The following is a 72,089-nucleotide window of genomic DNA, read 5'->3' as shown; positions in this document are numbered from 1 at the left end:
GCAATCTGTTGGCCCCTTCCCCATTACAAATATAAGTTTAATGGAAGACAGTTTAATTGAGATAGAGTCTCAACCCAGGATCGGAGACAGTAAAGGCAAACCTTTATCCAACATCTTCTTTGCAATACTTCTTAAAACACACATACAAAATACAGAAAGTTAATGTGACTTGAAGAAGATGTCTGCCTGATTCTTTACACATTTCAACTAAATCTAGTATCCAATTATTTTAAACATTAGAGAAGGACAAATCTCTTTTCTTTCTGTCCTCCTCAGTCTTTGACCAGAAGTCAAAGACATACTCCCAACAAAGTATAGAACTACTTATTTTTGCAAGAGTCCATCAACAAACCGTCCTTCCAGCCTCAATTGCCAAGCCCAACAGTTGCCTGACAACCTTTTGAAATTTAACTACGAAGAGGAGTTGCCTTTGTTAGTCAAACATGATTTTCAGTTTTTGAAGTCATAAACTGTTACTAATAACAGTATTATTGCAATTTGAGATTTAGGAGATCCTTGACTTTGGTCATCTTTTTGTTTGCTTCAGTGGTCTAAAAGTCTTTCAAAGATGTTTTTCTGAAATCAATAGACCTTACCAGGGTGACACTTACACTTCCAAGTCCCATTAGCCACTAAGGACTCCCAATAGAAAACTTGACATTAACTGAGTCTTTTTTAAAAATAAATAACTGTGCAAAGATTATACGGACTAATTATTCATCTGACTGGCTTCTTACAGGCGTTGAAAGGAGAAATAAATGCACTTAGGCAGTACCTTGACAAATATCTCTTATTCCTTGACCTGATTATTCAGATTCTTATATGTGGGGTTTTATTAGTGCTGAAACCAATTTTTTAGGCACATATCTCTGAAGTTATAATAAAAATTAACATCATGATTAAATATATAAACATTCATTTTACACTTCATTATATAGAGCACGTATAAGTCAAAAAGCAAGGTCAGGTCATGTTCTTATTTCAGTCCTTCGCTGGGACTACTATAAAATTTACTGATGCTAAAATGGAAGTCAGTATCTGCTAGGTTGAGTACATGTCTGCTGTTATGTGTAGCAACAGGTGACTATATCCAAAAGAGAAAAGTGTGAATTGAAAGATGTGTTTCCATTGTTTGAGATGGTTTCTTGAATGAGATAATGATATGTTCTCCTGATATTTAGTACTAGAATATAAATTGATATTCTTTCATTTTCTGTCTTTTGAAAGATGTTTCATTAATATAAATGATCATTTTTTAAAACACTTTTAAGAGATAACAATAAAGAATTCATTACATGAGAACTTTGAAGGCTTATCCTTGATTGCTCTCATTATAACCAAAGTAGAAAATCTCTTTAATACGGTGGTTCTGATTAATCAAAATGGTTAGATCTACCCTTAAATGAAGCAGCAGTAGAAAAGCAGCAGTTGAAAAAAACCAAACTCCAGATTGAAAAGGAATAAAAACAAAGATGGAAAAACTGTACTTTTTGGTAAGATGATCCATTTAAGCTCTAATAGATAAGCCATGCACATTTTCATTTCAATGGAATGACCCCCAACACACATGAAAATTCTAAGTTGAAAAACAAAGGGAAATTTTAAAAAATAAACTCTGCCATTTTGCCTCTTAAACTTGAGCCCATTTGCCCAACTGCTGAGATCTTATTGGGAAGTTGCTGATGACCAGTTTCAGGTGTTTTCTACCTGTTGGGAGACAGCCCTTCCCTGGCACAAGCTGTGACTGATTATTATTTTAGAGAGACAGTTAACAACCACCTGATCATCACCTGATAGACATTCCTGGTGGGGGAAAGTGGAGCCCTCTCCTACTCTCCTCATGCCTCACTAGGTACACTACTGTAACAGTCTTGGTGACTAAATCTGAAAACTCCAAAGTGACAACTAGATGAAAAATTTAATCAGCCTGTACTATTAAATGTTACTAGATTGAGAGTCCAGGAGGCATGGCAAAGGCAACATCAAATAGCAAAAAGCACATCAGTACATTGAATTGATCATTATCATAATTTTTTGAGATAGGATCTCATTCTCTCATCCCGGCTGGAGAATAGTGGCATGAGCATAGGTCACTGCAGGCTCAAACTCCCAGGCTCGAGTAATACTCCCACTACTTCAGCCTCCTGGGGAGCTGGGACTACAGACAAACACCACCACGCCCAGCTAATTTTTAAAATTTTTTGCATCATAAGGGTCTCACTATGTTGACCAGGCTGGTCTCAAACTTCTGGGCTCAAGAGATCTTCCCACCTCCACCTGCAAAATGCCGGGATTACAGGCATGAGCCACCACGTGAGCTGAATTAATCATTAACTATAATGATTGATTATAAAAATGATAGCTAATATTTGTGGATTTTTATTTTGTTTAGTTATACAAGATACCAGTCAACAAAAAGTATATAAAATGAGTAATGAAAATGTACAAACATCACTTCTATACTTAGAAAGAAGCAATAACCTTAGAATCTGTACAAATATATATGTATATATCCACATATACATATACATATGCATATATACATATGCATATATACATATATGCAGTTAAGTATACATGTTATAAATTTAAGAGTAATTATGAATAGAAATAAGATACACAGCTCCCAAACCAGTGGAGAGTTTTAAATATATAGAAATAAAGAAAATGCTTTTAATCAAAGGCAGAAAAGTAAGGCAAAATAAGATTCAGCAAAAACAGAAGAATGTAACCAGAAGGCATAAAAAAGTAAAAAATATCAATTATTCAAAAATTTAAAGTGGCTGGGTGTGGTGGCTCATGTCTGTAATCCCAGCACTTTGGGAGGCTGAAGTGGGCGTATCCCAAGGTCAAGAGATCGAGACCATCCTGGCCAACGTGGTGAAACCCCGTCTCTACTGAACAAACAAAAACTAGCTAGGCGTGGTGGCATGCACCTATAGTTCCAGCTACTCAGGTGGCTGAGGCGGGAGAATCTGGGAGGCGGAAGTTGCAGTGGGCAGAGATCGCACCACTGCACTCCAGCCTGGAGACAGAGCAAGACCCCATCTCAATCAATCAATCAATAAAACTATTAATATATCTATTTAAAAGCAGATATTATTTGGTTTGGATTTTTAATTCACCTTTATGCTACCTTATAAAATCATATAGAAAACAAGCAACAAAGAACATTTGAAAAGAAAAAATGTTTTGCAGTAATAATCAAAAGGAAGCTACAGTGACAACAGTAATAGCAAACAAAATAGAATTTAAGGCAAAATCATGGATTAAGAATATAGAGGGGACACTACATAATAAGAACAAGAATAATTCATCAACAAGATATAACAATCATTCATCAATACACAGTATACCTAACAAAAAGTTTGAAAAATACATGTATTTTCTTAAATTGACATAATTAGAAGGATAAATGTACATATCCAAATGGTTTTGGGATATTTTAACACAGGCCAATCCAAAAATCATAGTTTACACTTTGTTTCTTTCTTGAGACAGGGTCTCACTTTGTCACCCATACTAGAGTGCATAGGTGCAGTCATAGTGCACTGCAGCTTCAAATTCCTGGGCTTAAACAATCCTCCTACCTCAGCCTCCCAAAGTGCTGGTATTATAGGCATAAGCCACTGAAACAATTACAAAATTATCCATTCCCTAGGTCCCAAAGTACTTTAAATATTTTTAAATGATATCATTTAAATTATATAATTGATCATGATCAAAATATAAATTAATATGAAAAGAGTTTAAACTTGGAAGTTTTTTAATATACTGAATAACTCATGAATTAAAACAAAAGCACTGTAGAAGTTGGGAAAGTTGTAATAGCAGAATAACAATAGCAGTACATATCAATAGCTACTGGATGAAGCTAATGTGATATTTCAAGAAAAATTATTAACATTTTGACTTTTTTTTCCTGCTCACAGACCACAGGGAGGACCAACTTGGTTAATCAGAGTTCCAAGAACATCAAAACTCAAAAGGAAGGAGACGGAACTTCAGTTTCTTTCCCCCTTGTAGCATCCTCACTGGAGTCTCATCCACTCTGAGTCTACTTTCTTTGCTTTAGTCTCCATCCCCAGCAGCCATAATAATTTTCCTTTTTCATACTGAAAGAGAACTTCCTTTACATTTTATACCTCCTGAATCACAGAGCACATGGCTCCTTCCTTTATGAACAAAGGGATTTATGGCTTCAAACGTAGATAGCTTCTGATTAGTAGAAAAATATGTCTCAACTTTGAGTATCAAACTAAAATTCCCAGTGAGGGAATAATTGTGATGGCTAAACTTTGTTGAAAGGTAAAAACCGTTTTTTGAAAAATTATTTAATTTTCTAATTACATATAAAGAAAAAGAGTTGGATGATTTTAAAAAGATTATTTTATTTTTCGAGACATGGTCTTGCTCTGTCATCCAGGCTGGATATTGTTGGCTCAATATTTTCAAAAATAGTACTCCCATACTTTCAGTTTATGCTCCCAGATGTAAGGAGCTTGGAAGTTGCTATCCCATGCTAATGACAAGTTAAAAACTGAATAGATTGAAAAATCAACAACTCTTCTTGGATCCATAAGAGATGGAGAACACAAGGCAAATGGCTGCCCCCAAATTGGAGAGACAGGTAGACAAATATGGGGAGTCATGGCATACTAAGCAGAGACTCACAAGTAGAAACTGCCATGGGAACCAGTGCCAAAGTAGGAAAACCTGAACTTTCAGTGATAAAGTGCCAGAGGCTCAGTGTGAACAGTTTTGAGAGTTAAAAACTGCAGTCATAAGGGAGCTCTCACAGTCTTGTGAGATTTACCTCCATGAGCTCAACCAGGTTCCCACAGTAAATATTAGAGAAAAATCCACTGCCATTCCCCACCTATGCTTCCAGCAGGGGGAGGACAAAAGGATCCATTTTGAAATACATCAAAGCGCTCTTTTCCTCTTAATAAGGACTGCCCTCAGAAGAATCTCATTAATCATAGCCTAATCTGCTAGTGTATTATCAGAGTCTAATTGACCTGGGAACAGAAATTCTCAATTCTAGCCAGCTCTAGTCTTCCAGCTGGAAGCAGGAAAATACCCAACTCCAGCTCACTCTACCTATGCTGTTCCATGTAAGAGGAAAAGTAAATGAATTAGAAACACTTGCAACATTCACAGTCCAGAGGCATAAGCTCACTAAAAGACTGAGACCTAATCATAGGACCACAGAATGCTTTCTCTCCCTATACACCTCATCACCACATTACCAAAGGCCTGTGTACAGCAGTTCCTTTTACCCAGTACATCATGTCCAGCTAACAACAAAAAATTACAAAGTATATTAAAGGACAAAAAAGCCACAATTTGAAGAAATAGAGTAAGCATCAGAATAAGTCATGGCAAAGATACTGGAATTATCATACTGAGAATTTAAAACAACTATGATTAATATTGTTAAAGGTTCTTACAGATTAAGTAGACAGTATGAAAGAACAGATGATCAGTGTAAGTAGAGAGATGGAAATTCTAGAAAGAACCAAAAAGAAATGCTAGAGACCAAATACACTGTAACAGAAATGAATAATTTCTTTGGTGGGCTTGCTAGAAGACTGGACATGGCTGAGGAAAGAATCTCTGAAAGAATCTCTGACCTTGAGCATATATCAATAGAAACTTTGAAAACTGAAAAGCAAAGATAACAAAGATGGGGAAAAAAAAAAACAATAGCCAACGACTGTGGGACAACTAAAACAGATATAACATGCATGTAATAGGAACACCAGAGGGAAAAGGAAAAGAGAAAAGAACAAAAGAAATATTAAAACAATAATGACTGAGAATTTTCTAAAATTAATGTCAGACACCAACTACAGATCCAGGAAGCTCAGAGAACACCAAGGAAAATAAATGCCAAAACAAACAAACAAAGAAACCCTACACCTAGGCCTGTTCCGAGATTGGGTAATTTATAAAGGAAGGTTTAATTGACTCACAGTTCTGCATGGCTGGGGAGGCCTCAGGAAACTTACAGTCAAGGTGGAAGGGGAAGCAAACATGTCCTTCTTCACATAATGGCAGGAAGGAGAAGAATGAGTGCCCAGCAAAGGAGGAATCCCCTTATAAAACCATCAGATCTCATGAGAGCTAGGTCACTATCACAAGAACCAGATGGGAGAAACCGCCCCCATGCTTCATTATCTCCACCTGGTCCCTCCCACAAAACATACGGGTTATGGGAACTACAATTCAAGATGAGATTTGGGTGGGGACACAGACAAACCAGATCACATGCCATTTTCAAACTACAGCCAAGTCAAAGATCAAGAAAAAATTCTGAAAGAAGACAGTGGGGGAAAAAAGCAACTTTGTCTATATAGAAACAAAGAATTACATCTGACTTTTCCTCAGAAACCATCTACTACGAGCTAAATATCCCCCAAATTTCATATTTTTGAAATGAGGATTGTTGAAACTTAATCCTCACTCTTGTGGTACTAATGGGTAGAGCCTTTGGAGAAGTGATTAAGTCATGAGGGCAGAGTCATGGATTGCAAGTGCCATGTACTAGGGCACTTACAAAAGGGCTTGAGGGAGTGAGTTCCCTCTCACCTTCTCTTCTGCCATGTGAAGACACAATATTCATCCCCTTTTGCCTTGTGTCCCTTCTACCATGCTAGGACACAGCATTCATGCAGCCATCTTGAAGGCAGAAACTGGGGCCCTCACCAGACACTGAACCTGCTGGCATCTTGATCTTCAACTTCCCAGCCTCCAAAACTATGAGAAATAAATTTCTCTTCATAAATTACCCAATGTGTGGTATTATCTTATTGCAGCACAAACAGACTGAGACACCATCCAAGCAAGTAGACACTGGAGTGAAATATTAAAAGTGTTGACAGAAAATATCATCAACCTATAATTCTGTAACATTCAAAATTGTCCTTCAGTAGCGAAGGAGAAATAAAGACTCTCAGGCAAACAAAACCTGAGGAAGCTTTTTGCAGGTAGACCTGCCTTCCAAGAAATGTAAAAAGAAGTTCTTTAGAGAAAAGGAAAATAATACAGCTCAGAAATTCATATCTATATTAGGGAAGACCATCAAAGAAGGAAAAGTGAAGGTAAAGTAAAACATCTTACTTTTTCTTATTCTTAGTTGATCGAACGGGTAACAGTTTGTTAAAACTATAATATCAACAATGTACTTAGTTATATATGCTTATATCTAATGTGTGTATATACATACACATAAGCATGCAGGTATGTGTATATATAAATGGGGGAGAGGGAGAAATTAGAATTATTTCACCATAAAGTATTTTCACAACTCATAAAGTGATAGAGTGTTATTTGAAAGTGGACTTATATTGATTGTAAATGTATATAATGTATATTGCAAATTCTATAGGAATCACTTTAAAAGTAAAACTATGTGTATAAGTGGTGCTGGAACAACTGCACAACTACATGCAGAAAATTCAATCCAGACACAGACTTTATGCCATTCACAAAAGTTACCTCAAAATAGATCATAAACCTAAATGTCAAATGCAGAAGTAAAACTCCCAGAATACAACATACGAGAAAACTGAGATGACCGTGGGTTTGGTGATTATTCTTTAGATATAGCACCAAAGGCATAGTCCATGAAAGAAATAATTGATAAACTGAACTTTATTAAAATTAAAAACTTCTGCTCTGCAAAAGACTGTATCAAAAGAATGAGAAGACAAGCCAGAGACTGGGATAAAATATTTGCAAAGGATCCATCCAATAGACGATAGTTATCCAAATTATATAAATAATTCAACAATAATAAAACAACCCAATTTTTTAAATGGGCCAAATACCTCACTAGACACCTCATCAAAGATATACACGTACAAATAAGCATATTAAAAGATGCTCTACATCTTATGCCACCCGAGAAATGCAAATTGAAAGAACAATGAAATATCACTACTCACCTATTAAAGTGGGTAAAATCCAGAATATTGACAACAGGAAATGTCCATCAGAATGTGCAGCAACAGGAATTCTCACTATTGGTGATGAGAATGCAACAGTGTACACCCACTTCAGAAGACATTTTGGTGATTTCTTACAAAACTAAATATGGTGTTACCATACAATCCAGGAATCATGCTCCTTGGTATTTAACAGAGTAAGTTGAAAACTTATGTTCACACAAAACTCTGCATATGAATGTTTATAGCAGCTTGATTCAAAATTGCTAAAATTTAGAGGCAACCGATATGTCCTTCAGTAGGTACATGAATAAACAAACTGTGGTAGAGCCAAACAATGGAATATAATTCAGAGCTAAAAAGAAATGAGCTCTCCAGCTTTGAAAAGACATTGAAGAACTTTAAATGCATATTAGTGTGTTTTAAAAAGCCAATGTAAAAAGGCTACATGTTCTATTATTGCAACCATATGACATTGTGAAGAAGGCAAAACTATGGAGGCAGAAAAAGACCACTGGTTGCCAAGGTTTAGGGTGGGGGAAGGGATGAATTGGTGGAGCACAGATAATTTTTAGGGCAGTGAAAATATTCTGTGTGATACTATATTGATAGACACACAAAATTATGTATTTGTCTAAAACCGTAGAATGTAACACACCGAGAGATCCCTAATGTAAACTATAGATTCTGGGTGATGATATATCAATGTAGTTTTATCAGTTATAACAAACATAACCTTCTGGTTATTCTTAGTTGAGCGACCATTGTCAACATCTCAATAGTGAATGTTGACAATGGATGAGACTATGCATGTAGGGTGGACAGTGGCAGAGGGTATTTAGGAAATCTCTGCATCTTCTCTTTAATTTTGATATGAACTTAGAACTACTCTTAAAAAATAGCCTTAAAAATAGTGTCCCCAATAGGAACCCATAAATAGTGTTATCGGCTGCCAATTGTTAAAGTTATTATAGTAAAATACAAAATATTTCCCTTCTCCTAAGAAATTTAGAGCCTGGATGATTTATTAAGGCCTACCTATAATAAAATGACTCTCCCCATAAGGCAATAAAGTATTAATTGTGTAATGTGGAAATGCAATCAGAGTTGAGTGGAAAAAGATAATTTCAAGATGAAGTCCTCTGATAAGAGGGGGAACTGATGGAGTCTTGAATGGTAGATGAAGTTGTGATAAATAGGAAGGAGGCATTCTGAGGCAGGGTACTAAAGGAAAAGTTAGAAAACAGGCTTATCACTATTCACAATAGCAAAGACATGGAATCAACCTAAATGTCCATCAGTGAGAAACTGGATAATGGAAATGTGATACATATACACCATGGAATACTATGCAACCATAAAAAAGTAATGAGAGCATGTCCTTTGCAGAGGCATGGATGGAGTTGGAAGATACTATCCTCAGCAAACTAATGCAGGAATAGAAACCCAAACACTGCATTTCTCACTTATAAGTGGGAGCTGAATGATAAGAACACATGGACACATGATGGGGAACAATGCACCCTGGGACCTGTCAAAGGGGACATGGAGGAAAGAGAGAACATCAGGAGAACAGCTAATGGATTCTGGGCTTAATAGCTAGGTGATGGGATGATCCATGCAGCAAACCACCATGGCACACAGTTACCTATGTAACAAACTTGCACATTCTGCACATGTACACCAGAACTTAGAATAAAAGTTGAAGAAAAAAAATAAGAAAGAGTATAGTTTAGACACTTAGGGAAATATCTTTGTTTTAAAAAGTGCACTGTAAAAAAAAGTAAAAATTAAAAAATATTAAAAATAAATAATAAAAAAAAGAAAACAGGCTTATTGATGGGACAGAGTGGTTCCATGTAATGAAGCTGAGAATGTAAGTTTCTTTGTAAGGAAGTCATAGGAGACATGCCTGACAAGGCAGGCTGTGGCAAAGCTGGCAATAGGGCAATAGGGGTGGAGGGACTCTAAATGTTTAAAATATTCTGACTCTGATCTCTAGGCAATAAAAACCTGCTAAAGATTGTAGTGAGGGAAAATGCCATCGTTGAAGAACTTCTAGAAAACTCTTTGGAAACAGCACGCAGGTAGAAAAGAGGGTATTTTAAGTGGGAAGAAGGGCTCGTCATGTAAACAAATTATTCAATTCTATCAGATGAGTCAACTGAGAGAGTCAATGATGTGCCTCAAGACTTGTGGATGATAGAGCAAGGAGTCAAAATCAAGGCTATTAACCTATCGCCTTGAACATATCTATTAATCTATGTCATTCCCTTCAGCAATTATTTCAGGTGAAATTAAAGTATGTGAAGTTTGTGTTCAAGTCCTACAGTTTACTTTTCCCTCCAAGTGTCACAGTGCATTCTACTCCACCACCGTTAACAACTCCAACTTCAGCCCTTTCATATTACCCCAAATCACATACCTGGAACATTCTTCTCAACCTTCCAAAACTCCTTTCAGGAAAAGGCTCTGAGAAATGGATTTTACATAAAGATACAAATGTCTAATAAAATTCTGATAAATAAACAACTCTCTAAGGTGTCTGATTTTAAGATTTAACACACAGGAATGTTACCCTCAATGCAAACATCGAGGCATATTTTGGTAAAGAAGTCTTTCTGATGAGCCTGAAAACATAAGATATATAGGGGACCTCCTATTGATAACCATCCTACTTGTGGAAAATTGCTCCAGAAACATATTTACCCTCTCTTGTCCTATCATTGTAGGAGACAAAGGGGACACTGGAGAATGCGAGAGGAAAGAGAATAAGGTTTGCAGCCCACAGGGAATGCTGGTGGGTCAAGCTGTGAAAATGACTTGTAAGCATCACAAGTTATTACTGTAGCAACACAGAATGGCAATGAATCACTGCACAACAAGCATCCTGAGGTCTCTGGAGACTGTCTCCCCATAAAGGAAGGAAGTAATTCTTGTTTTTAAGAGGAAATAAATGCATACAATATTTGGCTTGAAGACGAGGCCTACCCTAGAAAAGATAGGGTTCAGTCTACATACAGATCCATTATTGTGATGGTCAGCAAAGGGAAGTGTCTGAAAGTGTGGTTTAGCCACGAAGAAATTACATTTGTGGAACTGCTTTATCTATATCTATCTATCTATCTATCTATCTATCTATCTATATATATATGTATTTTACAGGTCAAATCCCATTATAGGAAAGATTATTATGCTAACACCTCTGTATAAACATTTGCCACTTACTCAAACTAGCACACTTTTTTGTGGGTTTATTCTTACCCAAAACAGCCCACTTTTCTTCTGAGCATTCATAACTACATTAGTGTACACTTCTCTTTCATCTTGGATACCTAAGGGAATACGTTCCGGAAAAAGGAACACTCAGTGGAAAAAGGAGGAGTCACAATTCCCTGCTTCTTGGATCATAAAGAAGTGCTGAGTGTTGAACTCTGTGGTCTGTCTCTTCTGGCACATGTCATGGCTGTAAGAAAATGAGTCAAACTGAAGAATGGACAGAATTACCATATGCTTGCTAATGCTAATTTCATGATTACCAATAGGCTTTCTGATTCCTGAGCATTTCTACCTTCAGTAAGCTGCTAACTGAAATGCCAGTGAACCTTTACAGCTAACTTTACAGCTAATCCAACTGTCTCCCTCATTTGCTATAATCCCAGCACTGACCTCATCTCTTGCTTTCATCCACCACTCCCCACAGCATTTGCACCCCTCTCTTTCCCATACACACCCATTTTATTTGGGGAGTCATGACCCCACACCCCTTAATTATGGGGGCCAGGGCTAGATAGACACCTCTTCCTATCCATACCCTTTCTGGGTAGGGAGGAGTATAGGTGGGTGAATGGTTGGAAAACTTCTTTGCATAGGGTTTTCTTTTTCTGAATTAAAAAAAGATTTTATTAACAAAAAAAATTGTCAACTTTCTGGTCAGTGACCTTTAGAAAATTATAAGGGATACTAGTTTATAAAAATGCTCAATCTCCAGTTTAAAACCATAACAGTGTCCTTTAACCTAATTCAACAACCCAAGAAAGTAATAGAGTAACATTTCTTGACTGAATCAATACTGCATTAAAGAAAGGTGCTATCATTGAAAAGTTATGAATACCAAACAGCTCAGTGATGTATTAGTGTCATCACTCGTTGTCTCTTTCAGTTTGCTGGCATTACCAATTATAAGCAGAAAAGAACCCTTCTTGTGTTTAGATTTGTCAGTGAGATCCTATCGATATTCCATTCTGCCCTGTATTAAGGTTTTACATCTTCCATTCAAAGCACTGCAGGTATAAAAGATGCAACTCAAATATCAGAACAACTATTGAAGCCTATTTAGTGTTTGTTGGTACATTGTTGAAGAGTTCACGTTTTAAAAATCATTTAGTAACTTGTTTCTAAAAGAAGGCAAATTATTACTGCCAGGACCCTCTTTGCTTTGTGTTACAGGAAGTCTCAAAGCAATTTTTTCATGTTCATTTAGCACAAACTTCAATATAATTATCAAACGATATTAAGCTTTTTAAAGGGTTAATATCTTTGATAAATTAAAAAACACTTACAAACCAACAAGGACAAAACAAGCAGCCAAATAGAAATTATAATACCTTGTGGCAATGCAGGTTTGTTAGAACAGGCATTTTCATCCTTTGCTATTGGGCAGTAAATTAGCAAATTTACTTTCTGGAAAATAATTTAGTAACTTCATATCAAAATCATTAAAAATATTTTACCTTGTGATGAAGCAATTTCACATCTAGGTGTTTACCCAAAGAAAGGGGAAAAAATACCAGGCATGGATTTTTTTAAAATGCTGACATGTGATTTCCAAGGGTATTAATTATACCATCTTTAAATTCCTGATAAATTAGACATTACAATGGTAACCAACAAAAAGGGACTTTCCAAAACAAACACTATATCCAACACAATACCTAGCACAAAAGTAAAAACTTAAAAAAATTGTTAACTGATTTAATACATAAATGAACATGTATTTGAAAAACCAGTGCTCATAAAAATGAGGCCCACAGTTTGGCAACACCAATATCACCTTGCTAGAAATACACATTTTGGAACCCTAGCCCATATCTATTAATTGATAAATTAATGGGGGTGGAGCTTAGGAAGCTATATTTTAATAAGCCCTCCAGATGATTCTGATGTACACTAAGATTTGTGAAGCACTGAGCTAGAATATTATGCACCCTTCAAAAATTAAAACCTCTCAGCTTCATTCTATTTTAACATTTTTTCTACGTTTATCTCTACTATCAGAGTAAGCTATTTAAAATTCTCCCAACAGCAGAGACTTAGTCCCCCTCTAAGCCCAGATTCCTCTGGAAACCAAACACGGAAAGAAGCTGAAAGGTAGCAAAACCTTTATTGGGATGCCCTTGTCAAATTTTATTAAGATCCTTGCCTGGTGCTGTGACTGAAAATGTCCAGAATCTGGAGACAGATCTGTGTTGAAATTCTGGCTGTACTACTTACTAACTTGGAACCTTGAAGAAACGAACTTCTTTGAGTTTCTATTTCTTCAACTATGGAATGAAACTAAAGATACCAATATGTCAGTGTTTTAAAGTGTCAATATAAATGATATAAAGTCTATAAAACTCCGTGTATCACCACGTACACATGAGATCCTCCACCATTGTTAATCCCCTTTCCTTGGATCCTTTAAGATCCCTCATGTATGCTTAGTAAGCAGGGAGTTATGTGAAGACATTTCTCACCATCTTGGGTGTTTGTTACAGTGTTTGACACATGCAAGGCAATTCATAAATACTCGATGATCGATGGATTGACTGGTGTGATAAGTAAGACTAAGGCAGTGTTACAGAATCCAGTCCTTTGGACCTCACTACACCGTATGGAACCACTTGAGAGAGATGAGAAAAGCTTAAGCCTGTTACCACTAAAAGAAAAAACGCCTGTGAATAGAGTAATCTTCCCACTCCTTACCATGCGCAGTTATCCTCCATTATCTGTGCTTTCCTTCCTATAAATGAGATCAGATCTCTTCAAACAGCTGGCAGGCTGCCTCTAAGGCAGAAAAGCCCTGGATGATATTTACCAAGCTGTAATAAGAGATAACATACAACTTCCAGATGTCCCTTGTATTGGCAAACGGAAGTGTTGAACACACTCGAAAGATTAAAACTGAAGGAATTCAGTTATTTTCCCCAAAATTGGCAACAGAAATTGAAAAGATGACATCATGGGACCAATTTGAACATGGAATAGAAAAATCTATCAAAATATGGCACTTAATCCTTCTTTGGGAATCTGTTATAAGCCAGAAGCCTTTGTGAAAAGAGACCCTCTCTTTCAACATAATGAACCCTTCCCACTGCAACCCAACTCCTACAAAAAGAAACACATGCACACAGTCTTAGGGACTGTAATACATGAAATGAGAGCAGATGGACAAAGTTTACTTTATTTCCAATATTGCAGTAGTGCTTGAGGGGGAAAAAGTTAAGACAGGTTTCTTGCCATGAAAGCACTTACAAGCAGGCACATAAACACAGAAATAAAATAAAAAATTACAGGTATATTTATAGAGATTGGATTAGGGTACATCAGGTGCACAGAAAAAAAAAAAAAAGGTCCATTTTATTAGTGGTGTCAGGGGAGGCAGAAGACTTACACAGCTTATCTTGAGATAAACCTCTAAAGATGAGCAGGTCCTCAGAAGCCTTGCTCCTCAAAGTGTGGTCCTTGGATGGCAGCTTGCTAGAATGCAAAACTCAGGCTCCACCCTAAAGCTACTGAATCAGAGTGTATTCTTGCATTTTTAACACGATCCCCAAAAGATTCCTGGGCACATGAATCTTAAACCTTTAATCTGAAACCTCTGAGAAACACTGGTCTAAATCAGTTTTAGAGGAGCATTAGAGGCAGAAAACTTTCTGCAGTAAGTTTATTCAACAGCATGAGACATCAAGATAGTTAGTGTAGGCCAAGAATTAAAAACTGAAGGCCCATAATCCAAATTCAGCCCACATATGTGCTTTATTAGGATTGCATAGTGTTTTAAATATTGAGAAATTTAAAATAAAAATCCAGATTTTCTGATTTCCTTAGGAAAAAAAATGAAAAGTTTTGGCCAAACTGGAACCATATTCACATATAAGAACAAAGAATAGGATAGACTGTCAGCTTCAGACAAAGGTGAGCCCACAATTACCTTTCATTCAGCTGTCTTTGCCCACTGTCATTATTACCTTTCTGGTCTCAAACAGACATTTGAGACTGCTACCCTTGGAACTGACTCTGCTTCATGGAAATTTAACAGGGACTGAAGAGAGAGAAACAAGACAGCAGCCAACATGGAATGTGGAGTTAATGGGAGAACTCTGAATATGTCTTTGTCTGTGAAATAAATACTAATAAAAAGTAAGAGTGTGTAAACGTGGGAGAGAGAGGGGAACAGGGAACATAATTCTGGGGGGAAAAAGATGATATCAAGATCACAGAAGGGCTTAGCCCACCTCTTGTTCTGAGGAAGAATAGAATGGTAAGGTGTGTTCAGATACAGATAATTGTTCAGGTTCTCAGAGGTAAACTAAAGAGTTTCTGTCTGAGAACCTCAATACTGTCCACACAGTGGCAGGCAAGATCATCTGCTGAGAGTAAAGCAGTAGTGACAGGAATTTCAGAAGAGTGGTGAACATTTACAACAGCAACCCACAACAGGTAACAGGAACAGGAACTGATCAAAGCTTTAGATGAATTTTCACATGATCTGGAGAGCCTCACTGAAGTTGGGGAGCAGAACAGAGAAATAGCAAGCTTCATGAGTATGACGAACTCGGGTCCTTCCTTCCAGATGACCATCGCAGGAACGAGAAGCAAATGTTTGAACGGGCCAGAGTTTGTAGGCTGAATACAGAAAAAGGTCAGGATGCTACGAGTGTTAATAAGAGTGACTGAAGTGACCCACCATGAGGTCCTGGCTAAACTACAACTGAAGGAAATCTCTTCGAGCATTAATAAACTTAGAGAAAAAAGAGGAACTAAGGAGACAGAGGTGACAGTAACTCAAGAAGTAGATTTAAAGAGCCAATAAATAGTCACTGGTAGATCTAGGTATTGAATTTAAGGCCGTCTGATCCCAAAACCTATACGCTTTCTGCTATAACTCACCATTTCTATAAGTTACATAAAAATATAAGGACAAATCTCCATTTTTCTGAAATGGCACAAGTGGAGTCTATTTGCCCTGGAATCCCTGGAGGGAATCACTAGGTCATCCATATGTTGTTAAATAAGTAGAGTGCTTTCACTTCTGTTGACTCCTCTGCTTCCACTTGATTTCATATTTCCTCATGCCTGCTGTTTCCTATATTCTATTAAAGTCCTCAAAGTAAGACAGAAGCAAGGATATTTATGTATTATCATCTGTAAACCTGCCAGTTCAAAAGAGGACAAATAAACAACTGTTATACAAGCTCCACATGTTTTAAAAGAGGCAGAAGTGTCAACACTAATATTTCTGGCTTCAAATTACCACCTTTGTAATTGTAAAATGCTCTATTGTGTACCCTGCAGATTCATTAAGCAATCATGATGATAATAATAACCATTATTTTTATTCTTAACACTGAAACATTTGAGGCTTTGGCGTGTAAATACTAAAAAAGCACTACCTGATATTAGGTCCACTGAATGTCAAAGAATAAGTGACTTTAAATATATACTTAGTCTCATCTTACCAGTAATTATTATTGTCACTAAAACCAATTTATGGTGCTTCTTTTCCAAACAACTCCTTGAAGCTTTATTTTACCTCATTTAGTTTACATAAGTGATTAGCAAATGTCATTGTTATGTATATTATTCAGTCAATTACCTAACAATTTAAAACACAGTAAGTGCAGACTTAGGAAGAGTATAATTCACAATATTGTAATAGGTTTGAAACACTAACAGAGCAAAACTTTCAGTAAGTACTAAGTTTTTTTTAACTCTGCTCTAACAGTTGAGGACAAATGCTTAATTGAAGAAGGTAAGAATGAGCCAAAAAGAAAGACAGACTTTAGCAATGGGGAAATACATTCTAGGCCCTATTCACCTCAAAGTACATTTCCCTACCTAAAATTGGAGAATGGGAAGATAAAAGTCATTTAGGAGTTCATAAACCCATTCTTACTACAATGGTAGAAAGTCTTTTGAGAAGGCAATAACAGCGTTTACAAATTATTTTCCTTTAAGAAATCTCAACTCCACATTAGACAATTGTGTACCATAATAAAAATAAAAATAGTTAACATTAATGAAATCTATTTGGTTAGTTCTTTGTAGTAGAGTAACACCCATCACTGAACTTGAATTGCAACTAGTTGCATAAAAACATGCCAAGACACACTGCAGTTAGTATGTCAGTTTTGATGCAAAAAAAAAAAAAAAAAAAAAAAAAAGCTTTATCCAATAAAAACCAATATGGAGTAATTGAAATACACTAACAAGGGGTATTAAACAAAATGGACAAAAGAGGGACCGACCTATTCCATACACATATTCTATCTGCCACTTGATAGCTTTGCATCCATAGCCTAATGAGAAGGGGCTGCTGCTCAACACCAAACCAATACTCTTCCTTGGACATTCTGATCCATAAAAGGACTTCAGTGTACTTAAATGTCTTCTGGAATAAAAGTAGATTGAATGGATGACTGTATTGGTCTATGTCTAAGTGTTCTCAGTTTGGCCGTTTAAAAAAAATTTGCAGCTTACTAGAATAGATTAAGTTCTTCTTAGCTAATTTTTTTACTGTTTTACTATGTGCTAAAAGAGAACTTCAAGTATTCATTAACAATAATTATAATATCTGGACAATACTTTTGTATTAGTCTCACTTTTTGTATTTTTTAATTGAGCTAAATGACTCATATTGCCATTCCTAGACCCTTTGATTTGTATTCATCCAATAAGTAGATCTCTTCATAGCATTGATAAGCAACCTGATTTTGATTTGGATGAGCCGCCTCCTGCTCAAGATGCTGTGTTTACCATTATAAAGTTAAAATAGTCATAAAACACAATTCTTGCATTCAAAGAACTTACAATATCATACTAGTAATAAATTGTTTCTATAAACAAAGACACAGACGGATGAGGCTTCTGCCCATTTCTCTGACTCTCTCTCTCACTGTAGCATTATATCTATGCTTTGGGAATACAGGAGTACTCATAGTTAACCCAAAAAGTTGTGCTACTTCAAGTCTCTATGACACCATTTACACAGCCAATTCTGCCAAGAATACCCTTCTCATTTTTTCCACCTATACCTTTACCCTATGCACTTTTAACACTTCTAACTAGAGAAGTTGCCTCATCAGTGAAGCCAATTTTTATTTCTAATAAAAGAAATGACTATTTTATCTCCTCTTCCTCCATGATATCCTATACTGGCTTCTGTCACACACCCAAAGTTTACAGACTCACACATTCCAGGCAACTAATGGACGTGAGGGACATAATAAGGGTAAAAGAAACAAATAGAGACTCTAGTGAATTGGGGAAAGTACCTAAAGTACTGCCATTAATTTTATTTAATTGTCTGCATGTCAAACAAGGTACATATAAAACTTAACCTATGATCCCTTCATTTTGGAATGTATAATCTATCTAACTTTGCTTCATTTACAAGAGTATAGCTTTCTCCTCCCCAAAATATAAGTTCTTGAAGGACAAGACTGTGTTATAATCACCTCTATTTTCCCAACTTCTAACACAGTGCCTAATACATATTAAAAACTACCTGAATATCTCTCAAATGTATGGATGCAGTATTAAGTCACTAGAAAGTACTAGAGCTTTGTCCATATTGTTTGAAGTTTTTATGTTTTATCTGGGGAAAAGATTTTCTGAGGACACATTGTACAATTGTTGATGAGAGATACTTTTTACAACTAACTGTCTTAGCCTGTTTTGTATGGCTACAACAAAACATCCAAGACAGTATAATTTATAATAAAATCTGGGGGGTTCATGGTTCTGGAGGCTGGGAAGTCCACAATCAAGGGGCCACCACTGGTGAAGGCCTTCTTACTGTGTCGTTCCATGGCAGAAGACTGAAGGGCAAAACAGAGCAAGAACAACAGAGGGCAAGAGGGGATCACACTTACTTTTATAGGAAACTCACTCCCACAATAATGACATTAGTCCTTTCATGAGGGTAGATCCCTCATGAACTAAACAGTTCCCACTAGGCCCCACTACCCAACATACGGCATTTGGAATTAAGTTTTCCAGTCATGAACTTTAGGGAACCCAATCAAACCATAACAATAACTAAACTAAGCTACAATTTTTGTTTTAAAATTCCAATAATAAGTAGAGCAGTGACCAAAAAAGTGAAGCTGTATCCTTTGCCTTTATAATTGTTCTTAAACTTCACATCCTCCAAATCAAATTTGTTTAAAACAACAAAAAAATACAACAAATTAAGAGAAAATCAAGTTCTACACTGGTTCTGCTCATGTTTAGAAGAAATGTTAAGACAAATGGATAGCTGGATACTTTTTTTTAAAACAAAGACTTAAAATATGCTGAGATTTCAGCAGCACAGATGTATATAAAACAGGGACTACATGTGGCCACTCATTCTTCTTTGTAATAGTAGAGATACTATATTCAACAAAATTAGTCCTTGGAATCCCAACGGAGGTAGATTATCCAGTTTCCTAGGAGATACTTCCCAAAGTAAGTGACCATGTGAATGCCAAAGTGATAAGTACCACCTAAATATCCCATAAATAAAATGTAGAAACTGCCTTTTCAAAAAGTATTTAACAGTGAGAAAATAATGACAATGAGGAGAACTGATTTAGGGAACCCAAAACCTACCTCTTGCCTTTTGCCTCCATGGTTGCCTCGATTATTCCTGGAATTAAGATAGTTTAAATGATAATACCTCTTCCTCAAAACTCAACCACCTTTGTAAAGATAATGAGACACAACCAGGCTAGGAGAAGAGGAGCCTGAATGGAGGTCTTGCCTGTATCCATGGCATAGATGAGGTTACTGACAGTAGAAAGGATAGGCCAGCATGTAGGTGAGTGCAGATAATTCCTACCCTCTAGGCCTCCCTGTTACATGGGTGAAAGCCTCATTGACACCCATGGGAGGCACCCTGCTGAGGTCACTGGGACTCGGGGACATAAGGATGAAAGGAAAAGGGGGATACCTTTTTTCCTCTCTCTCTTGTACCCTGGGTATTCGCTGGGAAGAACAGGGAACTAAGGGATGCCTTTTTCCCCTCTTTCCAGATGGTAACCAGCCATCTTCAGTCTGCGTATCTCTTGAATCCATGCTGAATCACTGAGACTCCACTGAGGGGGAAAAAAAAAAAGCCCTTCTTTCTCCTTTTTTCTCCACTGTTCTCTTTTCACAGATGAGTAATTGTGTCCCATTACCACAGGACACTCCCCCTTTGATGCATCCCCCAAACGGGGAAAGGTTCAATTCTCCCAAACCTTAAACTACTTGGCTTAAAATTGAGCTTGGGGGAAGGAACACAGAAGCCTCACATGCCACAAAAGGGTAAAAGTTCTTGCCAGTCAGACTTCTAGCCACTCTCTCCCTGTGAAAACTGCTAAAAGAAATGGTAAAAAAAATCACTGTTTATATCCTCTGTAAAGTTCTGATTAATGGACAAAGGGATTTGTGAGGCTAGTCTTAAGCTGCAGTGAATCTGTTGTACTGTGTGCTAAGAATTTGTCTTTCTGTATCTTTCTATCAGAAAGAGGGGTATGTCAGGAAAGAATGCAGGCCTAGGGCCCCATAAGCCTACTGTTTAAGCCAGCCTGGAAAACCGGTAACAAACTCTGCTACAGGTCTCTGAAGAAAAAAATTTGATGAGGTCTCCATCTTGTTTTATGTCCTTGGGAGCTTGCCCTGTAACCATGTGGCAGTACTTTCTTCTGGTCTATGCCAATTTACAGTGGAGACCTGGGTTCAGTCCTGGCTTAGGAAATGAGTACTTTCTGCTTAATATCTGTGTGACTTTCACCATATGCTGATTCTCTTTCAATCCATGAACAACCTCCAGCTTCCTTTCTTAAATCTTCCTTTCTCTGAGCTACCTTTAAATATTCTAGATTGTGTAGAAACTGCTTACCACCTCTTTGAAAATACCCTCTACACTCACACTTAAGTCATAACCTTAGTTGAGACTTGTCGGTTTCACCTGTGAGGTTACTTTTGGTAAAGTCTAAAAGCCAGAAATATTGGCCACTTGGCATGGCTAAAGTCAGGTAATAATGGATTTTAAAGGATTTTTAAGAGCACTAGGGTTAAAAGTCAGCTTAATTAAAAGTGCATATCCAAGCTATAGGTATATCTAAAATGCCTTTATGTCTTTTCTCTTCTTGGATTTTATTTTACTGGAAAAAATGTTTTTTTCTTCTCAGTCATCTGAATTATTTTTCTCCATTTTGTTTTGCCACCCTTAATGCACACGAGTGGCCCTAAGATAACTTCTGAGAGCATGGGACTCCTTGGGAAAAACAAAGGAGGTGGCACTGACCCTATTTTGGAAAAAACTTCTGTTTTTCTTATGGAATCCCAGGAATGAAAAATGGAAAAATCCCTCTCAAAATTCATTTTTGTCTTCCAGCTATACCTGCTTATTAGGTCCTAGAAACTGCATGCTTTCCCAGCCCTGCTTTTTGAAGGGCTGTACCCTGAGGCCAGTAATCCAATTAGGAGACCAGCAAATAAAAAAATCTTACAACTACTGAATCTTCTTCTGTCTGTGTAGTTTTATATGTGTTATATGTCTGATGTTTACATTTTAAAAAGCTCTAATTGGTTTAAGCAAAACAAGCACTCAGATCAAATATTTTTAAAGAAAAAATAAAAGCTGTAATGCCTTTTAGTTCATTTGACTAATATTTAAGAAATAAAAAGTTTTAAAGATTGCTAAAATACAAATGTCTTCAAAATGTAAATATGTGGTCCAAATTATGTTCAGATATTAGATTTGCTAAATGCTTTACAGTCATAAACTGCTTCCTTTATCTTTTAAAAATTGTTCAACTGGCTGGCTTTACAGTTTGGTGAGGTCTGGGGACATACGGAATTAACCATTCCCATAACTATCCTGGAAATAGTCAAACCTTATCTGTACTGAGTACTTAATTAAAATAACCTAAAAGGTTTTACATTAAAATTAAAAATTGCTGAGAGTCACCATTATAACACATAATGGAGACTAATGAAAACAGATTAACATGCAAGGTGTGGAAAGTAAAATGTGTTATTAGTAAAATATTTTAAGAAGGCATGGGAATATAAATCTGTGCCTAGAGAGTTAAAGGATTGTTTTAAATTAGATAAGATAAAGCTAAAGGTTTAAACAAGTTGTGGAAGGTTTATGAAAATCTTGCACAAGAAATTATTTATGTGAACACATTGACTAAATTCAAAAGGGTATTTATGTGGTTTTTCCATAAATTGAGCATGAAACAAAAGCACAACAAGGTTTTCTTAAGGTACTGATCTTCTCTTTAACAAAAATTTGAAAAGAGTTATAAAAGGTTTAAAAGAATCTCACCTCATGGTCAAACTGGTTAAGATTAGACAGAATTATCTATAATGTCTTAATTATAAAAAACTGAGGTTGACATTAATAGTCAACTAACGAAAGGGGGAAAATTGGCTTTCTCTCCTTTGAACAAGATTTACATGTAATAGTAAAGGATAATGAAAGATTTTCATTTACCTTGCAAATACTGAGAAAAGAAGATGACAGAAGACAGATTGTTTGCAAGGCTAAGTCTTCCTCTTAATGAGTAAAGGTTTTTGCCTTTTTAAAGTATCTTTGAGTCATCATTTTGGCTAAATAACTTATGGTAATCTGGAATTCTATTTCATAATGTCAAGTGTTTTAAACCTCTAATATGTTTAACAGGCTTCCCCAAATCAAATTTCAGCTTCAAAAATTGTCTTTTCTTACTCTTAATTTTGGATGCCACAGAGGGTCCCTGGAGCATCCAAAAGAGAGTTAAACAGGATGATTTGACATGTTTAGTTACATGGATTGCCAAAATATAAATAATGTTGAATCTTCTTCAGGTTGTATTTTAGTGAATAATACTAATATATGTTCCAAAATTTTCTGGAATTTCTAAAATTCTAACGTCTGAGTATATGCTATCAATCATAATTAATGTTATTATGTTGTTGTATGTTGTTATTGTAAACAGAAATAACCAAATTTCTTTGTCAATCATGTTTTTTATTGTAAATACCCCGGACATTCTGCTTTGATCCTTTTCAAAAGATGGTTTATAAGCAGTTATAGGACTTTGAGAGGTGCTCTTAAGTGCAAGTTCCTGGTACCTCTGGGGACTGTGACACTGGAATAATGGAAAATCACTCAGGACTCATGAAGAGTTGAAATGTTCATGAATATCAAGCAGAACAAGAGTTAACTGAGTGGACTGAACTAACAGAAAACTGGAGTAATTCTTTTTAGCTTTTTGCTTAAAACATTGCTGATCCTTTTTTGTTTTTCAGAGTCAAGGAAACCTTTCTCTTGAGCTATCCACAGCTTTTAACAATTGAGTAAGGTATCATCCTGTGAACAAAATTTGGAACATACCTGTTTCTCTCTCTGCCTGGCTTCTCCAGAATTCAGAAACTTTGTGAGTATTCTTAACTTATGGCAATATAGTTATTTGCATCAGTGCAATAAGAATACATTTTCTTTTGCAACGGGACAGAACTGCAGAAACTGGTTGTTTTACTGAGGCTTTGACTGGAATGGCATGTTTTCTTTTAGGAAATCAAGCTTGACTTATAGAGTCAATAAAAGTCCTTTTGGAAAACTGGCCTCATACCTTATCTACACAGTCCCCATACAGGGTTCCTAACCTGTGATGAGTAAAGAAAGTCACTTTCTAACAGGTCCAAGAGCCTCAAGCTATCTTGGGACCTTAAGAAAAGAGGAATTTACCCAACTTATAGGTATTTGAGGGTACAAAACCATAGCTGGGCTTGGCTTTAAAAGGTCCCACCTGAGATTTCTTATGGAACAGAGTTCCATCAAAGCAACTTCAAAAGCCTATGTGAAAAACAGTTATTTTTGCTACACTTTATGCAAATAATCAGGCCAAATATAAGACTAAAGTTTATTGTGAAAACAACTCGGTCCTATCATGATTTACTTCTGACAAAAATGAGGACTGGAGAGAAAAAATTATGTTTCATAACTTATGCACTTATTCAATTCTAGTGACATTAGTTAAGTTTTTAATGTACATTTTAGACTAATCCTGATTATTCCTGTGAACCAACCAGCGATCTCTGGCTGTAGCTCAAAAGAAACAAAAGGTGGAGATAATGTAAAAATCCAGATCAATATTCTAACTCTGAGCAATTATCCTACAAATCCTGCCAGGTAATAGTAAATAAGATGCCCATAACCTAGAGGTTTATTTGCTTGGGAAAATAAGATGAAGGGAGCTAACCGAAGCCAAGCCCCATGAACCCAAATCTTAGCAGGCATAACTATCACCACCAGTTATCTGGGTGTCCCAGCAGCTTCAGGATTTTAAAGCTTACCCCCTTAAGTCATTTACCCCCTTTTTTCATTTGATACATATCTTCTAAATAACCTGGTTTGTCTCTTCTTGCCGTCAGGACACCAAACTTCAAATGGTGATGAAACCAGAACCTCAGACAATGGTTCCCTTTTACTATAGACCCTTAGATAGGCCTACTGATCGGGAGATCTGACTACCATGTTCCCAAAACAGCACCCCGTCAACAGGAAGCAGTCAAGATCAGTTTTTATCACTATTCTAACCACAGTTAGATGTACCTCTTCAGAGGGCAGGAGGCAGAGAAATAACTAGGCAGATAGGCTTGGGTCCCCAGTGAAACCCCACTTTCAAGCCAAACACAATCCCAAGTAAATCCTTGCACCAGACTGAGAAACTGTCTTCCTGTTTGGTGCACTTTCCTCTGATTGATCCCCACCCTTAACCTATTTCATATATAACTACCCTTCTCTAATTTTTTTGTTTTACACTGTTACGACCTCCTTTGAGTGGTGCCTTTGTTTTAACGTTTTTGCATACTCAACCAATCAGCATGCACTCCCCTATTCTGAGCCCATGAAATGCCCCAGACTCAGCCACACTGAGAGAGAAATCACCCAACTGCAGAGGTGGGGGACTACCCTCTGCATCCCCTCTCCACTGAGAGGTGTTCCAGTTCTCAATAAAATTCTTCACCCATCCACACCCTTCAATTGTCAACACATCCTCATTCTTCTTGGATACAGAACAAGAGCTCAGGAACTACCAAACCCAAGTGCAAGCTATAGCACAGGCCATCTGAGTGAACAAGGCACCTCCAGCAGCAGGCCCAGGGCCAAGTGAGGCCCAGGCAGGGGGTGCGTCACCAGCCATGGAGGACCTCGGTTGACAAATTGGCCAAGAAGAATCCTGAATCATTTCCATGCATTTAAATTACCTTGTCCTTGAAGGCACTTAAGTTTGAAATTCCTGAGTGAAAAAATAAGAATGAGCATTTATATTTACAAAAATAAAGATGTGAATTCTAGGTTCATGTATTAGCTGTGTCCTAATTAGCAAAGGGTTAAATTATTTATGCCTCAGCTTCTGCAGGGCAAACTACATTATTTCACAGGATTTCTATAAAGACACAATGAGAAAATGTTTACAAATGACCTGGAGCACAAGACATACTAAAAAGTCACTGTTCATACATCATCTTAACTTGGATTCCCCATAAAGCAGAGCCCAAGGCAAAGCTGTATAATATATTTGGGAAGTAATTCCAGAGAGCATGAGGAAGATAGGTGTGGGGGATAAGAAAAGAGAGAGAAAGCAAATATAAGAATGCGATGATGTTGAGCTGTCCATCATTAACAGGCAACTGGTACTCAATTCTCTGGGATCTCATAAGAACATTTCTAAAATGCATTTCAGAATTCTCCACTTGGTGTACAAAGGAGGAAAGCATTTAGCCATGGGTTCCTGTCCCTCATTATTCACTGGTGATCATATCAACAATGACTCACCCACACTTCCATGTTGCACACACGTGAATGCTGAGAAGATGTTCTCCTCCTTGATATCAAAGAATATACAGAAAAGGAAGCAAGAAGTATGTAAGTATGGCCCTAAAGCAAGACACTGTCAGGTTGTACCAACATATAACCAGACAAAGCCTGCTAGAGCTGGTTACCACAGTAGTGTCTGGAGTAAGACACAGGGCGGAGAATATGGCACACAAAATTATAATAATAATGATGCATAATTTGCCATATGGTTCCCCAGCTTGTTGGATACTTCTTCATAAGAGCTTGGATGTAGATCATGGTAAAAAGTACCATAAAAGAAAAAAAAATACTCAGATCCAGAATACAGATTCTACACCTATTAATTTTTTGCTACCTAAAATGTGCAATTTTTTTAATATCACCTCATTTATTTCATTATTTTAATATCTTGTTTTTAATTTTTGGAGATACAGTGAGTGTATATATTTACAGAGTAGATATTTTGATACAGGCATGCAATGTGTAATAATCACATCATGGAAAACAGGGTATTCATGCCCTCCAGCATTTTATTAGTCTATTCTCATGCGACTATTAAGAAATACCTGAGACTGGGTAATTTATAAAGAAAAGAAGTTTAATTGACTCACAGTTCTGCAGGGCCGAGGAGGCCTCAGGAAAATTACAATAATGACAGAAGGGGAAGCAAACACGTCCTTCTTCACATGGTGGCAGGAAAGAAGAATGAGTGCCCAATGAAGGGGGAAGCCCCTTATAACACCATCAGATCTCATGAAAACTAATTACCTATCATGAAAACAGGATTGGAAAACCACCCCCATGATTTAATTATCTCCACCTGGTCCCTCCCACAACACATGGGGATTATGGAAACTACAAATCAAGATGAGATTTGGGTGGGGACACAGCCAAACCATATCATTCATCCTTTATTACAAATTATATAATTTATATACTTTTAAATGCACAATTAAATTAGTATTGACTATAGTCACCCTGCTGTGTTATCAAATAATAGGTTTTATTCATTCTAACTTTTCCTTGTATTCATTAACCATCTCCACTTCCCCTCACCTAAATACCCTTTCCAGTCTCTGGTAACCAACATTCTATTCTTATCCCTATGAGTTCAATTGCTTTGATTTTTAGACCCTACAAATAAGTGACAACATAGGGTGTTTTGTCTTTCTGTACTTGGCTTATTTCACTTAACGTAACAACCTCCAGTTCCATCCACGTTGTTGCAAATGACGGGATCTCATCCTTTTTATGGCTGAATAGCACTCCATTGTGTTAATATACCACATTTTCTTTATCCATTCATTTACTGATGGGCACTTGTTTCCAAACGTTGGCTGCTATTAACAGTGCTGCAACAAACATGGGACTGCAGATATCTATCTCTTTGATATGCTGATTTCTTTTGGGTATATACCGAGCAGTGACATTGCTGGATTGTATGGTAGTTCTATTTTTAATTTTTTGAGGAATCTCCAAACTGCTGTCCATGATGGTTGTACATGCATTTCTACCAACAGTGTACAAGGGTTCCCTTTTCTCCACATCCTTGAGAGCACATGTTGTTGCTTAGCTTTTAGATAAAAGTAATTTTTACTGGGGTGAGATGATATCTAGTATCATAGTTTTAATTTGCATTTCTCTGATGACCAGTGATGTCCAACTTTTTTTTTTTTTTTTTTTTTTTTTTTGAGAGAAGGTTTTGCTGTGTAGCCCAGGCTGGAGTGCAATGGCACAATCTCAGTTCACTGCAACTGCCTCCCAGGTTCAAGCAATCCTCTTGCCTCAGCTCCCTGAGTAGCTGGGACTACAGATATGTGCCACCATGCCCAACTAATTTTTTGTATTTTTAGTAGAGACAGAGTTTTACCATGTTGCCTGGGCTGGTCTCCAACTCCTGAGCTCAAGTGATCCACCCAACTCAGCCTCCCAAAGTGCTGGGATTATAGGTGTGAGCCACTGTGCCTGGCCTGTTGACCATGTTTTCATATGTCCATTTGCATTTCTGTATCTTCCTTTGATAAATATCTACTTAAATCTTTTGCTCATTTTTAAAACAGATTATATATTTTCCTGTTTGAGTTCCTTATATATTCCAGCTATTAATCCTGTCAGATGGGTAGTTTGCCAATATCTTCTCCCATTCTGTGGGTCATCTCTTCACTTTGTTAATTGTATGCTTTGCTGTACAGAAACTTTTTATCTTGATGTGGTTTCATTTCCCCATTTTTGCTTTGGTTGCCTGTACTTGTGGGGTGTTATTCAAAAAAATTTTGCCCAGACTGATGCCCTTGAGAGTTTCTCCATGTTTTCTTGTAGTAGTTTCATAGTTTGAGGTCTTAGATTTAAGTCTTTAATCCATTTTTATTTGATTTTTGTATATGGCAAGAAACAGGGGTCTAGTTTCATTCTTCTGCATATAGATATCCAGTTTTTCATTTCTTTATCTAACACCATTTATTGAGGATACTGTCTTTTCCCCAGTGTATTTTCTTGGCACCTTTTTCAAAACTGAGTTCACTTCAGGTATGTGGATTTGTCTCTGGGTTCTCTTCTCTGTTCCATTGGTTTATGTGTCCATTTTTATGCCAGTACCTTGCTGTTTCAGTTACTAATGCTCTGCAGTATGATTTGAAGTCAGGTAACATGCTTCCTTCAATTTTTTCTTTTTGTTCAGGGTAGCTTTGACTATTCTGAGTACTTTGTGATTCCATATAAATTTTAGAATTTTTTTTTTCTATTTTTGTGAAGAATGTCATTGGGGATTACAATGAATCTGTAGATTGCTTCAGGTAATATATTAATCGGGATTCTCTAGAGGGACACAAATAATGGAAGATATATATATATTTATGAGTTCACTAAGTATTAACTCATGTGATCACAAGGTACCACAATAGGCCATCTGCCTATTGACTGAGGAGCAAGGAGAGCCAGTCGAAGTTCCAAAACTGAAGAACCTGGAGTCCAGCGTTGGAGGGCAGGAAGCATCCAGCATGGGAAAAATATGTGGGCTGGGAGGCTATGCTAATCTCTTCACATTTTTCTGCCTGCTTATATTCTAGCCACACTGGCAGCTGATTAGATTGTGCCCACCCAGATTAAGTGTAGGTCTGCCTTTCCCAGCCCACTGCCTCAAATGTTAATTTCCTTTGACAACACTCTCATAGACACACCCAGGATCAATACTTTGTATCCTTCAATCCAATCAAGTTGACACTCAGTATTAACCATCACAGGTAGTATGGACATTTAAAAAATATTAATTCTTCACATCCATGAACATGAGATACCATTCCATTTTGGGGTATCCTCTTCAATTTCTTTCATCAGTATGTTATAGTTTTCATTATAGAGATCTTTCGCTTCTTTGGTTAAGTTAATTCCTATATATTTACTTGTATTTGTGACTACTGTAAATTGGATTACTTTTTTAAATTTTTTTCAGATTGTTCACTGTTGGCATATAGAAGTGCTGCTGAGTTTTGTATGTTTGTTTTGTATCTTGCAACTGTACTAAATTTGTTTTTCAGTTCTAATAGTTTTTTTGTGGGTTCATTTTAGATTTTACCAAATGTAAGATTTTATCATCTGCAAACAATAATAATTTGATTTATTTTCCAACTTGGATGCCCTTTATTTCTTTCTCTTTTCTGCTCTAGATAGGACTTACAGAACTATGGGCACTAACACTTGTGAAAGTCAGCGTCTTTGTCTTCCAGATCTAGGAGAAAAGACTTTCAGTTTTTCCCCATTTGAAATGGTATTAGCTGTGGGTGTGTCACATATGGTTTTTATTACGTTGAAGTATGTTCCTCCTATATCCAGATTTTTTAGTAAACTTCAATTTTTAGAGCAATTCAATTGCTGCTGAAAGAGCATTTGATCAATTTTAGCATCCCTATCATAAAGGGGGATGCATAAAGGGATGCTAAAATTGATCAAATGCTTTTTCAGCAGCAATTGAAATCATATGGTTTTTGTCCTTCATTCTGTGATATGATATGATATAACACATTGATTTGTGAAGTTGAACCATCCTTACATCCTTGTGATAAATACTACATCGTCATGACAAATGATCTTTTTAATGTACTGTTGAATTTGGTTTGCTAGTATTTTGTTGAGAATTTTTGCATCAATAGTCACCAGAGATATTGGTCTGTAGTTTTATCTTTCGATGTGTCTTTGTCCAATTGTAGTATCAGGATAATACTGGCTTCATAGATTAAATTTGAAACTACTCCCTCCTCCTCTATTTTTCAGAACAGTTTGAATGGGATGGGTATTAATTGTTCTTTAAATGCTCTATAGAATTCAGCAGTGATATCATCAGGTCCTGGGCTTTTCTTTACCAGAAGACTTTTACTCCTTTGATAGTCTGTTGTTATTGGTCTGCTCAGGTTTTGAATTTCCTCATGGTTCAACCTCGATAAGTTAGATGTGTTTAGGAAATTATCCAGTTTTTTTTCTAGATTTCCAAATTTATTGGCATGTAGTCATTCACAGTAACCACTACATTCATAGTAACCACAAAGCCTTTGGATTTCTGTAAAATTCATCTTAATGTTTCCTTTTTCATCTCTGATTTTATTTATTTGGATCTCCTCTCTTTTTTTCTTAGTTCGTCTGGCTAAAAATTGGTCAATTCTATCCATCTTTTTTTAAAAAACAACTTTTAGTTTCATTGTTTTTTAATTTTCTTCATTTCAAATTGATTAATTTATGTTCTGACCCTTATTCTTTCTTGTAATTTTGGTTTCTGTTTGCTCTTGCTTTCCTAGTTATTTAAGATGAATCTTTAGGTTATTTATTTGAAGTTTTTCTTCTATTTTGATGTAGGCACTTACAGCTATGAATTTCTCTCTTAATACCACAATGTTTTGTTATATTGTGTTTCCATTGTCACTGGTTTCAAGAATTTTTTCTGTTTTCTTCTTAATTTCTTCATTGACCCACTTGTCATTCAGGAGTATATTGTTTAATTTCAATTTGTTTGCACATTTTCCAAAATTTCTCATTATTGATTTCCAGTTTTATTCAATTGTAGTCAAAGTATTTGATATTTTTTCAATTTTTTTAATGTTTTAAGACTTGTTTTGTGACCTAACATTTGGTCTATCCTTGAAAAGGATTCATTTTCTGAGAAGAAAGTATATTCTGTAGCCATTGGATGAAATGTTCTGTAAATAGCTACTTGGTTCATTTGTTCTATTGTGCAGATTAAGTTTAATGTTTATTAGTTTTCTGTCTGGGAGATCTGTTCGACACTGAAGTTTGAGGTGCTGAAGTCTCTATTATTGTATTGGGAAATATATCTCTACTTAGCTCTAATAATATTTGCTTTATATATCTGAGGGTTCCAGTGTTGGGTGTGTGTATGTATTTATCATCATCATTATCTCTTGCTGAATTGACCCCTTTATCATTATATAATGATCATCTTTGTCTCTTCTTACAGTTTTTGTCTTGAATTCTGTTTTGTCTGATATAAATATAACTAGTCCTGCTCTTTTGTTTTTCAGTGACATGAAATATCTTTTTCTATCTCTTTTAGTCTATGTATTTTTATAGGTGAAGTGTGTTTCTTGTAGGCAACAGGTAATTGTGTCTTTTGACTGTAGAGTTTAATCCATTTACATTCAGTGTTATTATTGATAACTAGGGACTTACTCCTATCTTCTATTTGTTTTCTGATTGTTTTGCAGCCATCTCTTTCTTCTTTCCCTCCTTCCTGTCTTCCTTCTTCCCTTCTTTCCCGTATTCCTTTTAGAAAAGGTGATTTTCTCTGGTGTTATGCTTTAATTTCTTGCCTTTTATATTCTGTGTATCTTTTGTGTGTTTTTTGATTTGACATTACCATGAGTCTTGCAAATACCATCTTATAACCCATTATTATAAACTGATGAAAACAACACTCATTGCATAAGCACATGAACAAACACACAAAAAGGAACTAATACAAAACTCTACACTTTAACTTCATCCCCCACTTTTTAACTTTTGGTTGTTCCTCTTTATGTCTTATTGTCTTATCTATGTTTTGAAAAACTGTCGTGGTCTTTATTTTTCATTGGTTTATCATGTACTCATTCTATGTAACAGTTTACACACTACAATTACAGTGTTATAATATTCTATATTTTTCTGTGTACTTACTATTACCACGGAGTTTTATTCCCTCAGATAATTTATTCTTGCTCATTAACACCCTTTTCTTTCAACCTGAAGAACTCCCTTGAGTATTTATTGTAGGACAGGTTGAGAAATAAAATACTTCACCTTTTGTTTTTGTGAAGAGATATTTATTTTTCCTTCATGCTTAAACAATATTTTCACCAGATATGCTATACTCTGGTGAAAGATTTTTTTTTTTCCTTCAGCATTTTAAATATGTCATATGATTCTCTCCCAGCCTGTAAGGTTTCCACTGAAAAGTCTGCTGCCAGTATGTTGTTTCTTTTCTGTTGCTGCTTTTAGGATCCTTTCTTTATCCCTGTCCTTTGGGAGTTTATTAAATACCTTAAGGTAGTCTTCTTTAGATTAAATCTGGTTGATGTTCTATAACCTACTTTTATCTGAATGCTGATCTCTCTCTCTCACTAGGTTTTAAAAGTTCTCTGATATTATCCCTTTGAATATACTTTACCCCATATCTCTCTTGCTACCTCCTTTTTAAAGCCAATAAATCTCACATTTGCCTTTTGAGACTACTTTCTAGATCTCGTAGGTATACTTGTTTTTTCCTTTTGTCTCTATGTATTTTCAAATAGTCTGTTTTCAAGCCCATTAATTCTTTCTTCTGCTTGATCAATTCTGCTATTAAGAGACTCTGATGCATTCTTCAGCATGTGAATTGCATTTTTCAACTCTAGAATTTCCGCTTGATTTTTTATAATTATTTCTATCTCCCCCTTAAATTTATCTAACAGAATTTTGCATTCCTTCCCTTTGTTATCTTGATTTTTTTTTTTTAAGACACAGTCTTGCTCTGTTGCCCAGGCTAGAGGGCAGTGGTGCGATCTCATTCACTGCAACCTCCACCTCCTGTGTTCAAGTGATTCTCCTGCCTCAGTCTCCTGAGTAGCTGAGACTACAGGTGCCTACCACCACGCCCAGCTAATTTTTGTATTTTTAGTAGAGATGGGGTTTCACCATATTGGCCAGGCTGGTCTCGAACTCCTGCCCTTGTGATCCACCCACCTCAGTCTCCCAAAGTACTGGAATCACAGGTGTGAGCCACTGCACCTGGCCGTTATCTTGAATTTCTTTGAGTTTTTTCAACACAGCTATTTTGAATTCTGTCTGAGGTCACATACCTTTCTCTGGGATTGGTCACTGGTACCTGAGGTTGGGGGAAGGGTGGCACACCCTTGGCTGTGCCAGCTGGTATCTTCCTAGGTCACATGCCACCCTAGTCCACTGGCTCTAAGTCCAGTCCTAGGAGTTTCCTAGGAATTGCAGTCCTTGTGTCCTAGATTGCCTTTCCAGTTTACCTAGGACCCCAGAGCACTTTGGCTCACAGTGGCAAGGTTTGCAAAAAATTCTAACTGCTGGAATGAACAATTCTCTTCTGGCTAGGACTGGTCCAAATGCTCCTTCTGTGCAAGGGCACTGGCTGAGCCCAGCATGGCTTTGCTCTCTGCTGTGACAGGGTAGCACGGAGTTCAATGCAAAGTCCCCCAGTCATTGTCCTTTCCTTTCCCCAAATGAACAGATTCTCTCTCTGTACTGCATGGCTGCTGCCAGCGGATGGGGGAGAGGTGGTGTCAGCAATTCAAGACTCTCTCTTTTACCCTATTCAATGCCTCTTTCAGTGATATAAAGTTAAAACCAGGTACTGTGATAGCTCACCTAACTTTTGGTTCTTGTGACAGTGCTTCTCTCTGTGCAGATAGTTGTTAAAATTTGATGTTCTTGCAGGGGTACAAACGGTGTAGGCTTCTATTCTGCCATCTTGCTCCATCTGCCTCCTGCTATGTTTTGACTATGCCTAATTTCTTTCAGGCACCAGCTTTTCAACATTTATTATGTTTATTCTGAGTAACATTTGATGAGGACCCATGTTCCTATTTCCTTTGTAAACACAATCAATAAATCCATTTTTATTATCTTTCTCTATCCTTCATAGAATAGCAGAGTTTAAGGGCTAATTCAACCAAACCTAGAACACAGTTCAGCCCCAAAATAGAAATATTCATCTTGACTTCAAGTTTCATATTTTTCCTCTGTCTTAATCTACTTCCCTCCCAACTTCCTCCTTTCTATCCCTGCAAAGTAGTTCATTTTCATATATTGACCCTATTAATCCAATCCCTGGAAAATCTGCTTTAAGCAAGAAATGATAGCTTCCCAAGAAACAAATCAGCACCTTACAGTTAGTTCTTTAAACATAAAAATTATAATCTTATATGACCAGGGCACAAAGTAATTTGTAGACTTGTTTCCATACTCATTAGCTCGCTCTGAATGTAAGAAAGTATTAACTTATGCCTTGATTAGAGCTAAAAGGAGATCCTACAAAGGAATAAAATATGGACCAAAGCGTTCACATTTGGCTTCTGTCCCTTGAGAATGTCCACTCCTGCTGAGGAGATACAGGCAGTTCAAAACCAGGCTAAGAAGATTTATTGGATAATATTCTAAATCTTTACTAGAAAATGACATTACCATATGGTCTTCCTTCTTCTCCTGCATTCCCTAAATATATGAAAGCTTCAATATAAATAAAAAGAAAAGAGGTAGGGAGGAAAGAAATGTCTCTGAACCTTTCTGGGAAACAGGCCCATCAACAGTCTTGACAAAGTAAACCAGTGATTTCTCTTAATAAACTGACACCCAAGCCTTCTAGAAACCATTAGAAGCAAGAGGGAAAGTCTTGTACCCACATAAAATATTTTTAAGATTATAGTAGTTCTATGAGAAATCATTTTAATCCTGACTCTTTGAGACAGAACATTCTTAATCACCTCGATAATACCTGGTACTATATAAGACAGAACATTCTTAGTCACCTCAATAATACCTGATACTATGTAAGACAGAACATTCTTAGTCACCTCGATAATAGCTGGTACTATATAAGTCTAAACACACTACCTCTCATTTTTCACATTTGAGAAGTGCTGGGATATCAGTAAAATTTCTGACCTGGCTGAAAATTCTACATTAGAATCAGCAGTTGCTTACTAAATGTTTGATTTGTCCCTAAGACCTCTTGAGAACTCTGGACACAGGTTTGATGCTTAATCTCTTTGGCTCAAGTACGCACTGAAAGTAAAACATCCTGGCTGGGCGCGGTGGCTCACACCTGTAATCCCAGCACTTCGGGAGGCCGAGACGGGCAGATCACAAGGGTCAGGAGATCAAGACCATCCTGGCTAACACGGTGAAACCCGTCTCTACTAAAAGAAAATGCAAAAAATTAGCCGGGCGTGGTGGCGGCTGCCTGTAGTCCCAGCTACTGGGGAGCCTGGTAGTCCCAGCTACTGAGGAGCCTGAGGCAGGAGAATGGTGTGAACCCGGAAGGCGGAAGTTGCAGTGAGCAGAGATCGCGCCACTGCACTCCAGCCTGGGCAACAAAGTGAGACTTTTTTATTTTTTTTTTTAAAGACGGAAAGTGAAACATCCTTAAAATCAACCTCTGCTGAGAAATACAATGCATCTTTGTTGCAACCACGCAAAATAATATACTCTACACTTATTTTTTTTAGTTACTGCTTTCCAATAATGCTTTTTTTTAAAAGTCCTTCTCTCTGACATATATGGTTTCTACTCATTTATTCTAGTCCCCAAAATAGATTATGGTTTAAAGATATGATCATTTCTGAAAATGCAATGCTCTTCTTCTATTTCAACTCTACCCTTTTCAGTTTAGCAACATAGGAAAGTGATGGCTGAATCACCTTGCAATACTGGAAGAAGTTATCCAAAATCCAGAAATAGGTTCTGATGGGCTTCCAGGACACATTAGCATAGTTTCATTTATCTTTACCATTAAATATTTAACTTTAGCTGTTCAGATCTGACTATTAGGTTTGCTAACTTGTTTCTTACAAGTTATTCTATTCTTTTTACTAAAACTACTTTGCTAAATTTTCTCTTTTGTTGTCTCTAAAAATGAAGCTGACATTTAAAAAATTCAGTTCAAAAGTAGCAATCATATGCTGCTATGGAAATGCAGGTGTGCAAGTCCACGTGCCCCCTCAAACTTTTTCAAATACTTCTTGAAGAATAAAGGAGAGGATTATTTAGAATTTGCTTTAAAAGATGACTTGTAATTACAAGAATTACTTTTTATAAAAACATGTCAAAGATACTGCAGTATGACAACTCTACAGCCATTCCCCATCACTACTACTGCTTTCTTTTCTCCATATGATCAGGAAAGGTGACTTATACTCCAGCTCCAAGAACTAAAAGTTGATCAATCTAAGCTAATCATGTTGATTCAATCTCCTTTACTAATGAGTGGTTTAGACATGAGCATGTGACCCTACCTCGGTCAATGAGACAAAATAAAGTCCCTGGAAAAGTTTACCTTTTTTAAAAAAAGAAATACAATTCAAACACTCTCTTCTTTCCACCCATCAATTCGTTCAAGTAGGGCTATGATGCTTGGGGTTGTTGCAGCCATCTTGAGCATATGACTTAACAATCTTGACAACCTTGAGTTACTGTATTTTCTAACCCTGAAACAGTCTTCCTGTGGATTCACTATGAGAAATAATAAATATTCTTCATTGTAAAAGCTCATTTCATTAAAAAACATTCTGTTGCATGTAGCTGAAACCAATTACAGAGACACATAGCTCCATAGAGAGAAGAATTAAAACCATTTTTTTAACATCTACTATGAGACATTTAGATTTCTGTGTGCTTCAATTAATTTTCAACCAAAAACTGTAAGTTATGTGTTATTATCATTCTCATTTTGTAGATATGAAAACTCAGAATGGAAGAGGTTAAGGCAATAGCAAAATGTTATATTGCTTATAAAGGCAACATTAAAACTCAAACACTGTCCTTTGCCAGAAACGGTCCTCTTTGTAGACACAGCTTGATGTCTTACTCTTAAAAAGGCTTATTTTTTTAAAAAAAGATATTTTAGCAAATTGAAATAAGTTCTATTGGGCACCCAACATGGGGACCAAGGGTCTACAGCCAGCTTGTTTTCCCTTCCCTTAATTATCCTGGATGGTGCTGTTATTGCTCTCTAAGGCTTTGCATTCTTTCTATTTTAGATTTCCTTTGACTTTAGGTTATAGTAAATAAAGCTGGAATTCTTTCTCTTGCTCATTACACTATGGACACAGGAGACCCTGAGCAGAACCCCTAACACAAATGGGAGTTTAAAATGCTGATGGGACAGAATGTGTCAAAGTCTCATGAGATGACCCAGTGCTTTGTTAATAACTCATCCACATTAGGGGTGGGAGAGTCCCCATTTTCAGGCTCATTTCTTGCACTTTGTTAAAGTTTTTCTCTTTGCACTGTCATCTAGGTCACACTGCCTACTCTCATGATGCCAGTGAGCATCAAGTTTAATAAAGTCTTCTAGTGGCTGCTCTCTCAACATTTCCCTGGTGATCCAGGAGAGACTACACATCTACAGATACTAACATAGGTGAAAATGTTGCTAGTGGTGATACTGCTTTTAAGTCTAACTCTGACAATGAATGTAATTTAAATAGATAAAAAGTGTGCGAATGTAATATAGACAGACATAGGCATAGACGGAGATACAGATAGATATAAATATATTTTGTTAGGGTTCAAAACCCAGCTTACAGCTTCCAGGTCAGATTATATGTACTACCTAACCTTACTAATTTGTAAAATGGAAACTGTAAGAACTATGGTATTAAGAGAGCTTAAAATAGAGATACTTGGAGTTTAACCATAGAAGCACAGACTTCCCTTAGCTAACCCAAACCTGACCCACAAGTTTAGTCTACACTATGTGTGACATCTTATATTCCCTTCTATCTCATGATGTTTTATAGATGTCTCAGCTTAGGATATGACTTGTGGTTCTGGTTCAAGTATTTGCTCTGTATAATTAATGTGATTTTAGCATTAGCTTTATCTTTGCCATATTGATACTGTATGTTGGAAAAGACATTATTGCTCTAATAACCCTGAATTCATAATATAAGTAGCACTTTCATAAAGACAGGAATGATTTCATGCACTGATTGGCTACAGCAAGTATGTAAATATCTCAAGAATCTAAAAATAAGATCCTGATGAAACCCCTAAAATAATAATTAAACAACCCTTTTTCTTCACTTACTTATGGTTCCCACTGTTTGTTATGACATATGGGATAATAAGATGATTGGAAAAAGCTGAATTAGGAAGGTATATATGAAGAAAGATTTTTCCACATAAATAAGGAGTTCCTAAAGAAAAAAACCATGTGGTTATTTCAATCGATGCAGAAAAGGCTTTTAACAAAATTCAAAACCCCTTCATGTTAAAAACCCTCAATAAACTAGGTATTGAAGGAACACACCTAAAAATAATAACAGCCAACTATGACAAACCTACAGTCAACATCATACTCAATGGGCAAAAGCTGGAAACATTCCTTTTGAAAACTGCCACAAGAGAAGGATGCCCTCTCTTACCACTCCTATTCAACATAATATTGAAAGTCCTGGCTAGATCAATCAGACTAGAGAAAGAAATAAAGAGCATCCAAATAGGAAGAGAGGAAGTCAAACTTACAGAAAGCCTGCTTACAGACACAATCTTATACCTAAAAAACTCCATAGTCTCTGCCCAAAAGCTCTCTATGCGGATACACAACTTCAGCAAAGTTTCAGGATACTAAATCAATGTACAAAACTCACTAGCATTCCTATACACCAACAACAGTCAAGCCGAGAGCCAAATCAGGAACACAATCCCATTCTCATCTGCCACAAAAAGAATAAAATACCTGGAAATATAGCTAACCAGGGAGGTGAAATATCTCTATAAGAACCACAAAACATTGCTCAAAGAAAGCAGAGATGAATGATACAAAGAAATGGAAAAACATTCCTTGTTCATGGATAGGAAGAATCAATATTCTTAAAATAACCATAATGCCCAAAGCAATTTATAGATTCAATGCTATTCCTATTAAGCCACCAATGACATTCTTCCCAGAACTAGGAAAAAAACTATTTTTAAATTCACACGGAACCAAAAAAAAGCCCATATAGCCAAGGCAATCCCAAGCAAAAAAGCAAAGCTGGGGATTCCTGGGCAAGATGGCCGAATAGGAACAGCTCCGGTCTGCAACTCGCAGCAAGATCAACGCAGAAGGTTGGTGATTTCTGCATTTCCAACTGAGATACCCAGCTCATCTCACTGGAACTGGTTAGACAGCAGGTACAGCCCACTGAGCACGAGCAGAAGCAGGGTGGGGTGTCACCTCACCTGGAAACACAAGGGGGTCAGGGAACTCCCTCCCCTAGCTAAGGGAAGTTGTAAGGGACTGTGCCATGAGGAATAGTGCATTCCAGTTAAGATACCATGCTTTTCCCATAGTCTTCAAAACCTGCAGACCAGGAGATTCCCTTGGGTGCCTACACCACCAGGGCCCTGGGTTTCAAGCACGAAACTGGGAGGCCCTCTGGGCAGACACCAAGCTCGCTGCAGGAGTTTTTTATCCCAGTGGCACCTGGAACACCAGCAAGACAGAACCATTCACTCCCCTGGAAAGGGGGCTGAAGCCAGGGAGCCAAGTGGTCTAGCTCAGTGGATCCCACCCCCACAGAGCCCTTCAAGCTAAGATCTACTGGCTTGAAATTCTCGCTGCCAGCACAGCAGCCTGAAGTTGACCTGGGATGCTCAAGCTTGGTATCTGCCATTACTGAGGCCTGAGTAAGAGGTTTTCCGCTCACAGTGTAAACAAAACCACCAGGGAGTTCAAACTGGGCAGAGCTCACTGCAGCTCAGCAAAGCCACTGTAGCCAGACTACCTCTCTAGATTCCTCCTGTCTGGGTAGAGCACCCCTGAAGGAAAGGCAGCAGCCTCAGTCACGGGCTTATAGATCAAACTCCCATCTCCCTGGGACAGAACACAAGGGGAAGGGGCAGCTGTGGGAGCAGCTTCAACAGACTTAAATGTTTTTGTCTGCCAGCTCTGAGGAGAGCAGTGGATCTCCCAGCACAGCACTCAAGCTCTGCTAGGGGTCAGACTGCCTCCTTAAATAAGTCCCTGACCCCCATGCCTCCTGACTGGGAGACACCTCCCAGCCGGGGTAGACAGACACCTCATACAGGAGAGCTCCACCTGGCATCTGACAGGTGCCCCTCTGAGACGAAGCTTTCAGAGGAAGGAACTGCAGCAATCTTTGCTGTTCTGCAGCCTCCACTGGTGATACCCAGCAAATAGGGCCTGGAGTGGACCTCCAGCAAATCCCAGCAGATCTGCAGCAGAGGGGCCTGACTGTTAGAAGGATAACTAACAAATAGAAAGAAATAGCATCAACATCAATAAAAAGGACATCTACACATAAACCACATCCAAAGGTTACCATCAAAGACCAAGGGTAGATAATAAATCCACAAAAATAAGGAAAAACCAGTGCATCAAGGCTGAAAATTCCAAACACCAGAATGCCTCCTCCTCCAAAGGATCACAACTCCTTGCCAGCAAGGGAATATAACAAGATGGAGAATGAGTTTGATGAATTGACAGAAGTAGGCTTCAGAAGGTGGGTAATAACAGGCTCCTCTGAGCTAAAGGAGCATGTTCTATAACCCAATGCAAGGAAGCTAAGAACCTTAAAAAAAGGTTAGACTAATTGCTAACTAGAATAACCAGTTTAGAGAAGAACATAAATTACCTGATGGAACTGAAAAGCAGAGTGTGAGAACTTTGTAAAGCATACACAAGTATCAATAGCCAAATTGAACAAGCGGAAGAAAGGATATCACAGATTGAAGATCAACTTAATGAAATAAAGTGTGAAGACAAGATTAGAGAAAAAAGAATGAAAAAGAATGGAGAAAGCCTCCAAGAAATATGGGACTCTGTGAAAAGATAAAACCTACATTTGATTGGTGTACCTGAAAGTGATGGGGATATTATCCAGGAGAACTTCCCCAACCTAGCAAGACAGGCCAACATTCAAATTTGGGAACACCACAAAGATACTCCTCAAGAACAACAACCCCAAGACACATAATCATCAGATTCACCAAGGTTGAAATGAAGGAAAAAATGTAAAGGGCAGCCAGAGAGAAAGGTAGGGTTACCCACAAAGAAAAGACCATCAGAGTAACAGTGGATCTCTCAGCAGAAACCCTACAAGCCAGAAGACAGTGGGGCCCAATATTCAACATTCTTAAAGAATTTTCAACCCAGAATTTCATATCCAGCCAAACTAAGTTTCATAACCAAAGGAGAAATAAAATCCTCTAAGCAAATACTGAGAGATTTTGTCACCACCAGGCCTGCCTTACAAGAGCTCCTGAAGGAAGCACTAAATATGGAAAGGAAAAACCGGTACAAGCCACTGCAAAAACAAACCAAATTGAAAAGACCATCAACACTGTGAAGTAACTGCATCAACTAATGGGCAGAATAACCAGCTAGCATCATAAAGACAGGATCAAATTCACACATAACAATGTTAACCTTAAATGTAAATGGGCTAAATGCCCCAATTAAAAGGCACAGACTGACAAACTGTATAGTCAAGACCCATCAGTGTGCTGTATTCAGGAGACACATCTCACAGGGAAAGACACAACATAGGTTAAAATAAAGGGATAGAGGAATATTTACCAAGCAAATGGAAAGTTTAAAAAAAAAAAAAGGCAGGGGTTGCAATCCTAGTCTCTGATAAAACAGACTTTAAACAACAAAGATCAAAAAAGGCAAAGAAGGGCATTACATAATTGTAAAGGGATCAATGCAACAAGAAGAGCTAACTATCCTAAATATATATTCACCAAATACAGGAGCACCCAGCTTCATAAAGTTCTTAGAGACCTACAAAAAGATTTAGACTCCCACACAATAATAATAATGGGAGACTTTAACACCCCACTGTCAATATTAGACAGATCAATGAGACAGAAAATTAACAAAGATATTCAGGACTTGAACACAGCTATAGAACAAGTGGACCTAACAGACATCTACAAAACTCTCCAACCCAAATCAACAGAATATACATTCTTCTCAGCACCACATCGCACTTATTCTAAAATTGACCACATAATGGAGGTAAAACACTCCTTTGCAAATGCAAAAGACGGAAATCATAACAGTCTCTCAGACCACAGTGCAATCAAATTAGAACTAAGGATTAAGAAACTTACTCAAAACCACACAACTACATGAAAGCTGAACAACCTGCTTCTGAATGACTACTGGGTAAATAAATTAAGGCAGAAATACGTAATTTCTTTGAAACCAATGAGAACAAACATAAAATGTACCAGAATCCCTGGGACACAGCTAAAGCAATATTTAGAGGGAAATTTATAGCAGTAAATGCCCACAGGAGAAAGCAGGAAAGATTTAAAATCGATACCCTAACATCACAATTAAACTAAGAAGCAAGAGCAAACAAATTCAAAAGCCAGCAGAAGACAAGAAATAACCAAGATCAGAGCAGAACTGAAGGAGATAAAGACATGAAAAACCCTTCAAAAAAAAAAATCACTGAACCCAGGAGCTGGTTTTTTTGAAAAGTTTAACAAAATAGAGAGACCACTAGCCAGATTAATAAAGAAGACAGAAGAATCAAATAGACACAATAAAAAATGGTAAAAGGGATGTCACCACTGATCCCACAGAAATGCAAACTACCATCAGAGACTACTATAAATACCTCTATGTAAATAAACTAGAAAATCTACAAGAAATGGATAAATTCCTGGACACGTACACCCTGTAAAGACTGAACCAGGAAGAAGTCGAATCCCTGAATAGACCAATGACAAGTTCTGAAACTGAGGCAGTAATTAATAGCCTACAAACCAAAAAAAAAGCCCAGGACCAGATGGATTCACAGCCGAATTCTACCAAAGGTACAAAGAGAAGCTGGTACCATTACTTCATAAACTATTCCAAACAATAAAAAAAGAGGGACTCCTCCCTAACTCATTTTATGAGGCCGGCATCATCCTGATACAAAAACCTGGCAGAGACACAACAAGAAAAGAAAATTTCAGGCCAATATCCCGATGAACAATGATGCAAAAATCCTCAATAAAATACTGGCAAACCAAATCCAGCAGCACATCAAAAAGCTTATCCACCACGATCAAGTCAGCTTCATCCCTGGGATGCAAGGCTGGTTCAACACACGCAAATCAATACACGTAATCCATCACATAAACAGAACCAATGACAAAAACCACATGATTATCTCAATAGATGCAGAAAAGGCCTTTGATAAAATTCAACACCCCTTCATGCTAAAAACTCTCAATAAACTAGGTATTGATGGAATGTATCTCAAAATAATAAAAGCTATTTATGACAAACCCATAGCCAGTATCATACTGAATGGGCAAAAACTGTAAGCATTCCCTTTAAAAACCGGCACAAGACAAGAATGCCCTCTCTCACCACTCCTATTCAACATAGTATTGGCAGTTCTGGCCAGGGCAATCAGGCAAGAGAAAGAAAGAAAGAAAGCGTATTCGAATAGGAAGACAGGAAGTCAGAATGTCTCTATCTGTGGATGACAAGAGTGTACATTTATAAAACCCCATCATCTTAGCCCAAAATCTCCTTAAGCTGATAAGCAACTTCAGCAGTCTCAGGATACAAAATCAGTGTGCAAAAATCACAAGTATTCCTATACACCAATAACAGACAAATGAGAGCCAAATCATGAGTGAACTCCCTCCCATTCACAATTGCTTCAAAGAGAATCAAATACCTGGGAATACAACTTACAAGGGATGTGAAGGACCTCTTCAAGGAGAACTACAAACCACTGCTCAAGGAAATAAGAGAGGACACAAACAAATGGAAAAACATTTCATGCTCATGAATAGGAAGAAGCAATATCATGAAAATGGCCATACTGCCCAAAGCAATTTACAGATTAATGCTATCCCCATTAAGCTACCATTAACTTTGTTCACAGAATTAGAAAAAACTACTTTAAATTTCATATGGAACCAAAAAAGAACCTGTCCAGCCAAGACAATCCTAAGCAAAACGAACAAAGCTGGAGGCATCATGCTACCTGACTTCAAACTATACTACAAGGCTACAGTAACCAAAACAGCATGGTACGGTACCAAAACAGATATACAGACCAATGGAACAGAACTGAAACCTCAGAAATAACACCACACATCTACAACCATCTGATCTTTGATAAACCTGACAAAAACAAGCAGTAGGGAAAGGATTTCCTATTTAATAAACGGCATTGGGAAAACTGGCTAGCCATATGCAGAAAACTGAAACTGGACCCCTTCCTTACACCTTATACAAAAATTAACTCAAGATGGATTAAAGACTTAAACATAACACCTAAAACCATGAAAACCCTAGAACAAAACCTAGGCAATACCATTCAACACAGGCATGGGCAAAGACTTCATGACTAAAACACCAAAAGTAATGGCAACAAAAGCCAAAATTGACAAATGGGATCTAATTAAACTAAACAGCTTCTGTGCAGCAAAAGAAACTATCATCAGAGTGAACAGGCCACCTTCAGAATGCAAAATTTTTCTCCCAATCTATCCATCTGACAAAGGGCTAATATCCAGAATCTACAAATAACAAACAAATTTACAAGAAAAAAAACAACCCCACCAAAAAGTGGGCAGAGGATATGAACAGACACTTCTCAAAAGTCTTCTTTTGAGAAGTGCTCACCATCACTGGTCATTAGAGAAATGCAACTCAAAACCACAATGAGACACCATCTCACGCCAGTTAGAATGGTGATCATTAAAAGTCAGGAAACAACAGATGCTGGAGAGGATGTGGAGAAATAGGAATGTTTTTACACTGTTGGTGGGAGTGCAAATTAGTTCAACCATTGTGGAAGACAGTGTGGCAATTCCTCAAGGATCTAGAACTAAAATGCCAATTGACCCAGCAATCCCACTACTGCATATATTCCCAAAGGATTATAAATCATTCTATTATAAAGACACATGCACACATATGCTTCTTGCAGCACTATTCACAATAGCAAAGACTTGAAACCAACCCAAATGCCCATCAATGATAGACTGGATAAGGAAAACATGGCACATATACACAAATACACATATACTATGCAGCCATAAAATAGGATGAGTTCATGTCATTTGTAGGGACATGGGTGAAGCTGGAAACCATCATTCTCAGCAAACTAACACAGGAACAGAAAACCAAACACCATTATGTTCTCACTAATAAGTGGGAGCTGAACAATGTGAACACATGAACACAGGGAGGGGAACATCACATACAGGGGCCTGTTGGGGTGTCGGGGCTAGGGGAGGGATAACATTAGGAGAAATATCTAATGTAGATGACGGGTTGATGGGTGCACCAAACCACCATGGCACATGTATATCTATGTAACAAACCTGCACGTTCTGCACATGTATCCCAGAACTTAAAGTATATATTTTTTTAAAAAAAGAAAAAAGATGAAGGCATCATGCTACCCAATTTCAAACTATACTACAGGTTACAGTAACCAAAACAGCATGGTATTGGTAAAATAACAGACACATAGACCACTGGAACAGAATACAGAGCCCAAAAATATGGCCACCACACCTACAAACAGCTGATCTTCAAGAAAGCTGACAAAAACAAGCCATGGGGAAAGGACTCCCTGTTCAATTAATGGTGCTGGTATAACTGGCTAGCCATATACTGAAGATTGAAACTGGACCCCTTTCCTTACACCATATTGAAAAATAACTCAAGATGGAATAAAGACGTAAATGTAAACCCAAAACTATAAACAGTCTGGAAGACAAGCTAGGCAATACCATCTTAGACATAGGAACAGGCGAAGATTTCATGACAAAGACCCCAAAAGCAATTGCAACAAAAGCAAGACTTGACAAATGGGAACTAATTAAACTAAAGATCTTCTGCATAGCAAAATAAACTATCAACAGAGTAAACAGACAACCTATAGAATGGAAGAAAATTTTTGCAAATTATACATGTGACCAGGGTCTAATATGCAGCATCTTTAAAGAATTTAAATTTACAAGAAAAAAAAAAATAATCCTATTAAAAAGCTGGCAAAGGACGTGAACAGACACTTTCCAAAGGAAGACATATATGTGGCCAACAAGCATATGAAAAAAAGTTCAGTATCACGATCGTTAGAACAGTGCTAATCAGTACCACAATGAGATACCATCTCACACTGGTCAGAATGGCTTCTACTAAAAACTCAAAAAACAACAAATGCTCATGAGATTGTGGATAAAAAAAGAAATTCGTATACACTATTCATTGAAGTGTAAATTAGTTCAACCACTGTGAAAGACAGTGTGACAATTCTTCAAAGACCTAAAAATAGAAGTATCATTCAATCTAACAATCCCATTACTGGGTATATACCCAAAGGAACATAAATTGTTCTATCATAAAACACATGCACATGTATGTTCATTGCAGCACTATTCACAAAGACATGGAATCAACCAAAATGCCCATCAATGGCAGACTGGATAAAGAAAATGTGGTACATATACATCATGGAATGTTATACAGCCATATAAAAGAATGAGATCATGTTCTTCGAAGAAACATGGATGGAGATGGGAGGCCATTATCCTTACAAACTAACGCAGGAACAGAAAACCAAATACCACATGTCCTCCTTACAAATGGGATGTAAATGATGAGAACACATGGACACATAGAAGGAAAAAACACATGATGGGGCCTATCACAGGGTGGAGGTTTACAGGAGGAAGGGGACCAGGAAAAATAATGGGAACTAGACTTAAGACCTGAATGATGAAATAATTTGTACAACAAACCCCCATGACATGACTTTACCACATAACAAAACTGCATGTGTACCCCTGACAATTTAAAAAAACAGGGAGTTCCAATGTTAATGCTATGTAGAAGACACTTGGGCTATCAAATGAAATAGCTGGTATTCAACTCCAGTTATTGGTGACCTAAAGGTATATAAACCTGATATAATAAGATCATCCACTTTTTAAGAGGCATGAGTCAAAATTTTTGTGGGAAATCTTCAAGTGATTAAATACAAGAAGCCATCTAAAATACTTTTTTAAAATTCTGTGAGAACCAAACACTTATGCCAGCAAGTCAAACTCAGCCTGGTACCACTGTTTCTACCTCTCATATTAATTGCAAAGGTTTACTCTCCTGAGCTGGGCATGAGGAAATGTCAGTATGCACTGTAAGGGCCTTAAATCTCTCATATGCTTAGAGAAGAATTGCCTCTTTCTCTCCAGGGAAACCAGAGAAATCTTGACTACTGAGAGCATTCCTGGTACTAATCTCAAACAATATCTATTTTTCTAATCCTGCTGAGGATCAAGAGAGATCTCCCCACAAAACATCTAAAAATACTCAGCACATAGACTGGATTCTACAAACAGTTAATTAGTTCATTATTTGGGCTATTATGATCACTTTCAAATCCACCTTTAAAAGAGTCACTCATCAATGTCTCCCAAAACCGTTTAAATTTCTTTCTGGAAAAAGAATGTGTGGGTTTACCAGTAAACTATTTTATGATAGCAGCTTTGAGATTAGAGTTCTGTATGTGAATAGAAGATTAGTAAAGTGACTTTTTATTAAACCAATAAACACTAGAACACAGCCAAAGATAGCATACAGCCTGCAAATCAAAACATTTTGTCAGCAACATTAAGAGGGCTATGCCCAGAACACCTAGATTTCCTTTTCTGTATTTTAAAGGAGGTGAAACCTCCCTTTAAAGTGCCAGTCATCTCATGCAGAAAATGTGAACAGCATTTTTTCCCAAGGATAGATATTAATTATACTTCATCTGTATCAAACCCCTTCACTGTACTAGATGCCTTAGCATCTGAGCAAAAACATCTGTAATGTTCTGGGTCATTAGCAACAAATGTTGAACCAGCACCAGGAGCAACCTAAGATACGGACATTTTTAAAACAGATGTTAGTACAAATAGGTACCCAACGTCTGAAATATTTTGCGTGAAGAATAAGATTCTAAAATGAGAGAGAGAGAGGAATTGATTTTAATTATTTTTCCAAACATGAAATGGTTCTGGTTGGTTTCTTTTTTGTTTGTGGTGAAATCAAACTCTCTAAACTTATAAAAACCGGTGTGCCTGCCATAGTTTTGTGTCATTTGTGAAAATCTGCACTTTTCAGTGAGCTCTCATTTCCATTTAGGGTTGAATGGGTTTGTCCTGCCAGAATTTTCAGCAAAAACATCAGAAAGAAACTCATCTCTGTGACTGCCAGAGCAATAATAAAACCAAAGGCAAAATGGGATCGAAAGATAATCCCAACAAATAACTTTTCAAACAGGCTCATAGAATGGAAAGACTGGTTGGATTTAACTTTATTTTAATTGTAGGTGAACTCACTGTAGAAGGAGCCTGTGTGGTAGGCACCTAACAGCTAAATGTCATCAACTCTTTGTAAATGTACTGAACCCAACCTATGCCTGCTGATTTCATCCTGTTTTCCTATAAGCAGCTGAAATGTAGCCAAAGAAAAATTACCTGCTGCTAAATCTGAAGTTGACATATAAGCCAGTTTATAAAGGCTACAACCAGTAGCACATCTCAGCTTCATATGACCACAGAAGTCACCTTTTGGTGTATGTAGGACAAGAAAGCACATGTGAAATCCAAGTCTGTAGATAATCCGAATATAGCATAACCTATCTTTGGCAACACACCTTAGCTGTTTTAAGTTCAATGGGTCCCAAGAAGCATTTCCCACTGCTAATGTGCTCTAATGTGATTTCTGCCCAATTTTTCTACCAAACAACATTCTCTTGGAAGTGACAGGAGACACCGTGCTCATCAAATCCAAAGGCCTTTTCTGATCTTGACATTCCTTGGCTTCTGTGTCGTATTTGCTCATTTCTTCGTTCCTAAGATTTTCTCTTTTCCTGGCTTCCTGGACTAGCTTAGTTTTCCTTTTCTCTACCTCTGGCCATTTATTCTTTATGTTTTCTGCTGACTTTTCCTATGACTACCTACAAATGTTTTTCCCTCCGTCTTATAACAATAGGTGATAATTATTGATTCTTAATAAGTTGCATTATCTCCTTCAATTCTCACATCCACTCTACAACATAGATGTTATAACCTCCGTTACGTAGATGTGGAAACTGAGGCTTGAAAATTAAATAACATGCCCAAGGGATCAGAGTAATAAGCAGAATTCAGATTTTAACCCAAGTTACTCTGAACTCTGAGCTTACATTCTTAAGATCTATACTATAATACCTATTTTCTCTCTCTTATTAGGGATCACAAGTACTTACAACTACCAACTCTCTTTGAAGTACAAATTCCATTTTTTTTTTCACCGCTTTCTAGGGTAGCAAGCCATCTTTGGGATGCCCTCCTAGCACTTCAAATTGAGTAACAAAATTAAGCTGATTTTTTCTCCCTAATATCTCTAAATTCCAACTTTCATTAATAGTATTTACCTAATGAGGTAGTTTGGTAAAATATGCTTGAAAAACTACTGTGTTATTTTATCATAAAATTAGGATCTCATCAAAACTAATTAATTAATATGAAAGAAATAATCAGAATAGTGCTGTAGCCAGAAAGCTAATTGTTGGCTGTTTATTGACTTCAAGATTACCCTAGGAAGCTTCAAACTAATTCCAATTCAAATAACCCAGGGACTCAAAACTATGTCCAGAATGAAGGAAGACAAATAAGTATATAAATTTAGGTAGTCTTCCCCCAATCTCTAACAAATCAGGAAGCCCAGGAAATAAAAGTCCAGGCCAAAACTTGCAGTGATCAGCTAACATCTGGCCAAATCTGGGAGTAGAATTGGTTAAACAGCCATTCATCTTGCAACATTCCTTCTAAGATGAGAAAAATGGTAAAGTCACCTGAACAAATAGTCTGTGAGCAAACTCTACAAGGCTGGCAGCCATGGCTCCCCAGGCGAAAGCTAGAGTTGACTTGGATTAAAACAAGTGAGGGAGGATGTTTAATTAAATATGGCAGGATACATGACTGGGAGGCTAAAATTTAAAAATAATTTTGCAAGTAAGTTTAACCAAATGGTTTTTTAAATGTAATTTGAGAAGTGAAAAAAGCAAAATACAAAATTGTATTTATGACATAAAACTACATAAAAAGCACACTTCATGTGAAAGTATTTTAAAAACAATTGTACTTGCAGTGCAATAATTTTTTAAACTGTATATTTAATTTTTATTGTCATTCTTGCTACTATTAAGTTGTTTGTGCAACAAATTGTCTTTTGCAAACAAGTGGTGTTCACCCTATAGATATGCAGCCCCAAAACAACGGCAGGGAGCTTTGTAAATGTGGCCTGAACTCTTTTCATTCCCCTCCTCTCAGTTTTCCCGCTGCCATTTGAAATTTTTACTTGGGACAAGATTGATTTAGTTCTAATGATATAGACTAGCTTCTAGGGTCATCAGAATAAAGCAACCAGAAAATGTGAGAGTGACAGTTGATAATGGTACTGTAAGGTGACTGAAATAATATTCCCACTCCCACAAAAACATTTCGTACCTCATTCATTGCTTATTGTTAACCAATATCACTGACTATTTTTAATATGACACCAAAAAAGTCTCCAGATCAGAAATCAGGATATTTGGATTTCACCATTAATTTGCTTTGTGCCCTTGGACAAGATATCTACCTTCCGTTTTCCTGTCTGTAGTACATGAGAACAAGTCCACTCCCAGACACGCACACTGATCTTTAAGGTCCTGTCCTAATCTAGCCTTCTATACTTGCTCTGTCATCTTCATGAAATTCTGGAGGCAGAATTGGCATAAACTTTCCAAATAAAAGTGTGGTAATATATACCAAGAGCCTTAAAAATGACCATACTGTTGGGCATAGCAATTACATCTCTGGGTTTTTCTCTAAGGAAATAATTAAGATGCCCACGAAGACTTGTGAGCAAGGAAATTTATCTTATGTATAATGACCACAAAATAAAAATGAATACTTGATAGGAATTGGTTAAGTCCTCTTCAGACATATATTTTGCAATTATAAAATATGTTGTAAAACAATGTTTAATGAAATAAATATAATGCAAAGCATAAAATATTAAGAGTAGGCAGTTACAATCATGATTATAGATTCATACATATATGTATGTAAATGTATACATATATAAACCTATATATGCATATAAAATTACATACACATATACAAAGAGAGAGAAAAGCGAGAGAGAGAAGGGAGGATAAGAAAAAAGACAGTAAGTTCAAATCTTAACTTTGCTACTAATTTCTAGCTGTGTGAACTTAGCTCCTCTGTGCCTCCATTTTCTCACTGTGAAACTGAGAAACAGTACTTACCTGATAGAACTATTTTGAGGATTGAGTTAATTGAAAGCTCTTTCATTTTCTCTAAGCCTATAAGACGTACACAGTAGGTGTTAGTTGGGCAATCAACTAAGATGAGGGGAAACTATAACAAAAGTGTTCTATTATCTATACACTTAAGGCATTTTTACAAACAAGGTTTATTAAAGTCTCACAACAATCCTCTAGTGTTATTAGGCAAGGATTCCCATTTCTAGGTGTCAGGTAAAGAAATCAAAATGCAGAAAGATGTCATAATTTGCCTACTGGTACCAAGTCAATAGCAGAACTGGGAGTAAAATTGCTCTTTTATTCTTCCTTTCTAGGGTCCTTGCCACTATTTAAGAAATGTTAAAGAATAATTTATACTATTTAAATTTTTTACCATGTGCATATATTACCAGATCAAAATGTATCAATGCTGAAGCATTTTAAAATAAAAAATGAGAAGATGTTAAGGGAATACGTAGTCTCATTAAAAGGGAAGGAATATACTGTCCTGCCAGTTCTCTGCCAACTTGACAAAGACTCAGCAGCAAAAGCTTCAAAGCCATCTACTACCTGACAGTCTTTTCAGGTATGAGCAGGATCTATTAAACTCTAAGCACAGAGTTCCTATATAAATGATTATTTCCTGCTAAGACACAGGGAAGATAATGCTGGGATATATTGCAGAAATTCCCTCCTATCCCATGGATATTGATAGATCATTTCGGAGAAAATGAGATGGGGCAGGATCCTCAACTGCTGATGACTGTCTAGGGATACGTGAAGACAACTGATGCATCCACTTACTTCTAGTGTTACAAGTTACCTAAAAGCCCTATTAAGTTTAACACATCATAGCATAATGTGAATTTGCTCAATCTGTGAGAATTTACACAATTTATTTGGTGAGAAATAAATGCCTCAGTGTAGGAAAAGGAAAATAGGCATGACCTTTGACCATTTGTTCAGACACAGTATGGATCCTAACTTCGGTGAGATAATTTTTAAAACATTTTAAAGAGGAGACATTTGAGAAGCGCTTCTCTAGTAAATTCAGCATGTTATGCAAGACCATGCTGTAGATTCACCTTGCCCATAAGTACACTGAACAGTGTCCAGTTAATTCATTCACCTTTCCATGTCATAACCCCACCATCCAAGAAACCTGACTCACTTCTATTCCAATGGCCCTACAAACAAATCAACAGACAATATAGAAGGCCCCTACAAATTTACAAGTTCTAATGGAGAGACACCTAAAATCGTCACTATAAAAAATACCATTTAAAACTGAAGACAATATATAGAAACTTCACCTTCTTGGCTTATGCAAATTTGCTGCTGATGTCAAAGCTGCTGAATAGAATGATAGCGTGTCTGACTCACCATCGCAAAATGTAAAATGCAGAAGGAAAAAGCAGAGGAAGAAAAGGCAAAAATCATTATCTTCAAACTTGAAAAGAATTGGACTCATAAATTATTCTTCTGCTATCCATCAAGGATTAAAAACTTTCAGCTCATTGCTTCAACCGTATCAATGTATTTAATGTTATACAGAGAAAGCATCTGAAATCTAGCAGCTAATGCCCATGATTCATCTTGGAACACAAATGGAAAGAAAAAAACAGGTTACTTATTTGGTTTAAGAAAAAAAATCTGTTCTCTTTACTCTAAATAATTTCTTCCAGAATTATGGAACAGATAGTAGAAAGCAAGTATAAACTATATTATAAAAGCAAATGTAGAATAGGTAAAAAGCAAAATAGAATCATCACCTAGTAGACATATGACAATAGCTCCTTCCATTTTCTTCCCACAGTTAACAGTCTCCCAGCCTCCCTGGTGTCATCTCTGGTGGCCGTCATATCCTCACCCCCACATCTAGTGGTCACAAGGTGCTTCAAGGCTCTCACCTCCACTCACCTTTTCCTTCCCCCCTGAAATTGCCTGAGGTCAAGCCTTCATCATCTTTCTGACTCCAGCTGACAATCTTGCCTCAAGTATCATCTTCCTACTCCCAATCTGCTCCCAGAATTGGCCTCTAAAAGCACACAGGATTGAGTTGCTGCTTAAGTATAAATATTTGTGGTTTCCATTGGTTTCCAGTTGCAGTTACAAGCCACTGGAATATGGACAGACACGAACTTTAAAATGGCTTTGTTTTTGGCCCCCAGGTGTTTCAAAAAAAAAAAAAAAAAAAAAAAAAAACGTTATTAGTTACCAGGATTCAATTATCATGAGAGTTCACATAAAAAACTGAAGCCTCATTTCCAGGCTTCTCTTGGGAAATTGGCATTATTTGGAAATACAGTGTTCACACACTAGAAAAAACACCATCTATGGGGATGGAGTCCCGGCTGCCTTTCTTAGAAGGCACCTTACATCCAAGTGACCACAGTCACTGCATGGTCACTCATTTATATTTCTTTCCTGGCCCCTCTAGACAATTAAGTCTGTGACATGACCTACAGTATTGAGTCCAAACTCTTTATTATGGCATTCCTAGCCCTTCAAAATATTGTTCCAGCTTAAATTTGCCAGGTATAATTTTTGGACACACCTCTCCCATAAATACCTGCCATATGTCCTCATCACCATGTGTCACACCTCTGTGCTCATTGTTATACTGGCTTTTACACCCAGAGTACCCTTCTAATCCCTTGGCTTACCTTGTACATTCGGTCATTCAATCTTCATCGATAAGCCCTAATAATATCACCTCTTTATAGTCTTTCCTAATCACATTTCCTGGAAATTTCATCATCTGCATTTTCACATTTTTATAGCAGGTGTCAAGATATATTAATATTTTAAGGGTCAGCGTCCCAGAATTTTAGTAGGGATGGTATGTCATTATTCTTTTCTCCATGCATCCTAGCAGAAGTATGGCCAATTGTGAATATTCTGTAAATATTTGTTCAAGTAAAACTAGATACTAAGAATCATGGCTGAGATGTTATTGCTATTCCATACTTCCCTTCATGCCTTTTCTTTCTCCTACAGAGCTTCAGCAATGGGAAAACAGTTATAGTATCTGGCTCCAAAATCTCCCTAAACAATGAGGCTGGTTCCACTAATACCACTGACTCATGTCTTCTTTTCGAATATAATAGTTAGAAGGAATTTCATCTTAAATTCCTACTTATCTGAGAATGACTTGGTTACAACACATGTCCTTCCTGCCCAACAGAAAACGGAATAATTCATGGAGGTAGCAGAATGCTGGATGAAGGATCCTACATGGTCAGCTCATGGAGGAACAACAGGAGCACATTTTGTGTAATTTTCTCTCAAACCCAGACACTAGGAAGCCATTCTCCAGTCCTCTGCAATCAGAATTGACTCAACTCTTGTAATATTATTCTGCTGAGACGAGAATCAGGATCATCATAGCTATAGCGTTAAAAGTGTTATAGGCTTCATAAAAACAATCACATCAGCTATAAAACGGTAGGTGATCAAGGTTGCTGCTCCACTTTCATCATAACTTAGTTTGACGTGCCTGGATGGAGAAACAAATTATAGGTAATTCCTAGCCCACCTTCCATTATTGTGGAAAATGATACATTGTATCTATTTCCAGGCAGACTGCCACACTGGTAAAGAGAGAATAAATGTTTTTCAAATGATAAGAAATAAGTCTGAAAAAGATCTTGCTAGATAGATTTAGATAATAGTTTCTGAGAAGTGGAGCCATCCCAAAACTGTTCTAGGGGATATGGAGTTCAAAAGCACAGCGAAAAAAAAATCCTAATACCCACATCCCTGATTTATTATGCAAATAGCAGATAGTCTAGCATCTGAAGTTGTCCAAGGTGGTATCACTGGTCTGCTGATTGTATATGTGACCTTGACCAAGGTCCAATCTCTGCCTATAAAAAATGTTTACATTTTTATCTATAGAAAACAATGAGAACCCTGCTACTTACCCTTCCGCTATTTAATCTCATGGAGTTATCTTAAGGGATCATTATCCTAACACCTGAAAGATAACAGATTCTAAATAAATTGTTAGTGACTTTCTGCTACCCACATCCCTGAGGTTTTCTGCCATTCAACATGAACTACCTTCCAAGTCTCTCTCCCCCTCCCTCCCGCCCTCTCTCTCTCACACACACACACACACACACACACACACACACACACACACAGAGAGAGAGAACATGTCCATTCCCACTCTCACTACATACCCTATTTCTTACCCTAACTCTTCTCTTGCTTTGTCTCACCTATATAGACAATCTGATGGATATAAGGAAGTACATGTATTGGGGTTTTTTACAGTATGCTTCTATATGTCTGTCATACCAAATTAAAAGTGATATATAAAAATTTTTGCTTCAGGGTATTTTAAAAAAACCCTCTTTTGGAATATTAGAGACCTCACCAGAGTGACTCAAGGTGGAATGACTTCGAATGTCCCCTGGCTTCAACTTTTTCCTTCCTAGACCTCCCTAAGAAATTGCTTGAAAATGCCCTGTCATGTCTCATTATACTGCCTTGATCACCACTGACAGATCATGGAACCCTTTGGAAGCTGATGAAGTATAGGTATTATGGTTCAAAACTTGATGACACAGGTATTACAATGACAGATGGCACCACTGCATAAAAGAGATAGAATGCACAGGGATGCCTGACTAGTGCAAGTCCTATTAATGCAGAGTGACTATTAATTTAGAAACTGTCTGGAAAAGTTCAGCCAATTTAGTAAATCAGCACTTGGCACGTGGGAGATCTAGTATAATAACAACCATGAGCAGGGGAAATATGGAAAATGTGGGGTAGTGGTGATCCCTTCTCTGTCCCAATCTCTAAGGTGACCTGGGCACTGGTCTCTTAGTGACCAGTCACTAACTGGACTGTTAGTGAGTTATTTGTTTGTTTGAATTTGGTGGTGAGAAAAGGATAGCCCACAGAATAAACCTATTTCCCTTGCTAGGTACTCTCCCTAGGTGGATCCATGTGAGAAAATTTCTAACTGGTGCTTATGCCTGTAGAAAAGTCTGAGGTCTCACTGCACAGAATTGTTTTGTCTAGCCAGACATTCCATGGGCCACAAGAGAATGTCCCATACAGATGCCCACTCTCCTTCACCTCGGATTCTTTAACAGGCAGCTCCTATCTTCCTGCCTTCCATCCTTAAGTACCCACCTCTCCTGTCTTTCCCAACTGCTCATCCTTGCCCCAGAGGTTAACAAAGTCATCTTTCTCTGGGTCATGGAAATCTTCAGGCTTTAAGTGTCGGCTTTTAGCTCCCAGATGATTTTATATTCATTTCAGTTTATGGGTGGAGTTACTGGGATGGGTTTTGCAGGGACAGAAGAGCGATGTGGGGTACAGTTTGCCTTTTGACTGGTTTACCTTTGGTTTGTATTATCTAAAAACAGCAGAGATCTTATTTTTCAGAGGATAATTATTTACCAATAACCACTGATATCTACAAATAAGATTCATATTTCCCCAGCTACCACTTCTTTCTGGACTTCATTTTGGTAAACACATATACCCATATACAAACACATACACATATACAGCCATGCACTGCTTAACAACAGGGACACATTCTGATAAATATATCATTGGGTGATTTTGTGGTTGTATAAGCATCATAGGGTATATTTCCACACACCTAGATAGTACAGCCTGCCACACACCACGGCTCTGTGGTATATAGCCTGTTGCTCCTCGGCTACAAATCTCCACAGCATGTTATAGGACTGAATACTATAGACCTATTGTAGATTGTAAACAGTAGTATTTGTGTTAAATTTGGTTTATTATCTCATGGGACTACCATCATATATGTGGTCTGTCATTGACCAAAGATTATGTGGTCCCTGACTGTACATGTGTGCCCGTCCCGTGTCTAAAGAACCACGGGATTGGATCTTCCTATTTGGGACAAGTCCAAGCCTAATGGGGAATACTGTCAAATGAGGGCACAGGCAGGCTGTTAGATGGGTAGGTGCAGAGAGCAGCTGTTAGCACAATCCTCCATCTGAAGCAAAGAAGACTGAACATGGGGATTAGAGAGACAAAGGACCCACAGGAAAGTAGGCCAAGCCACCCCAGGTCAGTAGGCTCAGAAGAGGGAGACTGAGCTCCTCATAATGGCAAGCTTCAGTTGGTCCCTTGGCCAAATCATCCTTCTTAGAATCATCTAAGCAGGTTCCCTTCGGCATAAGGCAAAGGAAAAAAAAAAAAACTATTTCCAACCAACAGTTGATGGTCATTTCAGTGAAATTCTGAAGTTTTACTACGCTAAAATTCCCTTGGTTCCAAGCCCATTTGTGACTAAAAGACCTGGAATAAAAGCAAAGACCACTCAGGAGGGGTGTAGGAAAATGAAAGAAACTATTCTGGTTTTCTCTAAAGTCAATTGCTGATAATTCATAGTTAATCCTAGAGTAATTAATATCAATTACTATAAGCTGATAGAGTTGTCAAGTAAAGAAAGGGCAAAATAGACACACTTCATAGATATATTTTTAATTTCAATTTTTTTAAAAATTCTATCAGGATTACTCATCGATGACATATACAGAAACCACTAAAAAGAGACACCAAGCTACACAGGACAAGTTAATGGGTTGACTGTTTAGCTGAATGATTACTATGAGTGTCCCTCAGCCTTGTAGCAAAATTGAGGCATGTCAGAAACATGTTCTAAACCCGACTTTGTTACTCTTGTGTGTCCAAGAGGAAGACACATTTAAGAATTATTCCCTAAATGGATTCTTCATAAAAATGAACATAGCTTACCTGCTATTCTTGTTAAGACTGAAAGTATATAAATAAGGATTTTTTTTTTGGTGGAAAATTTTTGCATATCAGTAGTCAAGTCTCCATCTGAATATGATCTTTTCCTCATTATAATCTAGACATGACTTCCATAGACATTTGTGCCTGATTTATAACAGCTGTCAGAAAGAATGGCATGTCACCAAGTTCCTCAAAGCCAAAGGACCAAGGTAATCATCTTCAACACTGAAAGCTACTGATTTCATACAACAAATCAACCCATTCAGTTACTAACAGGTACATTTTGCAAACTGCTTTATCTTGAGAAATTCAGCTGAGAAATTCACTGCTAAAATTTAAATATTCTATGAGAACTTTTAACATTTTTTTAATGGCTAGAATAAGTATGTAAAAACATTTTCTGGATTAAAAATTAGAATGGCCACACTCTATGACATCAAATTAAGAGGTCCCAGATAACCATTTTTTCATAAGTTAGAGTAGATTTCATTTCCTTTTCCAAGGAAAATCATGTCATTGACCTTGGGTACTTTGTCAACCCACCTTTGTGAGGAGGAGTTCTCTACTATCAAGTTCTCAAATTTCACGAGAAGGATGTCACTATTATTCTCAGAGCAGCAGAATACTAAAGCCATAATAAGTATGAGAGAATATCTTCAGTCCAGGTACTTATCAGAGAAAATAACCTCAAACTTACTGACACTCAGGGACTTACCAAATTTTAGTCAAAAGAGGTATTTCTGGAAAATTGCCTAAAGTACAAGTAGTCCAGTCACTCCTTTAACATCCAAAACAATTTAACTTCAGTTTGAACCATACCACTATGAAGTTCTTTACATGGGGCACCTTTATCTACGCACTATCTTTCCCCAAGGAAAAATTTGAAAACTGCTTTTACTGACTCATGCTGGCATTATACCATCCACACACATGGAGGAATATTCTATGAGGATATTATTGAGAACATCATTGATGACATTATCCTATGTCCTCATAAGGATGACCTACAGGTAAAATTATTCTCAACAATAATAGATTGCTTCCTTTGAACAACTGGTTTGTTTAATCTTACAGACATCTGCTAAGCTGTGTATCTTGATTGCTTTCCTCTTTTATGGATTGCCAGAAAGTTCAGAGGCAAATAGTGGGACCATTCCCTCAGGATTTTACAGTATACATTCTGCAGTCTAATTTTACCATTAGCTTTACTTTATGTTTATACCTTTACTTTATCGATGTTCTGCTTTGTTTGATTAGTCACTTTCATCTGTTATATAGTATTTTGTCAATCCTTTTTCATAAAGATGATAGTTATAAATAATTTAATTCACTTAACTAAGCATCTACTATTTGCACGGCATCTTCTTAGGCACCATGACACTTTGTCTATAACTTATCCTTTGATCCAAATACTTTAACTGGGATCTGAACATTTAACTTAAGCCCAGGAAAACACTCATCGATAGTAAAAACAGGTAAGAAACTCTCTAAGGATTCTGAAGATTATAAGAGGTCTATACTGTGAATGTTTATTTTTATTTATTTTTTTTTTTTGAGACGGAGTCTTGCTCTGTCGCCCAGGCGGCAGTGCAGTGGCCGGATCTCAGCTCACTGCAAGCTCTACCTCCCAGGTTTACGCCATTCTCCTGCCTCAGCCTCCCGCCTAGCTGGGACTACAGGCGCCCACCACCTCGCCCGACTAGTTTTTTGTTGTTTTTTTTTTTTTTTAGTAGAGACGGGGTTTCACCGTGTTAGCCAGGATGGTCTCGATCTCCTGACCTCGTGATCCGCCCGTCTCAGCCTCCCAAAGTGCTGGGATTACAGGCTTGAGCCACCGCGCCTGGCTAAACTATTTTTTAAATATTAGTTTAAACTATTAAATAGTTTAAACTATTAAATTATTTTTTCCCTAAAAAAAGCCAGTAAAAGCCTATCTTCCTATTAATTATATTTGATTACATATTTATACCACTAGTTAATAAAGTCAAATCTTATTCCACAATGACTCAGGGAACATTTTAAAGACAAGAGTCTCAAACTTTAATAAAATGTTCTCAAGATTGAATTGACTAGAGTAAGGAGAAAACTACTGAGTTATTTTCTTGATAGTACCTGGTCTTTAAAGAGAACCATATTCTTCTTTGTTAATAACAAATATGTTAAGTTTCTTTTCCCATCCTCAAGAGGCTTTGAAGACTCACTCTTTTTCCTTTATCCTACCACAGAAAAGGTACAATTGTATAAAGCTGCCTTTCAGCTGTCTCCATCTCTACTTTTCTTTTCACTGCACTTAAGATAATAAGTCATGGAACTACCTCTTCGCATGCAGTGCCTACCTTCCTATGAGTGCATTAGTATGGACCACCCTTGAGAATGCCTCCTTTTGTGCTTCCAGAGATCTTAATCTCCGCGGTAGTCATGACGGCAGTAATAAGGAGTGCTGCAAGGGTACCACCCGATGTCTGTCAAAGGCCAAAGGTGATCAGAAAAATCCATTATTTTATTGTTCATGGCTAGCTTCACTAGCAGTGACTGACGGAGGTCATTTTCATCAACAAACTCATGATGCCAGAAATTCAAGAGCCTCCTTCAGCAAGACACTGGGATTAAGAGCAGCCTAGAAGCTGGTTTTGCTGTTTGACATTGTGTGAGAAACACATGCCTGGAGAACCACTTGACAGCCAAAGCTATTTGTGAGCAAATTTCTCCTCTTCAACTTATCTGAAGTGTTCAGCGTATATAGCCTCATTAGTCCCTTCTACCAAAGCAGCTCCTTCTTTCTGCTGAAATTCAAAGAATAATGAGTATCAGAGTTTGCTAGATTGGAAGTTTCAGCTGAGACACCAAGATACCATAGATATCAAAGACTAAAGGGTGCTGTCAAATGAAATAAAAAGCTTTTCAAAATAGGTGGGGCTGGGCATGGAGGTTCATGCCTGTAATCCCAGCACTTCGGGAGACCGAGGTGGGAGGATTGCTTGAGGCCAGTTTGAGACCAGCCTGGGCAAGAGAGTGAAACCCCATCTCTAAAAACAAAAAACAAAGTAGATAACATAAAATCAGTTTGATGACTGTCCCTCGTTGAAGATATAGAAGAATCAAGAAAATTAGAGATTATAGAGAATTTGTGAAGAAATTTTCTTGGAGTGGACTGTTTCCTTACTACAATTATCAAGCCTCACTTTACCCTCCCAAGATGAGCTCTTCTCTTCATCTCAAACCAAGACAGTGGCTTCACATTATCCGTATTAGTCAAAAACTAAAAATAGTCTAGGTGCCCATCAATTGAATGAATTTTTAAAACTTATCAGAAGAGAGCATTACTCAGCAATTAAAAAGGAAGGAACTACTGATACATACAACAATGTAGAATAGTCTCAAAAAACATAGAATAAGACAGAGAAACCCTATACAAAGGAGGACATACTGGACCACTTCATTTTTGTGACGTTCTAGAATAGGCAAATCTAATCCACCATGGTGGAAAAATAAAACAATGGTTGCTTCTAGTGGGGAAGGGTGTGGAAATTAACTTGAAAGAAGTATGAAAGAACTTGCTGGGGTGATGGCTGTATCTTTTTATTTTTCCACACTACCTCCATATGGACAAAGTGATGTATCTTGATAGGACTTTAGGTTACATAAGTGAGTATATTTCTCAAAACTCAGCAAATGTACACTTGATATGTACATTTCACTGTATGTAAATTTTATATTTAAAGAAAAATATAAACATATTGAACTCTAGTTCAATATATGATATGCATGCTGAGGTATTTACAGGAGAGTATATAGATGCCTGTAATTTATTTTGAAATATATAAAAAATAAGATGGATTGGTGGATGGATAAACAAATATATACCTTAAAAGATAAGCATAGTAAAATGTAATGGTAGGTGGTGGGTATGCTAATGTTCACAGGAAATTATTTCAACTTTACTGCATGTTTGAAAATTGTCATGATAAACTAGTGAGGAAAAGCATAATAAGACAGTGGCTTCAACAGGACTACATGTAGAACTTGGAATCAGTCTCCTGCAATTAGATAAATACAGTGGACTGGTGCTTGCTTCTGGTATGAGAAATCAAAGGGCAAGAGAGACAGGCTAAGAAGACTCTTTGGCAGTGGAAAAAGCTTGCTGCTGAGATGAGTTTGCCTCCCTCCTCACCTGCTCAGCCTGCAAGAACAAAGGATATGTATTGCTTGTGGAGCAGATACGAGCTCTAAAGAAAAGAGACCAGCCTAGTGCTACTGTGACTTCTGCCCAAGAAGATCATATAGATGGCCAAAGCTAGGGGAACAGAAGGCATTATCCACAACAGGAGGACAATGCCATGAGGAGAGTCACGAGGAGCCAGTAAGAGAGCCTCTAAAACCCCACGTAAGTATCCATGACACAAAGTACCACCCTACCAGGCCCAGGGGATACAAAGTCATCTGATCCTCCTACTGGTCAAGGAAGGCCATATGGTACATTTTCCCTTATTTTTGACACACTGTAATCCCAGAAAGGTCAATAACAGTAGCGTGCTCTGAGGAAGTGATGAGCAAGTAATAAGTCATCCCACCTTTTTGCTCCTGAAGCCATATGGCCAGCCTTACTATGCCATACCTGAGAAGGTTGGCAAGAGTGGTAGGGAGGGAGGAGAGATAAGACATCTTAGAATAAAATGAAAGTATTGTTTAATACATTAGATTGAACACTCTAACTTCTTAATCAAAACACTGTCTTTCAACTTAAAAGACTGTAGGATTATCAGTTGTCCAAGAGTAACCACAAAAGCTATGAACCACGACAGCAGGGGGAAAAAAAATTCACACTAAATACATTTTAAATGGAAAACAGATGTAGTGGACACCGTTGACACCTCACTTAGATCCCTTCAGCAGGCCACTCCGCACACTAGTGTTTACAGCTCACTGCTCTCCTTCACCAGAGAGTCACCTTAAACAGAACAGAAGTCACCTCACCCAAATTACTAACTGTCCACCACTGCCCCCCAAACACACAGTGGCCGACTCTAGGTACAAAAGGTAGAACTTCAGGTTGGACCCAAATTTGGGGCAATTCGTGCAGCACAGGTCCCCATAGGACAAGGCTGCAGACAGATTTCAGTCAAGACCACATTCTTACTTTGTTTTCTTTCTCTGGCCTGTCTTGCTTCCTTCTCTCCCCTTCTCCTAAGACGACCCTTTCAGTACATCACTTATACGAGAGTTCCAACTCACACACTCTTCTAGAGAACCCTACCTAAAAGCAGGAGACAAAAATAAAGTTACATTTTTATTTTATCATATGGTACACATCCTAGAACAAACAGCCTGACATGAATACAAAGACAAACTGTCCCATCTGGTGGCTGATCTTATAGTCTCTTGTGCCCTATTTGTTATTGTTTCCACAGACTTCTTGCATCTATCAGATAACTGCTCACAAGCTTCTCCCCAGGTCCAGGAAAGAACCAGCCCTTTGTCACTGTCTCTGCAAAGCCACTCGTTATTAGACTGTTAAAATGACTCCAATTTTTCATTCTTCATAGAAAGTTTAATTACAAAATTTTAACATGTTTACTTCTTTAGGTGAAGAAACTTCTTACATCCCTCATATATGATAATCTTAAGTAAATATTGCACTGAAAGATGAATATGAGTCCCAGGCCTCTTTGGGTGTAATAACCAAATGCTGCTTGCAATACATTTCTCAGATGATCCTAGAGGAAAAAGAGACTCATTAAATAAAAGCAAGAAATCAGATTAAAATAACATAGCCACTTAGGAATCATGCCATTTGAAAATGTAACAGTTGATGAGTGCTTTGACCACCAACACAGAAGACAAATTCCATGGAAGTTACAAAACAAAGCCAAAGCATGGTATTAGTTTTACATTAACTTGGATAATTTTTTCATCATCTTTTCAATGATTGTGTTTAAAAGCCAAAAGTTAATAAAGTAGCTATACTGTAAATGGCATAATCCTTTAGCTCAGGAATCTATTTATATCCTCTGGAATGGGGTCAAAATTGCAGAAAGTCGTATCTTTCTGCTGATAAACTTCTCTTGAAAATTGTCAGATAGGACTTAACACATAAAGCAGACATAAGATTGTGAAGAAATACAAGATGGAGGCTAGATATTTGAGGAGGGGCACAGAGAAATAATTACACAAGAAAAGAGGTAATGCAAAGGAGAACTGGGAGATAAATACTCAGCAGTCAACAAAGGAAATGTACCCAGGATGCATCCTCTGTTCTCACTGCAAACATCATCAAAAGACTGGATTCAACCTAAACTAGATTTAAATCCTAAATACAACCCAGAAATGTCAGTTATTCATAGTAATTTCTAAAATAATCTTTAACATACTCACGTCTAGAAATTTAAAAATCAAGTTTCTGTGTACAGTTTCTGTAATTGAGTCAAGTGCGTTATAGAGTTTCTGGGGCACAATTTCCACAAGTATCCTGGAGGGAAATTTTATTATTCAGTTTACCATGTTTTGTTTTATTTTGTTTCAAAGTATGGCCCTTGGATCTTCTTTATCTGAGTCATCTAGAGAATTTATTAAAAATTCATATTCCAGGCCTATCCAAGATCCAGTGCTTCGGAATTCTGAACCCTGGGGCCTGGGAATCTGCATTATGACAAAATTTCTCTATGCATGAGGCACACTAAATTTATGAACTATTGAGATAACACAGAATTGAAGACTAAGTCTTCCCTTCCATCTGACCCTAACATTAAGAAAGCGATAGTAAGAAATATAATCTCCCTAACCTAGCTGAGGTTTCCAGTTCCCGGTGATGCTCTCTTGTAAGACACCCAGTGTTTCTGAAGTCCACTAAGAGCTGAACAGATTATTGCCCTTCTAGATCACAATGACTCTTTTATGCCCTATAAAGCCAGTTAAAATGTTACGTACTTTCTAAGAAGGAAAACTTCTCTTTAAGACACTGTTAAAAATTATCTAGTTTCACATAGACATTCAATTTCGTGCTATCCCACTTCTGGAAACTCTTTTTCCTCTCGTTGTCTGAGTGGAATTTTTTCTCTCATTGTTGTCTGAGTCAAGGCCTGGGTAAATTAAGTTCTCACTGACCAATTCTATAGTGAGAATTTATTAAGCACCTCTCATGTGCCAGAAATAATGCTAGCATGATAAACAGAAAAATGAGGAGGAAGGGCCTATGCTGCATTGGACTCACAGGCTAGTAGGAAAAAAAGGCAAGTATATCAACACAACAGCACGCTGTGATCGCTGTTGACAGATTTGCTAAGAGAGTCCAAAAAATGGCATCTAAATCAACCCAGGAGTTTCAGGAAAAGCTTCTTGAAAAGACCCTGTCTGCAAAGCATGAAAAGGAATTACATCCTAGAAATATAGAGGTCAGGTAGCCAGAAGACTTATCAGCATATGCACCCCATATGAAGAGAGACATTTACACAAGTCAGAGGTCAGGAGTAACCCATAGGTCTCCAAGGTAGAAGACTCCCCCAAAAAAAAAATCCTCAACAAAGCTCTGGTGTTTCAGCTGTGGTGCTGCATAACAAATCACCTCCAAAACACAGTGGCTTCGAACAACAAGAGTCACTTATTCTGTCATGTCTCCTGTGGGTCAGGAATTCGAATGGAGTACAGCAAGGAAGGTGTCTTTGCTTCACAATGCCTGGGGTCTCAGTCAAAAGATTTAAAGGCTGAGGCTGGAATCATCTGAAGGCTCATTCACTCAGCTGTGGCAGTTGATGCTGGCTGACAGCTTAGGGCATTAGCCCCTCTCCCCACAGACTATGTGGTCTCTCTGCATGGGCGACTTTGAGCTTTCTCACCGTGTGGTGGCTAGGTTGCAAGACCAAGCATCCCAAGAGAGGAAGCCAGGAAGACAGTGCATTATTTTTATGACCTAGCATTGGAAGTCACATAGTATCACTTCTAACACACACTATTTGTCAGAGCAGTCACAAGCTCTTCACGCAAATACAATGAAAGGTAACACAGACCTCCTTTTGGGGGAGAGGAGTGTTAGTCATATTTAAAGAATGACATGTGGATGGGAAATATATGTGAGATACACACACAGCATCTTTGCAAGCATAATATGCCACTTCTAGATTACTAATATAAAGAGAATTCTGTATTATCTAACTTGAGTGCCGTTCAACATATAAAAATAATACAATAGAAAATGTCAGCAAACAAATTACATCTAGGTGGTAATAAGATTTATTATTTATGAGACTCATGGCCCACTCTCCTCTTTTTCCCATGTCTTCAAACACTCATGCCATATCTATATGTATAAATACAATCTTTTATGACCCCATCATACAATATCTTTCAGAGACTTGAGTTTTAAAAAATTAGGAGAAAATGTGGCCAGCATGTTCTAAAATTTGTTGCAATAAAACAAAGCAACGATAACCCAGGGTCCAATTTTATAGATCTCATGACGAGAAAAGTATTGTCACGTCAGAGACTAGCCTTCTGGTCCCTTGTCTGATGAACCTGTTGACAAATTACCCTCCTCTTGTACTCCACAGTCATTAACTGAACTGATCTGAGTTTCATCATAAAACGTTCTGGGATAGTTTTGCAACCAGAGACCAAAAGCCACATCAGAAGAGCAGCCACAGTTCACACTGCCACCGTGTTCTGTGCTGGACAGGATGATTCATATGTGGCTAGCCTGGATTCTTTTACAACAAAACAGACTTGCAAGAAAAGAGCATTATAGCTTTTGTTGCCACTGCACTGCACTGTTCCCCTCCATTCTCCCTGAAGGTTTAAATTTAATGCCTGCCCGACAGCCTTTCGTCTGCCGTGCTGCTGTTACATTGATACACACTTTATACTGGACTCAGTGAGGGAGAAGGGGCAGGTACCACTGAGCAGATGGAGAGGTCCTGTGGTTTACCCTTCCTTTAAAGTCGCCAGATTCCTATTGCACCTCAGCAATCACTGATGTGACCTGTGAAGTGTGACCCAGCCCCGGATGATCAGGGGCTGTGCACTAAACTTCAGCTCTAATCCTAAAGTATATGTTGGGGATTTAAAACCAGACGTTTCTAATCTAAAGGGCATGAAAGCATCATATTGATCCATTAGATAATGTTAAGAAAAAAAACCACATGGCCCATAGATGTTTGCAACCAATTAAGGATTAAGGGAAAAAAAATTTCAAAGTCCAATCTCTTTAACTCTTTGAAACTTCCCACGGTAGCTGAGGCAATAACCCTTGCTCTCCATAGTTATAATAAAACAAGGATGTCATTTAGACATAAAGTTCATGTATTCTGGTAATTCTGTGGTTATTTTTTATTAAGATCATTAGCATATTGGAAACTGCACCCCAAAGTGACAGACTTAGATATAAAGAAAGCCTTTTTAAGAAAAATTGAGGCGTTTATAGAGGTCAAATGCCAAAAATACCCATCGCTCTCAGCTCCAATGAATATTTTAAGCTTAAACATTTTTAAAATGGTGAATAAACAAGATATAGAATGGCCCAAGGAAATAGTCATAATATATAATTTATAAAACTCTTTGACCTTTACATGTACTGATTCAAAACTAGCCCAGAAGTCATCTTGCTGATGGTTAAAAATGATTACTACATGACAGAATGAATACCTTTCATGTGAAAAGAGTTTGCCAGCCTGCGGGCTGGGAAACACATGCCTTCCAGTCTCACTGCCAAAACCCAGACATCTCAGTGAGATTCAACAGTGAAAACTGCTTGTCTATACCTAGCCCCAGCTTAGAAAATCCAAGTAAATGCTTAAATACTTAAAGCTGTATTCCTCTCCCCTTATTATTCTCCAAGCAGCATCTGGATATATTCAAAGAATGGCTTATATGATTGTGACAGTGTGAGTGGAGAAAGATGAAGTCCTCAAATATTTAAGGATCTCTGAAGACTGTCTCCTATAGGGAGCTGGTCTGAGCTTTTCTCTAGACTCTCACCACTGAGCCACCATGAGACTAGCCTTTGAATAGGGAATGGGCTAATACTCAGGCATCCCTAGAGAGAGTCCATGGCTCTGATCATTAACCTCTGGTCAGCCTCTCCTCCTCCTGGAAGTCTCTTAGCTTTCTTGATCCTTTTGTATCCTCTTCCCAGGGCATTCAGAAATATTCCTGGTCTTCAGTTTTCAAGCATAGAACATGGGACTGGAGCTCTATTCAGGCTCGGCCACTTTTTTGCCTTCTGCTATCAGCACTGTACCATTGCTTCCAAGTCTTAACTGCAGTAACACTGCTAACACTGAGCTGAAGGGTCATGTTCTCACAGGGGCTGAGAGCCTCCTGCTGACTTTTCTCAGGAAAGTGGTCCACTTGATCCTATGCCTTCAGGGGTTCGCTGCTTCTCTGAATGTTTCTAAAGCCATTCACTCCCTTATGCATTCATACTCTTTGATCCCATCTCAAAGGGTGTATCAGGGAATACACAGTGCATTTGCCTTTTCGTTCTCAATAAGCTACTGTTTCTCTCCCCATAACCTACTTGAATGATCAAGTCCATTAGGCCTGAATTTTGACATAAGACAAACTTTTTATCTCAATGCATCTAGCTTTCAAAACTGTTCTTTTGCTACCAAGGTTTTAAAAGGAATACAGGCATTGAAATTCAAAGCTGACCAATTCACCTTGGAGTCTTTTTAAATCTCTGAATAAAGTGCCTTGACATGAGTATTAATTTTTTAAAGCTCTGAGGTGATTCCAGCACAGAGCCAGGGCTGATCCATCACTGAGCTCAGCCCCTCCTTCCCTGGAGACCTAAGCTTCCTAGATCTAGAGGTAGAGAGTTACATGGAAGCGTTTTAGGAGGGCAATTAGAATTAATATTCACACAATAGCATCTCCACTGATCTCTACATTGGCCTAGAAGAATATCTGCAATAATATTCACCTAATATTAATGATTGCTCTATGACAGTGTAATTTGGAAGGGACATTTTACTCTCATCTTCTTTTCAACATTACTTATCTTTTTCTAATGAATACTTTTATAAAATCAATAATATCCTTAGAAAATAAAAACACAAAACATAAAGAACAGTATATTCATAAAAATAGCTAAAACAGTAATGAAAAGTTGAAGGCAACAAACATCAAGGGAATAGTTAAGTCAATCATGCTATATCTATCAATGGACTATTATGTATGCATCAAAAATTATCAGCATGAAGTTTGTTCCCCCCCCCCCCCCCCGAGATAGAGTTTCTCTCTTGTCACCCAGGCTGGAGGGCAATGGCATGATCTCGGCTCACTACAACCTCTGCCTCCCAAGTTCAAGCTATTCTCCAAATAGCTGGGATTACAGATGTACACCACCACATCTAGCTAGTGTTTGTATTTTTTTAGTAGAGACATGGTTTCACCATGTTGGCCACACTGGTCTTGAACTCCTGACCTCTGGTGATCCGCTTGCCTTGGCTTCCCAAAGTGCTGGGATTACAGGCATGAGCCACTGCACCTGGCCATCACTATGAAGTTCCATGTAGCAGCATCTTTACATTTACAATGTTAAGTAAAACAATACAAATAATTATGTGTAAAGTATATTAGCGAAGCATAAAAATGTAAATATTGTTTATAATGCTCCAGTGCTTCATATCCTCATTATTACTTTCCCTTCCCCCTCAATTTTAATTCAACAGTGGCTTCCTAAAGATTTCAAAGTCATGAATCCTTAAGGGTGCAGCAATATGAATGCCCTGCGAAATAAGAGAGAACTATTTGGGGATAGATTATCTGTCCACAGAACCACTCAGATCACATTATGGCTGCGGTCACCTTTTCAACAAATATAGATGCAGTAAATTTGAAATCACTCAAAGAAAGTACAAGGAATGTAAAATCTATTTTACAAATGGGGAGGAAAGAAAAATGAGAGAAAACCAGGTGAGCTACAAACACTTTCTTTTGTACAGTAGGTAAAAATCTTCCAGGATAGCAGTATAGACAAGTCTTGGTTCCCTTGTGGAGCTGCATCTATCCCAAACTTCCATCCACTAGAAAAGCTGGTTGTATCACTAACATGAAATCAAATGCCAAGCAGGAGAAACTCATTTTACAAAATTCCTAAGTGTCTTGGGTACAGAAAATAAAGAATAAGTATTTCCCTGAGAATTAGTGGGTGCAAGCTGGGCCTTGAAGAGTTGGGAGTAGAAAGAAGATGTAATCCTCAGTATGAGATCCCTCCTTTTCAAAAGATGAAGAGTCAGGAATGTGACCTGGGGCCAAAAGAGGAGAACATTTGGATAAACGGGTAAAAGTAAATCGAAAGATCTGAGAGATGACATTAGGGACTATAGTGTGACAGCCAGAAAAGCTTGAAGTAAGAAGGACCACCTAGTTCCAATGAGGATGAGAGGCAAATTGGGAATAAAATTCAAAGAAAAAATCTTACTTCTGCCATCTTGATGTAGAGCTACTAAATCTAGTTTCTGTTGCACTGATTTAGAGTTATTACCACAAGCCTCTTTTTCCATAAATTTTTATGTTACTATGGGAGGTGCCCATAACCTGAATCTTACAGGAATTCCCCAGCCTGTTGAGTGGCCACTCACAGATGCTACGGACTCCAGTACCCATAACAGTCCTAACAGTCGCCTCTTACTTCACAGGGGATCTAGCAATGTGCCTGTACCAGTGACCTGGTCGGGGCAAGAGCTAGAGCCATGTCACTTCCTGGAGCTCTTACCCTGCAGGCAACCAGGACAAAGGAAGCTATGACTTTTTGCTTATTCATTAAAATGTATTCAACATATGCTGACATCTTATGTCTAAGAACTATGCAAGCACAGCAGCTACAGCAGAGAATAAGACAAACCGGTTCCAATTCTTGAGGTGCTCACATACTAGTAGGGAAGACAAACAATAAGCAAACAAATCAGACAAGGGCTATTTTTACAACGTTTATCAGGAGCCTTGGAAGATTTCACCTTTAAAGTTCATTTGGGAAGGACACAGTTGACCGTACTGATCACATTATGAACCCCCTTTTTTTTTTTTTTGAGACTGAGTCTCACTCTGTCGCCAGGTTGGAGTGCAGTGGCACAATCTCAGCTCACTGCAACCTCCACCTCTTGGGTTCAAGCGATTCTCCTGCCTCAGCCTCCCAAGTAGCTGGGACTACAGGCCCATGCCACCATGCCCAGCTAATTTTTGTATTTTTAGTAGAGATGGGGTTTTACCATGTTGGCCAAGATGGTCTTGATCTCTTGACCTCGTATTCCACCCACCTCAGCCTCCCAAAGTGCTGGGATTACAGGCATAAGCCACCACGCCCAGCTGCGTTATGCCCTTTTTATGCCCTTTTGATAATCTTGAATGACTAAGCATGTGTAAGGAGTATATACTGTGTTCAGTTACTTTAACAGATTAATAACTCTGCTATGAATTTCAACATCATCATACCATCTCACACCAAACCTGATCCAGTTTCTCTGATCAGTAATATATGAGGCAACAGAAGAGATGCCGTACAGGATACCAGGTGAGCAGAACACATCTGTATACTCCACACACTTAGCATCTAATGGTAGACAGGCAAGTATATAGATAACAACAGTAACAGAAAAAATGTAAGTCCTAAAAGAGAGGTGAAACCCAGCCATTTTGGAGGCATCAAGGCCTTGAGTGGTCAAATGATTTGACCAATGTCACATAACTTATTAGTGAGTTAGAGGAAGGGCAAGTACTTTTCCCATAGAGTCCCAGAAAATGTCACATGACATAGAATCAGCATCTTTCAAC

The sequence above is a fragment of the Chlorocebus sabaeus genome, chromosome 15, assembly GCF_047675955.1.
Source record: "Chlorocebus sabaeus isolate Y175 chromosome 15, mChlSab1.0.hap1, whole genome shotgun sequence".
Classification (NCBI taxonomy): Eukaryota; Metazoa; Chordata; class Mammalia; order Primates; family Cercopithecidae; genus Chlorocebus; species Chlorocebus sabaeus.
This window is presented reverse-complemented; position numbering follows the sequence as displayed.